General features: G+C 37.9%; 4 protein-coding genes across 7 annotated transcripts; 3 read left to right on the forward strand and 1 right to left on the reverse strand.

Annotated features, from left to right (window-relative positions):
* The first annotated feature begins 7,951 nt into the window (after positions 1–7,951).
* Positions 7,952–17,991, forward strand: LOC103718463 (uncharacterized WD repeat-containing protein C2A9.03-like). The gene is made up of 10 exons (XM_008807300.3): positions 7,952–8,167; positions 9,698–9,863; positions 10,060–10,227; positions 10,307–10,393; positions 14,201–14,335; positions 14,491–14,601; positions 16,378–16,469; positions 16,547–16,652; positions 16,965–17,051; positions 17,177–17,991. Exons 2-10 carry the CDS (start codon positions 9,723–9,725, stop codon positions 17,588–17,590), a joined length of 1,341 nt encoding a protein of 446 aa, XP_008805522.1. The 5' UTR covers positions 7,952–8,167; positions 9,698–9,722; the 3' UTR covers positions 17,591–17,991.
* A 3,044-nt stretch (positions 17,992–21,035) lies between these two features.
* On the forward strand, positions 21,036–21,838 carry LOC103718464 (photosystem I reaction center subunit V, chloroplastic-like). The gene has a single exon (XM_008807301.4). The coding sequence runs from the start codon at positions 21,200–21,202 to the stop codon at positions 21,653–21,655; it is 456 nt and encodes a 151-aa protein (XP_008805523.2). The 5' UTR covers positions 21,036–21,199; the 3' UTR covers positions 21,656–21,838.
* A 5,091-nt stretch (positions 21,839–26,929) lies between these two features.
* Positions 26,930–33,496, forward strand: LOC120112121 (ubiquitin-conjugating enzyme E2 11-like). 2 transcript variants are annotated; one of them, XM_039130770.1, is made up of 4 exons: positions 26,930–27,140; positions 31,556–31,779; positions 32,962–33,218; positions 33,353–33,483. In XM_039130770.1, exons 2-3 carry the CDS (start codon positions 31,564–31,566, stop codon positions 33,190–33,192), a joined length of 447 nt encoding a protein of 148 aa, XP_038986698.1. In that variant the 5' UTR covers positions 26,930–27,140; positions 31,556–31,563; the 3' UTR covers positions 33,193–33,218; positions 33,353–33,483. The 2 variants fall into 2 exon arrangements, with proteins under 2 accessions (XP_038986698.1, XP_038986694.1); XM_039130766.1 differs by having other exon boundaries at positions 32,962–33,496.
* Positions 33,497–55,459: 21,963 nt separating this feature from the next.
* Positions 55,460–62,648, reverse strand: LOC103718462 (WPP domain-interacting protein 1-like). Of its 3 annotated transcripts, none has more exons than XM_039130773.1 (3): positions 62,511–62,648; positions 61,096–62,324; positions 55,460–56,234 (listed from the first exon to the last, which is right to left on the reverse strand). In XM_039130773.1, the coding sequence occupies exons 2-3, from the start codon at positions 62,294–62,296 to the stop codon at positions 55,564–55,566; spliced, it is 1,872 nt and encodes a 623-aa protein (XP_038986701.1). In that variant the 5' UTR covers positions 62,297–62,324; positions 62,511–62,648; the 3' UTR covers positions 55,460–55,563. The 3 variants fall into 3 exon arrangements, with proteins under 3 accessions (XP_038986701.1, XP_008805521.2, XP_008805520.2); XM_008807299.4 differs by having other exon boundaries at positions 61,096–62,435; XM_008807298.4 differs by having other exon boundaries at positions 61,096–62,648.
* Positions 62,649–72,089: the final 9,441 nt, after the last annotated feature.

Consider the following 72,089-nt stretch of genomic DNA (forward strand, 5'->3'; position numbering starts at 1 on the left):
TCGAGCTGGGGGCAGTATCGAGCCTTTTACCTTCAAAAATTCTCGAAGCCCCGGAGGAACCCATCCACGGTCTCCTCCTCCAGCATGTCGCGGAACTCTTCCGACTCCTTGAAGAGCTCCACGGCATTTTCAGCTCGCTCGAGTGCCTTCTTCTCTCGGGCCTCGAGCTGCTCGACCTTCAGGCGGAGGACCCCGCCCTCGTACTTATGGCCGGCGGCTTAAGAGCGGGCCTCAGCAAGACGCGCCTCGGAGGCGCGCAGCGCTGATCTCGCCAAAGAGTGCGTGGCCCTCTCCTCTTCGAGTTCGTCGACAATAGCTTGCCGACCCGCCTCGGTGGCCTCCCTCCGCGCTACGGCTTCTGCCAACGCGGCCTCCAGCTCGGCAACCCTCTTCTTGGCCAGCTCCAGTTGCCTATAGAGCCGCCGGGACTCCTCCTGGCATTCTGAGGCAATGAATACCAAGGTATCGACTTCGTGGATGTGCTGCAGGGAAAGCAACGATAAGTAAAAATGAAGAAAATATCGACGACTAAGGGCAAAATGAAAAGGTGACTTACCCGAGCAGTATTACGGTAGGTCTGATCGACAACTTCCTCCAACAAGAGGGTTCTGAACTCGACCCGGTCCGCCGGGAGCATTGCGCGGCGGAATACTTCGCGCGCAACATCACCATCTCGGAAGGCCGAGCTACCCTCGCGTATCGGGGACTCCGGCTCGGCCGACGCCCTCCCTTCGGCCCCCGAAGAACTTGGCCCCCCCGAGGTCGTGGCGACGGGGCAGGATGCGCTCGGGACCCCGAGGCCCCTACTTTGCTCTGGCCTTGAGCGTCGCAGACGAATAACTGGCCGGCCCGCCTGCTGGGGAATGGGAGCGGGGCAGGTCGGAGAAGCCGAGCCCGACGCTCTCCCGGAACCTGAGCTCGCGCGCTCGGTAACTGGAGCTCTCCCCTGGGAAGACCCCAAAGCTCCGGCCCCCGAGTCCCTCACCTCAGCAGGAGCAGAAGTAGCAGCCAGCTTAGCCTTCTTTCAGGACTTGGGGAGAGCCCCGCCGGCCTCGGCTGCCCTCCTCTTCAGTCGGGCGAAGAGAGATGCATTGCTGGTCGGCATGTGGGAAATATCTGAAACAAGGAGAGGAAGAAATTTTTCTAAGTATCGGACCAACATCAAAAGAACAAAGGAAAGGAACAGATAAGGCAAAGAACTGAAAAATGAAGGAGCAGTACAACTGCCCTTACCCTCGGGGCGCGCTAAGCTCAGGCCGACGTTCACCAGAGCTTCCTCGGTCAGAAACTTGGTCAGAAGGATGTCCCTCCCAAGACCTTGCAGAGCATCAAAAGCCCTCTGCTCGCCCACCGAAAGACCACTAAGCCTATTCAGGGCCTTCAGCCCGGGACGTCCCCACCTCGGATCGAACCCCACGAGAGCTCGGAAGAAAGAAAGAAAAATCTCCCCTTCCACTCGTGAATCGAGGAAGGGGCACCTTGGAAGAGCGACATGCCGCTCCTCCAGGCGAAATACAGCCACTCTACGTCCGCCGGGTTCGTCTTTAACATGAAACACCGGCGGAAGATGCTCACTGAGGTCGGGATCCCATGCGCAAGGCAGAGGGACACGAACCCGACAATGGTCCTTCATGAGTTTGGAGTGAGCTGTGCTGGGGCGAGTTGGTACTCCACCAGCAAGTCATTCACGAACTCATGAAGGGGGAACCGCAGGCCGGCCCAGAGCGCATCGATGTACACCCCGATTCGACCTGGCGGAGGTTTAGTTACCCGGTCTTCCGACCCTGCGAGTTTGAGACGAAACCCGGATTAGAAGAAAATCGGGAACGAACCAGTTCTAGTTCTTCCTCGGTCAAGGTAGACCCAACCTCACCGGGACCAAGACCCATCTCAAAAGGAAAAAGAGGAAAAAGAAGGAAAAAGCGAGAAACGAAAACGAAGAAGGGGAAGAAAGCAGGTATTTAAAGAAAAGAAAAGGACTTCCGAGCCAATGTGGAAAAACGACCTACGGGGTCGCCGAAAATCGCCTCTGAACACTGCTGGAAATCGCCTCTGAAAGCCGCCGGGAGAGCTCAGTCGCAACCAGAAGAAAGAGAAAGGATGGCAGCAATGACAAACAAGCGAGACCTTTCTAGGGCGAAGTCGGGGGTTTATATAGACCCACCCGACGGCCCAGATCGGCAGAGCTAAAACCCGCCTCCCGTCCGGATTGCGCCACGTGTCGGCCCCGAAAGCCGAAGTGGCACATTTATTCTGGGCAGGAGCCTCGAATACGGAATCGAGGCGCCGTCCCGTCGGATCTCGGAGCCTCATCATGAGCCCACTACACAAAACGACCTCGAAGGACGAAAGGGCGTCGCCCCCTCTCCCCTCATTAAAAGCACCCCGAAGCGCGCGGAGCGCTGGCATAATTTAAGTCTCCCTAGTCCCCACTACTACAATAAAAGCAATTACTTCCCACGTCCGAGCTCTCGAGCAGCTCGGACTCGGAAGTCGAGGGGTAGTGTTGAGGAAAATACAAGTCCCCCCAAAACACGTGATTGGAAGCGCTCGACCTCGGACGACCGACCTGGCGCCCGACCTCGGACGACCGACCTGGCACCCGACCTCGGACGACCGACCTGACGCCCGACCAGGCGTCCAACCTAGGAGCTCTCGATCTCAAAACGCCCGACCTAGAAAGCACCCAATCTCGGAAGGCATCCGATCCTAGAAGTCGGACCTCGCCGGCTGCCCGCTGCGGTCACATCCTCCTACGGCCCGATTTGGGACCGCCCCTTGAGCGGCTTACTCAACAATTAATGCGCATGGTCTCTGCAAACCTCCGGCTTACTCAACAATTAATGCGCATGGCTCCTACTGTCTATGGATCTTCAGTCCTCCACGGCAAGTCAGCTCGGCTGCGTCCAGTCAGCCGTGACAACTCCCTGATTCCGACACGGAATTTCAGAATTCCGTGTTCCGTTCGCTAGGTTGTTAGCGAGCTCCTAACTAACCTAGCTCACTCTCTTCCGTGTGAGGGTTAATGAAGAATAGATAGTGGCAGTGGCATAGAGAGTCACGGAAGTAGAAACTACATCAGTTGTTGCAGCAGTCTTAGGGGTGGAGGGGATACGTATTTGTTGTTCAGGTCGATTAGGAGGTGCGGAAATAGCTAGAACTGTTCATCCCCTACGGCGAGGCATTAATTCACATGATCGTGCACCAATTCATGCGACATGCTAAGTCGTACGGCAACTTGGTCCCGTCGCATCACAGGTAACCCAGCGCCCCTCTATAAAAGGAGAACCCCTCTACCTTGAAGGGGGCTGGAGACAAAAAACTCTGGACACATTTTTCTTCGATATATCTTTTCCCCCTCTGACTTAGGCATTGGAGGGCCGGCACCGAAAACCCTGGCCACTGGCTTTTTGCAGACCCCGCGGAGGACGCCGCTCGCCGACGGAACGCCACTCACCGACCCTCGCCGGAACTCCACCTCCTCAGCCGACGGCCACCCCCGGGTCTAATTTTCAGCAATAATTGCAAATTCATAATCTCTGCATTCTCTGCAAGACTCGCAGATTTAATATGATAACCCCACCCTTGCGTGTAACTACTCCACCCCATTCAGGCTGAAGCCTATAGTGAATCATACCCTCCAACCTTTCGCTCAAACGGCAAAAGATAATACCATTCGCGCAAGTATTTGGTGGTAAATAAACAAAGTTTATTTTCTCTCTATACACTATGCACCTCCTTAACTTTGAGCTATTTTTATTCTTTTCCATTTTATTTTTTTTATTATTCCTTTTTTTTTTGGCATATTTATATAAAGAACAAAGTAAAGAACCAATCAACAATTTTGTTAGCGAAACCTTTTTAGCTGTCCTTCGTATAGAAATCCAATCCTCGTTAAGGCATGTTAGAGAGATCCGACAAGCTTAGACGTGAATGTAGAAGAAGAGGTAAAAGAAGATGACTACTTAGATACTCTATGTTGCCTCCAAATATGGAGCTTGTTTGATTTTATCTCTGCATGTAGTCCCATCACTAATAGGACTACTATTCACATAATTCTTTTTTAGGTTTTCTTTAAACTCTTTAAAAGTCCGTGAATTTATTATCTATAGATGTGGTTTTTTACAAATTAGAACCATTGCTTGATCTCATGGTAAAAGGCTGGGGTTGCAAAGCAGCACAATGGCATAGGTTCAAATCTCGAGACAATTATTTGCAGAAAAGGAAGCCAAAATGTTAGATTTGTCCTTGATCCACCCCCTCCCGAGATGTTAGATTCCCATTCCGATAATTGGATAATTTCCCTTTTAGACTCTACACGCACAAAATCCTTAGGAAGACTAGGCAATAAAGGTGTCTTTATTTTGATTTATATTGGGAGTAGAATATAGTATAGTTTTTGCAGGAAAATGGATAGCTTTCTTCGCTTCCACCAAACAAGTAATTTGATAATCAGTTTGGTTCGAAGCTTTGTGAGCTAATGACTCGCATATTATGTTTGATTACATTCCTACTTATACATCTAGCATTATGTTTCAATGATCAAGCCAACTATAATAATGTAATGTTCTCTCAATTGAATTGCATGGTTAATATCCTGATACGAATTAAGTGATCCAATGTACATAATGAAAGGATGGTAGCAAATTTGCATCCACTTGTTCGGCATTCTCAAGAATATGCAGTATAACAACTTGTTTTATAGTTCAAAATGCACTCACAATTTTCCAAGCCTGCAACATTTACCATTATAACATCAATTTTTGAAGATCAAGTCAGAGCAACAAAAGTGATGGCAAAACAAAATACTACTGAATAATGCTAGCTCATTCCCTTCTTGTGTTCAAATGCATGCCAATTCAGGTCAAAAAAAACCATCAACAGAAGTGCTTGATCAAGCTTGAGCGTTAATAGAGGAATGCATGAGCAATACGTTTAAACAAAAGAATTTAAGAGGACCAAATAAACAGAAATGGAAGGTAAATTTTATGGATCCATAAATGATAAATCTGGTGTAGACTTGTAGTGGAGTTAGTATAATTTTTTTTCGAAATGAGAATGGAAAAGTTTTGGCAGCAATGGAATGCATTAAAGTCTAGCTAGATATTGGTTTCTATGGTTTCCGGGTGGAAAGAGTTGTGGGGGTATTATATAAGAATTGCACAAAAGAAATACCTCTGATAATGAGATTGGGGTTCTTCTTGAAGTCTCTCTTTCACTTGCTAAAGATGTTGATGTAATTTTTTTCTCTTACTACCTTGCTCTGATTATTGAAAAAGAAGAATAAGAGAGAAAAAAATTGTATTTCTGTCTGTCTGTTACAATGTGTTGGAGTAGCCTTTATATAGAATAGGAGATTGATAAAATTTGGTAAGGCCGACTAAGTTTGGCATGATCAATCACAAATCAAACAAGATGAAGTTTGGTAAGGCCGACTAAATTTGGTATAATCAATCAATCAGTAGATTTAAATACTGGTAATGAGGTAGCTTATTTATCTATGGATGATTAGGAAGCTTGGATCGAGGATGTCCCATTCTGGCCTTATAACATCACCTTGTATGATTTCACTCTTTTACAATATAAACAATATTTTCTTGTTCTCGTCCCCCACCCCAGCCCAAAAGAGAGAGCAAAAACTCTAAATGCAATTGTTGCGAAGAAGAATGCATGAATTTTTATCAAAAACTTATTCAACATGTAGTTCCTCCAACATCAAGCTCTGGGGTAACATAATATATATTAAAAATCTAGTCCTCTGTTTTTCCATTTTCTCCATCTTTTTAGATTTCCCTTATTCTTATGTTCTTAATGCTAACTCTATAAAGCAATACTAAACATTTTCCAAGCTCCTCAGAATAACCCAATAAATAATCAATTAAAATAGGAACCAATTGGTCCATTGCTCTTAGCCCTCCTCACTCTAGACATTCCACAACCCCAAATTGAACCTCAAACAATATGCCCCTGTGATTGAGCTCTATGGTAGAGGCAAGGATCATGACCACCGGCTCACAGCTTCACTCGGCGACGACATGGCATCTGGCGAGGCTTGACATGTTGCACAATAGGTTTAACGGAGTGGTTATTGTCTTATTGGTTGGACCTGGTCTACCTCTCAGCTAGTGGACCGGTCCAACCATGAAGTAACATGTAAAATACACACATATTTGTCTTTGTTACTTCATGGTTGGATTGGTCCACCAACTTAACGGTGGATCTGGTCCAACTAATAACTAATATGGTTTAATATAGTCTTGCAGGTTTAGGTGTATTCAACAATGTTTATTTCCAAGCAGAGTCAATCCATGCAGCCGTAGTTTTTTTTCCTTTTCTTTTGTTTTATGAAAGATACGTTGATCTGGTTGTGAGGTCAGAAATCTGGATAAAATTTATAGAACTATTTTAGCCGAAGACTTATGATGGCTTTTACCTATGTTGGACAAATGAAACCAGAATCGAGGGGCTGGAGACAAAGTTTTGTGGAGAAATATATAAAGCGCTATCATTCTATCATCAGTTGAATGGGGCCAATACCATCAACGGGAAACAAAAGGAAATGGTTTGAATGGGCCCAAGGTGACTTGCAGTGCTTATCTTTCGGCCATCATCGCTGGTACAAGAAGTTGACAGCTCTTGGGATTAGCTCCAGAAAATTGAGGGTGAATGGGCTTTCTTGCCCAAGGATATTTCTCATGGCGTCACCAAAACAGCCTTGTCATTAACTCTATTTACAAACCATCTATTCCTCTCTATCCTTAATAATACCCCCAACAATCCTCCAATTTACTATATAATCTATCATTCAAGTAGGGGGGGTTCTTTTTATTCCAAAGCTAATGTGGGTCGATATCTCGAATGCAACCAAGCATGATTAGGTATATTATCCGTTTGCAAAAGTAGCTAACTAGATGTATGCTGGCTATGATTGCTAATACATTGATGTTGAAATTTGGAAACCAATTGATAATTGATTACTAATAGTTTAGGAGGTTTCATTGGAATCATATAATTTAAACTGGGCGCGATAGTACTCTACTTTAATAATGTTTAAATCTTAGCATTTGTATGCAAGATAATAATAGTGATCAAAGTTTTTATATTTAATTTTTTTTAACAAAAAGGCGATAAGGTTGAGACTGCAACATTCAAATTTAGTAAGTAAAATGCCATAAAAGAAAAAGAGTATTTTAAGAAATTGCAATGCTTAATGCAATAGTTTCAGCTAAAATTTGACTTTTGAATCTGATTCATGCAATCTTTTTGTAGAAAAAATTAATTTTGTCTTATAGCTGCAGAGCTAGATATATTTCTTCAGAAAAAATTATAGCCATCTTTTACACCATCTAAATCAAATATTTATTCCAAAAAATAGATATAACTGTACAATACAATTATAATGTATACTAACTTAAATCATTGACCAATCCTATGAAATAAAAAGAAATTCATTATCTGAATATCACGGGCTTAATCACGATCTATCTGAATTTTGGCCTTTCTCTTATTTGATAGGAAGCAACCGACATATCGTCACAACATTATGCAGCGTCCCCATCCAAACACAGAAAATCAATTACATTCCTTCAATTTTTTTAATGATTATTATAATATTATCATTTTTTAGCAAAAAAATATGTTATCCTTTCAAATTTTGCTTATCTTTTGTTCTCATGTAGTAGAAAATAAGATGAGAGTAAAAATTAAATCTCAGCTTTTTACAAAGCAAAATAAAAATCTTCGTGGTAAATAATTCTAAAGTTTTAATAATTATAAAAATTCAAAATCAAGCAAACAAGTTTTAGAAATTCAGAATTTTGTTTTGGAAAACTGGACATCGCGGGACACGTTGGCAAGAGGCCGAGGACGGCATTTTCGTAGTTATCCGAAATTATACGGGCATTACCGTAAACGGACCAGTATTTCTATCCCTAACCTGTCCCTGTCCTTCCTTCGTCTGCGATCCGGTAAGCTATCGGAAAGAAATAAAAAAATAAAAGAAAAATTAAGGAAAGCCCAACCCTAAATCGGCGAGAAGCGATCCTTTTAATCTCCTCAAATTCGTCTGATTCCGGTCGGGAGGCTTTCGATTCCTCGGATTCCTGGCCCTAGGGGATGCAGATTCTCTCCTCCTTCGAGATCTGAAGGCTTGCCAACCCTGGAAAAGGTGCGAAATTATAAAAATTCGTTTTTTTTTTTGGAAATTTATGCGATCGGTTAGATGTCTCTGGATTTGGATGTTTGTGATCCATCTTTGCTGCCTCTGGTGTATGTTGGATATCTTTGACTTTTTTATTGTCATTTTTTGAGGTTTATTGTTTGTAAAGAGAAAGGTATGGGTTTGCGACTTCAGGATCGTGGCGTAATCTAAAGTTCCGTCTTTCTTTAAATTTGGAATTACGGTGAAAAACCTCCCCTTGTTCGAATTTTTATGTTGTCTTGAGTAACTTATCGATTTATCGAAAAAATCCGGGTAAAGATCTCTGAACTCTGCGTACAAGGTGTTTTTTTCTTGTAATTTCATGATATTACATTGTGGTGTGGTTCCCAGGTTGGTTATTTAATTCATGAAATTAATAGATGAAGAATTATTTTTTCTCATCTGCATATATATATATATGCAACTTATTCGTGCATGTGTTTTTGTTTCAATCGTGTGGGTAAAGATACGAATTTGTCTAAGGCCGTTGCTCTCTGTGGTCTAGGTTTGTTGTTAGCCATATAAACATATCGCTCTTGGTTTAGTCTATTTCACTTTTATGTTGGATACTATTCTGTTGCTTGGGCAATTTGCTGTTTGTCAATCCATTTGTGATGAAGGAAGATATTTGGTGGTTGAACTAATGATCTGCCCAAGTTCAAGCATCAGGGAAAGTTTTTGTTAGCTGTCAGTTATGTCCTCCCTATTTTTTAAACCGAGAAAAGTTTCAGGATGAATGTTAATTAGCATTGACATTTCATAAATAAAGCAATTGTGTATGAATCCTTCAGTTTAGCGTATGAATGATGTAAAATGGTTATAATTCTCTTTTTGATATTTCTGTAGATATGTAGATATGTACATACATACATACACATATATATATATATATATGTATCTACGTATACATATACATATGTTTATGTAGATATGTAGATACACACACACACACACACACACACACACATATATATATATATATGTATGTAGATATGTCGATACATATATATATATATATGTATGTAGATATGTCGATACATATATATATATATATATGTATGTAGATATGTAGATATATATATATATATATATATATATATATATATATATATATATATATAGAGAGAGAGAGAGAGAGAGAGAGAGAGAGAGACCCACCCATTATAGCTTTTCCCTCTCTGTAGTTTGTATAATAGAGAAGCACTGGGTATTCATCCCTAAAGGGGCTCTGTTTGTCAGCTCTCATCATCATGACGTGTTGTAGGTCATGAAGCCATGCAAAGCCTTTCATTTTATACATAGTAGATATGAACCTGTAGGTAGACTTCTTCTTTTGTGCCTGCCGGAGTGTGCCTTTTGGTATGCCCTATTGGAATTTGTTTCTCATATTGCTATTTTTTTTTACTCTTAAGCTCATGCATATTGGAGAGCATCTTTGAGATGCCATAGGAACTGTATGCCTCTATCTGAACTTTCCTTGTATTGGATATCGCACAGGCATAAATTTTGAAGTAAGTCAAATATGTCTCGGTACCAAGGTGATGATGTTGATGAGATGGCAGAGGATTATGAAATGGGGGATGCAGAGGATGACATGGATGAAGATTTTCAAGGAAGAGTGATGGGTGATTCAGATTCTGATGATGAAGAATATGGCCAATCTGTATGCCTATCCTTATACTAGCGTGCTTTTCATCAAACTACTGCAATTACTTTCTTTTTCAATTTTTAAGTGGCATGCTAGTGTTTCTTATTAGTACAGAATTTATAATTCCTAGAAACTCTTTTCTCATTTCTCATTTCTCTTCTCTGTATTATGCTCTCAACATTCTAAAAGAAAGTTATCTTATTTTATCCAGCATAGTAAGGTATTTGACACTTCATCAGCACAAGCAAGGAAAGGAAGGGATATCCAAGGAATACCGTGGAGTAGCTTAAGCATCACAAGGGAGAAGTACAGACAAACCAGATTAGAACAATACAAGAATTATGAGAACATTCCAAATTCTGGCGAATCATCAGAAAAGGTACAATAGCTACACAATTTTGGGTTTGTTACATGGTTTTCTTGTTGCATTCTTTTCAACATCCTTTTCTTGTATCTAGTTTTGCAAACCAACTGAGAAAGGGGGCATGTATTATGAGTTTCGACTTAATACAAGATCAGTGAAATCAACTATCCTCCATTTTCAGGTAAGCAAATAAAGTTCCCAAGCAGGTTCCTTTCTATTCATTAATGAGCTATAGAATTTGTTTGTTCATTCTTTGCTCAGTATCTTGGTTTATGTAATGCCATGCTATTTGTATTGTTTCAAGATGTTTCTATGTCTTGGAGACATGGTTTCTGTTTTGTACCAAGGTTTGAATCAGTCAATGTCAACAAGTTATTGAGATAATGATAATTTAACTTGAAGTAGAATTTGGATGGACTTTTGATTCCTAGTCTAAGGAGTAAAACTTACTAAAGTCCGAAGGGTTTTGACAGTTTTGACAGTGTATTTTGTAGATGTGTTCGTTGAGCTAGAGTCTTAGTCTAGTAGAGGAGGTGAATAATTTTCTGGTTATTAAAATTAATGTATACAGAATGTGATCGTGAAAGATGCTTGAAAAGGGAATCAAATCTCTTAGGATTTTTGATAGACTCTTAATTTTTGTTCTCAAAAGTTATTGGTTGTAAAACATATTAGCACCTTTTGGTTTTGGCTTTCTATGAGTCTTTCAGTTACCTTTAGATTAATAAAATCTTAGTCTTCTTTTATTGTATATTTTGGAAGGTTAATATCTTTATGCTTCTCATCCTATCAAGAGATAACTGATTAGGACATGGGCATATAGTTCTTCACTAGGTTAATAACTGATGTTTCTCTCAGTAGGTTTTGCTGATTATCAGACATGAATATTTTTACATGTAAAAGTTAAAATGTATCATTTCAAGAGCATAGAGATCCTATTTTTTTAGTTGGATTGAAGGTATCTCTGACCTTTTGAGCCTCGTCAGTAACAAAGCTACTAGCCTTTGGTTAGTAGCTAGTGTTTAAATCAAAATAGCAGATTAGCTTTATAGGAGAATGGATGCTTTGATTTAGAGCATGCCCATATATTATACTGCAAAATTCTAGTAGGGGCTTGCAAAATCTGTTGATTCCCATTCATCCCGTGGTCGTTGAGCTTCACACCCTTGTTGTTAGGTCCTATTTAAGTAGCTAATAAGACTTATGGTTTAAAAATAAAATCATGTAACCTACGGTATGTTTATGTTTAAATAGATAGGGGGAATGTCTGATTAGTTATTTTAATTATTGATGTTTGGTTAATTTAATTAACATAAGTGGCTGCCTCTTTGCTGCCTCTCCCCTGCTCTTTCCCCTCCCACCTGGCCCCACCAACACACAAATCAATGGAAAAAAAGAAGGCTGGATGCAGAAGAGAGCTGCTTATGATTGGAGGGGTTGAGGCAGATGGGAAAGAGGCAACTGAAGGGGTAGGGATGGAGTGGAGGCATGGGCACAGGTAGGGGGCAGTGATGAAAGGGGAAAGGAGATGGAATGGAGGGGACAGGTGGGGTTGACGGATGAGTGGGTTTGAAACTTACCTGTGCATTTATGATCTCATCAAGCGGCTGTGAGGTGGGAGGGAGGGAAGTTGGTGGTGTAAATGGTTGAAGGCTGGTGGGCAGATGCTGAGCATATAGAGCACAGGCCAGAGAATTCTCTTTAGGCAACTCTAGGGAGGGGTATTGGAGAGCATGGATGCTTTATGAGCAGAAGTCCTAGATTTATGGGACTTGTCCTGAAGCTTTAGCCTTTACTGACAAGCAGTTTATCTGATAAGGAAGACATCCATACAACCGACCTTGGGTGATAGCGATAGCTTTAGGAAATTATATGTACCATCCTATCGTATTTTATTCGGACAGGCCCTTAGTTTGCACTCTCTTAAGAGGGGGACATGTTCTATTGCGGTCTTCTTAGCATGTTTGCCTGTCATCAATGTGAAATATGGAAGACTAGATCTCACTCTAATAAGCCAAAGCTCCTTCCGCCTTGCAAGTGAGGAAACATTAATATTTTCCTTGTCCAGATTAAGATCTCAGGTTCCTTAATAGTCAAAGTTTGGACCCTAGTAGTTGTATTGATTGCTTTGACGTTACAGCAGATGGACTGAACTATTGCAGGTATTTAACTTTTTGGATTTAGTATCATTTGCATTCCACTTATATTAATATTTGGCAATTGGGAACAATAACAAGAAAGTTTGAGTAAATTTCTGCATGCATGAACCTCAGTATCTAGAATTCTACTTAGAGTGGCATATGTGCTTCAGAAACTCATCACCCACTTCCTGAGCTTTTCATTGTTCCAATTTTGTGAAAGATGTGCTTCCTCGCTCCTGGACCTGCTCCTACTACTGGCAACTAAGACATGAACCTTATAGAGTTGCTGAGTACTTTCAGCATGTACTGTGTCATCATCAGTGTTTTGGAAACAGTTTGAGGAAAGAGAGGGATAACATATTTTAGTATTTGTCTTTCACTTTTAACTTTAATAATTGGGAACATGTAAAAGAAATTGTTCAACTACATGTTTGTGCACAATCCCACATATGCTGACACAAGCAATTGCAATATCTGCAAGATCACCACTTCTAGTTTAGAAATATTTTGAGAAAAGAAAGGGAAAAAGTTTTCAGCTCTATACTTGAAATCAAATTTTTATATTTTTACCTTTGGTTGTGGGAATCTGCAGATTTAGTGAATAACATATTACATTAAAGGTTCAGGTGACCCTTATACAGTTTTTTGTTTAAAAAAATTAGATTAGGAGGGGCTAATCCCTACCTTTCTACCCTATTCCCACCCCAGTTGTAGATGGCTGATCCTAGCTAAAGTCGAACTCCTGCCCATTTGTCCGATTATCAAGGGTGATGCCATCTGAGCACGTGCTTGGTGGTGGCCTTGTACAGATTATAAAGATGAAATTTCTAAAAATGCATGTGGTAACTGGACATTTGAACTTAATCATAGAGGGGGCATATTAGATTCATCGCATTATGGATATAAATGCCGATCAGTTCAACTCACTTGCAAATAGGTTCAATTAATCTTGAATGAGATATGAACAATCTAAGCTTGATCTTGGCTTTTTGGCTTGGAATAAATTTCAAGCCAATCTTGAGCAGATCTCTATTTGATGAGGCATCGCATGATTAGGCTAAAAAATCATGTTTAAGTTTTAAATGTTATATTTAGAGAGAATACCTAACAATGTATATTTTATATACAGTACCTGTTATGTATATTGTTAATCAGCAACTGCTGAAACTAATGTGGTGTTATTTAAACAAATTGATGGCTTCATTGTATTGTCATAATTCAGTCAGATGGGCTCAATAGTTGTAGGTTGATAGCTTTCCAGTTTACTGGGTCATGGGTTTTATTTGTCTAAATAAGGCTTTAAATTTGAAGCTCAAATGAGCTTGAATTGAGCCCGATTCAAACTTGATTTGACTTTCATTTTCTTTTCTAGGAATAATTCATTCAATCTCTTGAGGAATTGATTTAAGACTATCAATCCGTTCAAAAAATAGGTTTATGTTCAGTTTTCCTCGAACAAGGCTTGAAGCAAGGCATGTTGGGTCCTGAATATAATGCTTGAAATAAATTTTCAAGCCGTCGTTGATCAGAAATTCAGAACAAAAATTGTTCTAGCTCATCTTGACTACACCCATAATCAAGGATAAGTACATCAAATACCTCTTTCTACCTTTTGTTACTGACCTTTCTCTTATTGCTGGGCCTTAACCATGTCAAATTTTGTCTACATATTTTTATAAAATTTAAGTGCCATGTGATTGCCCTGTTATTTGTTTCTAGGTAGCTAAACTATAGTGCAAAAGAATTTTCAGTGGACTTATTACATTTATATGAGTGCATTCTATTTATTTTGAGTTTCTTTAAAAACTGTGCCATTGATCTTCATTAATTATATTTTACTTTTACAGCTGAGAAATCTGGTCTGGGCTACATCAAAGCATGATGTCTATCTAATGTCACACTATTCTGTGCTCCATTGGTCAGCGTTAACTTGTGAGAAGTATGAGGTTATGAATGTCTCAGGACATGTGGCACCAAATGAGGTGCATAATCTTTCTTCATAAATCTATTATAAAGTTCCTTTTGTTCCTCTTCTTTTTTTATTTTGATTTAAATGATGTTTTTCTTCAATAATCATTTTATTAGGTGGATAGTTATAATTTTTAACTTACATAATGGCTTTTTAATTTTGTTACAGAAACACCCTGGAAGTGTATTAGAAGGATTTTCTCAGACTCAAGTTAGCACATTGGCAGTAAAAGATAAGTTACTTGTAGCGGGTGGATTTCAAGGGGAACTTATTTGTAAAGTAATTCTCTTCATTTTGTCCACCACTCTTTTACAATAATTCATGGAAGCATGGGAGAATATAATATCCATCACTACTTCCATTATCTATCTATTTATTTTTCATTAGTTTATCAATTTGTTCACTGCTTTTAATGAAACATGTTTTGTTATTTCCAGAAGCATGTTCACGAAAAATTTGCCGATGATTAAAAAAACAGTTTCCTCTTTGGCTTACCTTATTCATTAAGTATTTTCATAAGCATATGTGTGAGAAAGTTGCCATGTATATCTTATATATGTAGCAAAATAACGAGATATATGACTGTATACTTGTGTACATAGTACTTAGTGTTATGCTGATAATGCATAATGCAAAGAGAGAGTCTGAGAAGAATGGCAAAATGTAGTATGATGGAAAGCTATCTCAGGAGAAAGTATTTACCCTTGGTTGATAGAAATGCCAATTCATATTTGAGCACGCAGGGTAGGGAGGACAATGAGGTTTGTGGACTGTCAGTCAAGGCTTTCAAGGTCTATGCTGTGTAAGATGAGAAGACTTGATATGTAGAGGTGATTGCATGCAATAGAAAGGTGCTTAAACTTGCATTTTGAAGGGTCACAAAAGAGAGAAGTGATAAGCTATTTTGAATGAAAGCTATGAGAAATGTTTTGGAAGAGTTTGTAGTGTTTTTAGAGTTACCCTTTTAAAAGACACCTTGTAAGAATTAAAAAAGTTTAACTCCAAATAGTTGAGATCAGAAAATGATAATTAGAGTTATGGTTTTGGCTTTGTCAAGAACCATGGTGGTAGACTGTCTGATCTCCCCAAAAGTCGGCAGTTACAAAGATCGAGCAAGCTGAGAAGTTATGGTTTACTAGGAGTAGTTCAGGTTGTTTAAAGCAGTTATTAGGTGATATGCACATTTTATTTATGTGATCTAATGTGGTCATAGTTCATAGCTACACTAAGAGGTTATGAATTCTACTGGATGAAAGGATCATGTTAAAGTGGGAGCAGCTTAGCAAGCCTGAGAATCAATCAGCTGATTTGCTCAGCTAATATCTTAGAAAATTTATAGGAATACAATAATTGATGAGGCAAGAAATATGACTTAAAAGTGGCCATTGCCTCCAGTAGTACATAAGCAATAGAGATTTACACAACGTTGTGCTATCCCAGTGCTTGTGTTCATGCTTCTGAAAGGATAAAAATAATCAGTTTGCTGTAAACTGTAACATTCTTTTCTTTTTGTTTATGTTCCTGGAGTTAATTCTTCATTTCAACCTTATCTTTTACTTACCTGGCATCATTATCTATTGCTAATATGCTGCTCAACATTTTAGGCTGTTCGATTTAAAAATTTTAGATAATAATGAAATATTATTGTTTTATGCACATATAATTCGGGCCAGGATTTTTGAAAGTTACTTTTTTGGCTCCTTGTTGAGAAGTCTAAATCTCTGGTATTGCGTAAGTAAAATAGCTATAAATTTATTGCCAATGGTAATATATATATATATATATATATATATATATATATATATATATATATATATATATATATATGTATATGATCGATCAGGTGTTTTTGAGTATCTGATTCGTCATCATCAATCGGGTGAAGCGATTGTGTAATTTAGGCATGAAACTTATGGTGTTAGCAGTTTGACATAGATGCACTAAATGCAATTGCAGTGGACTGTACAGTTAATGCAACATTGGAAATATATTTATTCCAGTATTTTAGAAGGTATATATTATCTGAGCTTTTCTCTTACTTTCTTGGAAATGCAGTATTTAGATCGAGAAGGAATAAGCTATTGTTCCCGGACAACTTATGATGACAATGCAATCACTAATGCTGTGGAGATTTACGACAGTCCCAGGTACTACATTTTGCCTGGCATTCTCTTTTGTTTTGATCATGTCTGGTGGCTCTGACTCAAAAATGGAATTTATTCAGTGGCGCTGTTCACTTCATGGCTTCAAATAATGACTGTGGAGTTCGTGACTTTGACATGGAGAAGTTTCAGCTTTGCAAGCATTTCCGTTTCCAATGGCCGGTCAATGTAAGCCATTAGTATTTGATTACCTGTACTGTATTGTTAGATGTTTTTTCTTTTTCTAGTGGGATGTGAATATGAGCCATCTGTAATTGATCTATTGTAGTGTGTAGTTGGTTAAGTTGTTAATCCTGGTCAAAGAGCCATATAGTGTTATCATTTCTTTGGATATTCAGTGGAATCAGATTATAAAAACTATAAACCCAATCAATAAGTTGAGTCATGCTGGTGTATGGGAAGTTGGTGTTATTTATAGTCTAATATTTTATCAGACAATATCTTGTATTATTGTATCTTTACCTGTTGTTCTGTTTTCAGCATACATCACTTAGTCCTGATGGGAAGCTTCTTGTTATTGTGGGTGACAACCCTGACGGACTACTGGTTGATGCTCATACCGGAAAGGTGACTACTATACTTGGTTATTCTGGTCAAGTGATGAACCTCAATGGGAGTAACCTGCCTTCATCACTTCCAATTTTAAATGTTGAAGCAACAAAAAGTTTGTTTCTGAAGTTTGGTTCTTGCAGACTATCCATGAATTGCGTGGTCACCTGGACTACTCGTTTGCATCGGCATGGAATCCTGATGGTCACACATTTGCCACTGGTAACCAGGATAAGACCTGTCGGATTTGGGATGCAAGGAACCTCTCAAAATCTGTGGATGTACTGAGAGGGAACCTTGGAGCCATAAGATCAATCCGCTTCACATCTGATGGTCAGTTCATGGCGATGGCAGAGCCTGCAGACTTTGTTCACATCTTTGATGTTAGAAGTGGGTACAACAAGCGACAGGAGCTGGACTTCTTTGGTGAAATCTCAGGCATGTCGTTCAGTCCTGACACCGAGGCTCTTTTTGTTGGTGTGTGGGATCGCACCTATGGCAGTCTCCTTCAGTACAGCCGCCTCCGGAACTACTCGTACCTTGACTCACTACTTTGAATTAAAACTCGTTTCTATGTTGTAGCTCTTGAGACTCTTTGTTCTGGCGCCCAGGACAGAGTGTTGTACATGGACATGGCCAGGGGGACTGAGAGTAAGGGTAAAGGGGAAGTTGGAAATCTTTCTCATGTTCAATCGTGAATAAAAAAAAACAGACTCCTTTGAAGTGTACAAAGAGAAAATGTACATATGTCTAGAGACTGCAGTTGTGAGGTGAAGAAAATTTGGAGTTAGCTCTATGTGCTAGACTTTCAGCTGTCCTTCAGAAGATTTTCTGAGTGATTCTGTTGTAATCTTCATTCAATGTTTTTTTATTTTTTCTGTTCTCTACAAACTTTAGTGAAATTTCACACCGCTTGTTTCGACTCATGCATTGCAGTACAAGATGATATTTCTGGTAATCTGTTCTTCTTAGTTTGATTACTTTTTCAGTCAAATGTTTTATGTTTGGATTGCTTTGACCTGTGATTATTGGATCGACATCGGAAAGTTATTTTTGTGCTGTCATCGTGCAAAATTTCTTTTGAGGAGCAAGATTCAGGTTTATTTCCAATTTTTTTTTCTCCATGTAAGATTTGTAAAGGGTAATTATTTTGTGAATAATTATGGGCATATTGTTTTATTAGTCCTAGAAGATCTATAATGTATTATTATCATTTTTTGTCCGTATTATTACTTCTATATATGTGTGATTCTGCTGATTTTGATCTGATGTTAGTATTTATATTTTTTGTCAATGTTTCTACTTTTAACAATATTTATTTTCTTTTGATTATTATACTAATTTAAAATATCACGTTAATCTAAGATTTTTCAGAGGGGTATCAGGTTAGCAAGAGGATGCTACTGTACTGGGTTATGCTTCTCTTGAAGTCTGTTTTATCTCTTCAAGGAAATTAATAGATTTTTGAGGAAGGTGAAGTATCCTATATCAAGTTCAGCAGTGAAGTAACCTGAGTTTTGTATTACAATGTGAAGTATATAGGGTTGAGTCATTTTAGTTAATTGTTATATCTGGGTACCAATTCATTGTACACAAGGGATGCAACTGGTTTATCATTCTACTACTCCATCCTTTGAAAGGCAAAGAATACTTTTAGAAGCATCAGCATGAGTAGATCATTTGAGCAAGGCTTTATTGGGTGAAAAATAATGAAAAGCTAAAATGGAAAAATGTTTCGTAAAAGACGCATGCTATAAAGGATGAGAAGTGCAAACTCAAACTCCCTGCATCAAGTATGTAAGGGACTGACTACTGATTGATTGGAGGATTTTTCTTAGCATGAAGATGCACAGCTCATCTAGGAACACTAAATTGGTTCAGTAAAGAAGTGAGATAATGAAAGCTTCGCACAAACTGTTTTTGGATACTATATCATATGATGATGGTATTTTGAATTTTGAAATAAATTTTTACTTGTCAATTTTTGTACCTAAACTCTCATTAGCTTTGATTGGACTTCTGCTTTGTAAATTTTGAAAGAAGACAATGCTCCACAAGAGATTTTTTTTTCTTTCTAATTTTTAAGTAGAGGTTACAAACAGTATTTTTCATAAGAGATAAAGTCCAAGAACATGATGAACAAAAGTGCTATTTTGCAGTTATAGTTCTAGATTTCTCCAAGTGACTAATAATGGTTGTTTATAAAAACTACTGTTCTGGAAAATTTAATCGGAGACTTGACTAGGGAGGAGCTTTCACTTCCATTCAAATGACAGATATCAATGCTGAAGGAAACCAAAGCTCAAAGGTCAAAGGCATGGTTATCAAGCCTTTTTTTGAAAGATAAATGCTTTCTCAAGACATACCACACTAAAAATATAGATTTCATTCACCTTTTGCATCTAGATATTGATAAAATGCTACCACAATCAAAAGCTTCCTCAACACACATGAAATGAATTGAATTCTATGAAATCCAACACTGATCCACTCATCAAATAGCTAAATCGTTATCAGAAAGGATCGGTTCACACCATCACACCCCAGTCCCAAATATAGACAAAGCGAGGCCCAAAACAATGAAGAGAAAAAGAGGGAAATAAAAGGGAAAATATGGTGCATTCACCTTTTGGATCTATATGTATTGATAAAATACTACCGCAAGCAAAAGATTCCTCAATATGATTAAATGAGCTGGATTTTGTGAAATCCAGTGCTGATCCACTCCCAAATGGCCAAGTCATGATGACAAAGTATCTATTCACACCATCAGACCCCATGCCGAAAATAGATAAAAGCAATGCCTAAAAGAATGAAGAGAAAAAGATTAAAAAAAGGAAAAAAGAAAGAAAAAATAGAGGTGGCTGACCCATCATTAGAAAGGATGTTTCACATCATCTCATCACGGGCGCAAAAGTTTATAAAAGCAAGGCCCAAAAGAATGAAGAGAAAAAAAAGGAAAAAAGAAAATAAAAGGGGAAATGAAGAGAAAAAGTGTTTTAAATAATAATTAAAAAAAGTAAAAGCAAGACCCAAAAGAATGGGCAGAAAAAAAAGCAAAAACAAAAGAAAAAAAATATTTTTTTACATTAATACCCTCCTAAATATTGAATTTTGCATGAATACCCTCTCAAAATTAATATTTACATATATACCCTCGTAAATATATATGCCCTCGTAGAACACTTGTTTTGCTATTTTACCTTTTTTTTATCCTTGTTTTTGCGTATGTACCCACACAATCTAACGACGTTAAAAAATTAACGGTTTCAAATTAAAATGACTAAAATATTCTTAATAAATGGATGAGCAAAAAAAAATATATTTATAAGGCAATCGCAATGGAGGATAAAAAAAGCAATTTCAAAATTTTATTTTATTTTTAATTAAAATAAACATAGTTTTTATTAACGGTGTTAGAAGAATCATTATATTGGGAAGATTTGTGCAAAATCAGTCTTTTACGAGGGTACAAAAATAAATATAAATTTTAAAAGGATATTTGTGCAAATTTTAATTTTTAGAAGAATATTTATGCAAAAAAATTAAAGAAAATTTAAGGAAAAAAAAATAGAAGACATGTTTTGGATGGGAATTTTGAACCCACATGAATCGAATGCAGATACACCATTGGGCGATGTCTCAATTTAACTAAAACAAACAATAGATCAATACGTGGGTGTGACATTGGGTGGGTGCGACATTGAGTGGGTGCTATATTTGGGTGCTGTGGCCACCAAACCCCTATCTTAAGGGTCATTAATTCCCTACCCTCAAAAAGACCGCGCTATAACAAAAAGTCCTGGTTGACTGATCTTAAAATCTTCCGTCCAATATCTTCACCAAGTTTAATTTCCGGTCTTTGAGCTTTTTTTTTTTTTTTTTAGAAAAGACCAAAAATGCCCACACCGGATTAAACATTAGAGACCCGTCAATAATGGACCGGTGATTAATTACCCCAATATCCTATCTATCTCCCTCCAATCACTTCCAGCCAACTCATCACCCCAAATCGTCCTCTCCTCTCGCCTCCCGTTCATCCTCCTCCCCCACAACATCTCCCCTGGCTTCCAGCACTCGCAATCCTCAAATCTTTCACAGCATCCACATTCCTTTCCCCCCACACCAGTCTTAACCTCAACCACAAGCCAAAGCCAGCATCAGCCATGGCCGCCACCCTCTTCTCCACACCCACCTTCACCGGCCTCCGCCCTCTCAAGCCTACCGACTCCTCCCTCTCCTTCCCCCGAAGAGCCAGCCTCGCCCTCTCTGCCCGGCCGCCGGCCCGGTCCAGCACCAGACCCGGTCTAGCGGTGAAGGCCGAGCTGAACCCGTCCCTGGTGATCAGCCTCAGCACCGGTCTGTCCCTCTTCCTGGGCCGGTTCGTGTTCTTCAACTTCCAGAGGGAGAACGTGGCCAAGCAAGGGCTCCCGGAGCAGAACGGGATGACCCATTACGACGCCGGCGACACCCGGGCCAAGGAGTACGTGAGTCTCCTCAAGTCCAACGACCCGGTCGGGTTCAACATAGTCGACGTCCTTGCATGGGGTTCCATCGGCCACATCGTGGCTTACTACATCCTCGCCACCTCCAGCAACGGCTACGATCCCAAGTTCTTCTGAATTTAATCCTAAGGGATGGTGGTAAACTTTGGCTTTGGAGTTGGGGGGATGTGATAGTTTTTGTGGGTGGGGGAATCCATTGTATTTGTGTGTGGGAGGTGGCTTCTTATCAATTAAATTTGCTTTTCTCTCAAAAGTTGACTGAATTTGCTTGAGTCATTAGCTTTGCTTTCTTTTCTCTCATGTGATTTTCTTTTTTAGCTCTGCCGCATGTTCTTTTCGATGTGGTATGCTTGCTCTTAGTCATGCAAGGAAGTAACAAAAGATTAGTTTTATGAAAATACTCGATTAGTTTTAGCCTCATTATCTGAAAATTCTTGGAATTATGGTATGTGGAAAATTTTTATTGGCCCAGCAATTGTTGGCCCCATCCAACTTACTCAGGTGATTGATTTTGAATATAGGGAGGGTCCTAGGTTTGCAAACCAAAGTTTCATCAACTTGAATAATTTACATTCTCCAAGACCTGCTTCCAAAGGGGTGGAAGGCACAAAACTTCCTATATATACATATGATGTAGCATATGGATTCATCGACCCGGACTTGAGGAGTCGACAGAGCCAGCAATATGAGCAGATGCCCAGCAGTAACGAGTCATGTATCTTCGAATAAAAGTATATTTAAGATAGTTAAAGCCTACTAAAGAGACAGTTATGATTCTATGCATTTATGAGGTACAATGCAGAATAGTACTTACAGCTCGATCTACTTGATTGAGAAGTTACCACACGACCTATGCAATTAAGCCCATAACATTTGGGATCTACAGAGCAGTTAAGTCACAAGTCTATCTCTTTGGATAACCAATACCGACCCTCTATATAATCAACACCTGAAGAACCTTCATATGTGTTCTCTCTCACGCAAGACACTCTTGTTTTCACTATTCTCAATTGCTTACTGTTTCCAAACAAAATTATCATCAAAGAGTCCCTTCTCAGACAAAATATGGTGACCTTCGGTATTTTCTCTGTCTTACTTTCAAATCGGACTCTTAGCAAATCTCTTCATCCGAGCATGGCCACAACCGATCACCTGTTATTCACCCGCTCATCCAATCTATCCAGCTCAGAGCTCGTCTGGTCTCTTTAGCTCAGATTTTGGTGACAACAACATACATCCATACACTTTTCCATAATATCCTACAATCTTTCTAACCCCCTTTATTGGCTTGCAAACAGTTTGAAGATTGCTATATATATATTTGGTCTGGGTTCTTGATTCACACAGGGAGATGAGCACGCATTTCGCATATTGTTGTGCATGCATGATATGAGGGCTCATGCTAACTGGACTATCATAATGGTCTAATGACGGTCCAACCAAATCCTTTTCCACTAGAAAGCTAGAGAGTGGAGATTCCTTAGAAATATTGAGGATCACATATGACATTAACCCCGCAGAAAGTACTTAATGGGAGGTAGAAAGATTTAAATAGATGATTGGATTCAAAATTCAAGCATGTAAACTTTTAAGTTATATTGAATTTCGACTAGTATATATGCTAAGGCTTTCTTCTTGTTGGACTCAAACGCTCTGTTTCTCCGGATGACGTTCCATGCATGCATGGAAAATTTTGATATTCTTGAAATACGTGATGGGAGAAACTCGATTTCTAAAGAAAGAAAAAAAATATAATTAAAAAATGACAGAAATTTGTAATTAAAAAGTTGATATTCTTGAGATAAGTGATGAGAGAAACTTGAATAGGTTTCTAACATAGACGCCCCATGCATGCATGAGTGGAAAATTTTGATAAGGTCCAAAAATGATGCCTTTGTATAGCTTATATGTAAGATTATTTGTGAAATTATAGAGTTATTTTAGATGTTCAAATTAATTTGGTTATTAGAATGGTTATGCCCCATATGCTAGTCCAAATGAAATATTATAGTGGGATGCCATGCACCTGGTCATATGTCAAAAGTCTTTTTCCATACATGCATTTACTTATCTACATGCAGATAAAGTGTGCAAGGAAAGCTGAGCAATTGGCAACGAACTTTGGTGGTCAATATCCATAAGGGGAATTAGAATATATCATGGGTAGGCTTTGGCATTGACTAGGTTACTGCCATCTAAAAAGGCTTCTTTAGTGCCACTTGCTTATTAGGAACAATGAGGTGTACTTGCGTGAAGATGTAACTTTTCCTTTTTCTTTTCTTTAGTTTTTTTTATTGTGGGGCTATATTTTTTTCTTTTCCTCCATTCTTCATGCTAGGGTGGAAGAGTTGATCCTCTAGTCACTTTTTATTAAAATTAAAAGTGGTAATTAAGAAGGAACCACTTGAATGGTGAGTAGTAGATGATGGATCCAGTGGGAATTTGTTTGAGTAGAGACAATCAAATGCAGTATAGCAAACAAAAGGGTACTTACTATATAGGGATGCACAAAAAACAAGCCGAATCCGAACCCAACCAGGGCTTATAACCTCTTTGGTTTAATTTATATTGATTTTTTAAAATTCAATTTAGTACCGGTTTGAAAAAGTCTTGAGCTTACCTCTCCCTCTTTATATATATTTTTTAATTTTTTATATTTTTAAAATATAAAATAAAATTTTTATGTATGGACTTAGCCCAGTCCGTTTGGTTCAATTTATTGAACATCAACCTTATGTAAAATAGAATTTTTATTTCTAGATTTAGCTCGCGCTACTGAACATCAATTCCATAAATTGAACTAAACTAAATTGAATTTCTCAAGCCAATTCCAGGCAATTTTTCTTGATAGTCGATTTGGTTTCAATTTCGAATTTAGAAAACCGATTTAAATCAGTTTGGTTCCAAATATATCTCTAAATCAATCTGATCCAACTCATGCACATCTCTAGTTATATCTGATCCGACTCAATTGAGAAATTTCTAGATTTCTCTCGTTGCAGCCTGCAGTCCTACCATGAAGTAGCATCAAAATAAAGATAAGCTCAGTAGAATGGTAGCTGAACAGGAGACCTCATGGATGATGCCAAAAAGTAAAGATAAGCTCAGCAAAATGGTAGCTGAACAGGAGACCTCATGGATGAGGCCAAAAAGTAGTTGGCTTTCTTCCAATTAGGTGGCTAATGAATCGTATACGCGTCTCAATATAAAATACAATCTTCTATCATCCTGCCCATAGATTCTTTTTTTTTTTCAGTGAGCTAACTTAGGTTACGTCAAATTGTCAGGCAAGCCAACCAAATTCAATTCATAATTAATCATTTAACGTTTCATCAAAAGACTTAGTTATTCAACATGTGGCCAAATATTATATGGGATATATATATGATAAGTATCCTTCAATTATCGTGAAGTAGACATAGTATAATACATTTATTTCATGAATAGTTTTGGATAAATTCCTTAATCCTTATAAACACATACATAATATGCTTTTATATTTGGATAACTTGTATCTATCCATGAATACACTATATGCATGCATTGGCTATGCGAGTTCCAGGTAGCAAAAAATGTATATGTGTATACAGGGTGCATATATCTATTAAAGTATATCAATATCTAAATAGATGCAATAATTCACATATATATGTCTATATAGATATATCAAGAATATAATCTAACTTTAGCTTTCACCTCTGAAGTCTTAATTTTATATAAAAAAAGAACAATACCATCAAGTCTTGCAGGATCCAAAACTGCTGTACAAGACAAATCTATTATATAAGATTTAGAAATAGGTTGATTGCAACTTTTTTTCTTCAAAGAAAAAAAAAAACTTGATCAACGGATTTATACCTCAAATCCCAGATAAGCTGTTCGGGAGCAGACAAGAGGTAGCTTCTTGAAACAAAACAATTTACGTGGAACCTGCTGCAATTTTTGCGTCTGACTGAATATCGGAAAGCTCCCAACTCTTTCCTTCTCTTTTCCCATACATGCATTATTATTAGATAAAACAAACCTTGTTTGGTATAGTTTTTTTAATCTTTTTTTATTCAAAAATAAAAATATAAAATCTGATGCAACAAATATATTTGGTTATTTTTTTTAGTTTTTTAAATAATTTTTATTATTTTTGAAAAAAAGTGGAAGTGAAAAATTTTCTATTTCTTTTTTTTTCGAAATAGATTTTCATCCCTCTCCTATCCCTTCCACCCAGCCTATCGTTCTCGGCTCTATCCTTCCACCTCCTCAAGTCCTTTGCCTTCCTCCTCTTCATCGCCACTCATCTCTCCGATGGCTTCCTCCATTATCTCATCGGCGTCCTTCTCAGTTCCGCCATTTCTTCCATTCATTCGTTCATTCATTTCTAGCATCCATCTTCCACCTTTGTTCATCCATTCTTTCATCTTTGTATTCATTCATTCATTGTCTTTTATCATCGTTCGTCTGTCCATAAGTTCATTCTTTTGGAAGTGGTGGCATCGATCCATTGATGGCATCTATCACTCTGATCAAACATGTCCCCATGGCATTGTCACTGGTTGTTCCTTACTCCCACTTCCTACTCTCTTGAGACTCGTTTGGATCGTGAAAAAAAGAGAAAAAGTGTGGTCAACGGAAAAACAAAGAAATACCTTTTATTTGATTAAAATTTTTTAAAAAAAGAGATGGAAAAGTAGAATTTCTATAAGAATAAAATTTTCATATTTTATAGAAAATCAAAACTAATAGGAGATATGGAAAAGCTACTTTCTCTCTGATTGGAAATTAGGGTTATGTTTTTCTAAAATTATCTTTAAACCATCAATATCTATAAGTAAAGTCTTTCTCTTTATTGAGGATATAATAGATATTTTATAAAACTTTCTTAGAAAAGTAGATACTTAACAAAATACCACTCTAGAATATACCACTTTTCCATAATCAACCAAACATGCTAAAACTATATTTTCAGTCATTATTTTTTTTAGGAAACATCTTTTCAAAAAACATATTATAGTTAGAAAATTTTTTTATACAAACCAAACAAGTTTTTAATATTTGCTCATTTTAATGCTTTTAACTTTCGTTTAGCCTGTCACTTTAGTATTAAAAAATATATATATATATATATATATATATATATATATATATATATATTGACATAAAAAACCTGAAAAATAAAATTTATTTCTAAATAAAAATAAAATAGAAACGACACCACACGCAGCCTACCAAGGCGAGCACTTATTCTGGTCAACGAAAAGAACGCGGTTTGGGTCTTAGGTCACTGGAAACTTCGAAAACCGGCCGAGACGACGCTGCTTAGACACAGCATACAAAGCCAATAAACATTTGCCACGTTGATATTTGTCCCCCTTATAAAATCTATTTAACAAACGGACAATTACTGGCCGTTATCGCCAGCTGAAGGAGCAGCTCCTCTCTGGATCCGATGACCTTGCCGGGGAGGTGACCGGATCCGCGGCCCCTGCGATATAATCTTTCCCTCTGAGTCTCATTTCCTTGTCCTTCTCCTTCTCCCTCTCCTCTCCAAGAGATCGAGGCTTCGCTCCGAGCGCCATTAGAGCTCGTTTCGATTGGATTTTTCTCATCTGTAAGCAAATCTCATCTCCTTCGATCTTCGATTTAAGCGGTCGATTTTGTGATTCGGGTCGGCTTTTGATTCCAGATGTCCAACTCTTCGTGTTATATATTATTCAGACTTTTTTTCTGCTTAAATCTATATGTATTTCGTGACTAAGTTAGATTCGGCTATTTTTGATGCAAATATATATGTATTTTGGTGATATATTATTATGAGTACTGGGTATAGCGATTTGGGATTCTTTTGCCTGTTCCTTCTTTGTAATTATTGTTGTGATGGAATTGAAAAGATTTACTCAAGCATGATCAGCTTTTGGTTATAAGTGGGTGTCCTTAATAGCGTATTGGGATTCTGTGCTTTTATCTGTGCTAAGAACTTCTAGTTCTTCAGAATTTTGAAGAAAGATGGGTGGGATGATAATGAAGTAAAGGGCAGCAGGCTTAGCATGTAGAAAATGGATGTCGATTGATGGCTTAAAATATGTCAGTGTCAGTTGAATCAAAACCAACAGAGGCTCGATGACTAGATCTTCCGTTCCAAGCAACTGGGGAAATTGCATTTTGTCGTTAATAGTAGGTGTAATACAGGTCTTATTGCAGGTGACTATATCATGAAATTGGACTATAAAGTGACCATGCTAGCAGGTTCATATTGAATGTCATGGTTGCCAAGGGAGATAGGGCATGTCAATATGCTGCAGTAGGACTTGTAGAGTCCACCACATATTCAGGTCATATCAATTAGCTGTAGTAGTCCTCATGGAGTCTGCCATGATTTCGGGACATATTAAAGATGTTGGATGAATATTGACAAAGTTGTTGGGATGAGTTGACCTTTGTATTTGTTATGAAGAGGCTACATATTACTTTCTTTAATGTTTTGATTCCTTGGAAATTAATTTCAAGTTTGAACCAACTTAGGGGCTTTATGAAGATGGGGAGTCTGGAGCAAGTCTTCTTTCTTCCTCCCCTTCTTAGAATATTTTCTATTCTTTTTCTCTTTTCTGCACCCAACCGGCGTAAATCTGCTTTAAGTTCTACATGTATATAGCCTCAACTATCGGAAGCAGCCACCAGTCTGAATAAGGGTTTCTGGTCCAACTTAGCTCAGATTTGATTATACTGGCTTGATCTGCTCTTCAAGCAGCCCCTATAGGGCCTTTCTGATGCTCAAATCAATCTCTTAATTGTCTATAAACATGTCTATCTCAATACTCAGCTCTTTATAGAGTCCTCAGCTTACTAATCGTGACTAGTCTACAACTAAGTACAGATCTTCGATCAGCAAGCTGGTCTGTTGCTCACATCACTCCATCCATTGCAGCTAAGTATGGATCTGTTATCAGCAGGTGGTTTGTTTTCCATGTCAGTACAGCTGTTGTTTGATTCCAAACCCATCATCATTTGTTTTTCAAGCTTGAAACCCTCATTAACTTCTGCCTAGAAAACCCTAATGCTTATCAAGACCTTCAGAATCTCCTAATATGACCTGGTAGATGAGCTTGGGATCCATCTGTTTGCCTACATAAAACTTAAACCATTACTTGACTATCAAAACCCTAAGCCTAACTCATGACTTGAGAGGATCTGCAGATTAGTGAAGAGGTGCTAAAATTACTAGTGCATCAGAGAGGTCTTGGCTAGGTGGTGCAGTTAGGAGCAGCAGAAGGCCATTAAAAGGGGGTGTTATGTCTGGCCTTTACTATTCAAAAATATGGCCAGGGTTTTAGGTGTTGCTTGGTCTTATGCTATTTCCTCATTAGATGGTGTTAGTAGGTTAGAAGTTATAATCACTTTGGCCCTGATTGGGAACATCTTTTGAGGGCTGGAAAGTGTTTTTTGGAAGGTAGAAAGTACTTTCAGGGAATAGGTGGTGTTTGTTAAGAGAGAGAGAGAGAGAGAGAGAGAGAGAGAGAGAGAAGTGCCTTTTGGTTCTCCAATAGCTCTACTTGGCTGATGTTGGGAAGTTATTTTTCATTTAATTAAAATTTTGTAGGGAACAAAATGCCCATAAACAAATCACTGAACAAATCACATAATTACATTACATTATATTATATTATAATCACATAATATTATTATAATATTATATTACATAATATTATAATAATATATTACATTATAATAATATATTACATTATAATAATATTATACTATGTAATAATATATTACTATATTATATTTATATTATACTATAATATAAAATACTATGTAGTCCCCTTTATTGTTAATTTCGTCATACTAAAAGTACATTTTCAATTTAGTTACCAAACAGATGTATAAGTTTCACTACACTCTAGAAATGTAGTTATTAAACAACGAACAACTTTTTGTTAAAAATTCTACTGCTTGAAGTTCTACTTCCAATAGCAATTCCAAACAGGGCCTCAAGCCTATTATCAGGCTCTATTGGCCTGCTTGTTTAGGTTCTAGTCCTAACTAAAGTAGTAAACTTCCTCTTGTTCTTCTGATTTCTTAGATTGTTCTCCTTTTTCTTATGGTATCTTTGTCTCTTTCTCTTCCTCTTTCATTAATTTTGTTACTTTCTTGCTGACAAACAACAGCATTATTATTGGTGTTTATCAGATCTGACAATGATCTGAGCATGTTTCAAGCTAGCAGCTGAGAGAAGAGCTCTAAGATTGCACATGAATCAGATCAAACTTCATTTCTAACATCCATCAGGGTTACACCGCTATGGCCTCTGTTTACTGTGGTGTAGTCTTTATCTTGGGCTTATCTTTGAATATTTTATGGTTAGAGTTTTTATTTTTTTACCACCAGAATATCTGATCTCAGCAGTTCAGCAGCATGAACATATTAGTTTAGTTATTTCCTTTGCATTAAATTTTTTGATCACCCATATTTTACTATATGCATCCCATATATATCATCAGGGCTGATTTCTTAACAGCATTAGATAGCAACATTTAGAAGTTCATTCAGGTCCGTGATTTAGGCCTGTCTTCTTATAGGGTCTGGCTTCAAGTTATTACATTGATTGTAATTCTGCAACCCATTGTGTATTGGGCTGACCTCAAATGATTGATGAGTAGGGTGGTCTGCATTTTGAAAGGCACAATACATGTACCTCCACAAGGCCACCATATTAGCTTTATGCTGAAGAAGACAACTAGGTAAAGGTTTCTAATGCTTCAACTTCAAGACCCTTGTTGGTGCCTTGCTCTTCCCTTATGAGGCAGTCTAATTAAATCGTCTATAAAACCAATTTTCAGAGGTTAAATTGGACAGAGAAGGGCAAGCCAAAGTGAATAATTGGGGGAATTTGCTGATATTCAGTTCCTGTGGAGTTTTTGTGAATCTTACTGCTTTCAGGAGTTGTTAATATATATAAAATCATTGATTTATGCTTGTTTGAATGGTTCCATTTAGTGTGCCATAATAACTGATTTGGCATATTGGTCCATATTTTAAGTTAGGGTAGATCAGGGAAGTTATGTGGTTACCCTGGGGGTCTTTCTTCTTTATACGAAATTATTATGGCTGGTTATTGGTGGGGCACTGAGGCTCTTCCTCACTTGAATTAAGGGGAGAATGCATGTTAATTCTGGACATGACAAATGATTGTAGTCTGTGAAATAATTATTGCTATCTTAGGACATTCTATATGGTTTAGTTGATGTGTTCATCATATGTGGCTGACTGTCCTTAAGTAAATCTAGTGAAGTTTCCTTGTTTCAAAATTGATAAAGTTTTGGCAATCTACAGTCTACCATCATTCATTTTCCCCCCTTTCCTCCTTTTTATGATTGTATTTATTTATTTATTTGATTCTTTTATTTAGATTTATCGTGAAGGGAAATTGTTAACTATTCAGTCATCCTTAGAGACTGGTTAACAATTACGGGTCGCCTATGCTGTATATCTTGTGAACTTCTCCCAAGTATCAGTAGAAAATTTGTATGGCAGAGCTTCTGTTTAATATCAACACTTTCTTTTAAAGAAAAAAATACACTTATCACTTTTAGTTATGAATTGATTATATATTCTATTTAGACACAGTCTGATCTAATTCATTGTTCATTGGCTTCAGTCATGGTTTCTTTTGGATGTGGTTTATTTCTGATGTGCAACATGTGTGTTTACTCACTGTGACATCATTGGAAATGCTTCATTAAGACAGAAATCTCTTACAGAAAACTTGCATGGTTGATGCACAACTTTTCATTTTGTCCTTCACTGGCAACCAGTACCCAATATCTTACAGGATGCCAGGAATAGCGACATGACAGTCGCATCTCCACTGTGTATCTTTTCTGTATGAGAGTGGTGTTATTCTAGCTAGCATTGTTCTTGGAGTCATATACTGGAACTGGGAATTCTGTGTATGTTTGCAGTTTTATCCCTGTAGTTATAACCTCGAAAGTTATTTCTTATTGTTGTTATTCCCTATATTTGAATTAGGAGGCATTATGGCTAACAAACGTATTCAGAAGGAGCTTCAGGATCTGCAAAGAGATCCTCCAACATCATGCAGTGCAGGGCCTGCTGGGGAGGATCTGTTCCACTGGCAAGCAACAATCATGGGTCCTGCAGAGAGCCCCTATGCTGGAGGAGTGTTCTTTGTTATGATTCATTTCCCACCTGACTATCCATTTAAGCCTCCAAAGGTCAACTTTCAGACTAAGGTAAGAAAACCTCATATCATTTTTGATTATCCATAACATTTTTTGTTTCTAAAGATGATGCTTGATTCCAGATATTATTTGTACATGTGCTTTCCCTCAGAATCTCAGTAGATTATAGAAGTGCAAACTATATTGCTAGCTTTCTGATTCAGGAAACTACTGGCATGGGATAGAGGTGGCGTTGGTACTAATTTTTATTATATCAAATAGTGAAATTCAAAATTATTAAAGACTTTTTTCTTAATAAGTTAATTTAGTTTTAGAACTTGTTGGCGGTGGTTGAATTTTATTATTTAAGATAGTTTTTATTGGAATCTTATGCTCTGCATACAGGTAGTTACCAAATAAAATGATAAAAGTAAATAATGTGCTGGAGGCTTACCTTGCTAATGCTCTAGAGGCATGCTTCCCTTTTCATATTTCACATTTTAGGTATTTACTTCTGCTAGCATATTATACAGAACTACATGCCTTGCATCTTGGGTCTAATTTTGGATCTCTGTTGTAACAAGAGTTTCATATACTTTTTTGAGCTCTTCCATGTCTGAGAGAACAGAGCATTCAGTTTGGGTTGTACAAAGTTCCTTTTTCCTACTAGATTAAAAATAGTTCATAAAACAGGATTTTCTGAAGACGGCCTTTAAATGTTTAATGTAGTATTATATCTTTGAGGTGATTTTCCAAGGGAGCATGGAGCTGATTAGATCTGCATGCTTTTAAATATTGTTCGTCTTTGAACTACTCTAGTATGACATGGATGATCTTGATTTTCCTTGTTACTAGGTTTTAGCCAAGAATTTTCTTGGTCCACCCTTGAATATTATAATGTATTTTAGGAATTAATTCTTTTTGCCAAAATGTATAAATGATGGCCTCATTCCACTTTAGAACATTCAAATTGCTGATTTGCTGTCGTGGCTTATATTTTCTTAATCGTATAGATGATTATGCTCTTGTACTAAAAAAACTTGCAAGTCAGTCACTACATCTTTTGTTCCTACCGATACAACATATCTACATCAGGCTAATAAATTTGTGCCTTCAAAGAATTCTTCCATTTGTATTATTTGTATAATTAGCAACATGTATGCTGATTGATCACTGAAATCTGCTTCCTGTTATCTGAAGAAATATGAACTGCTTTCACAAATATGGATGATGGGCCTTCATCTATCTGAGCAGGTTTACCACCCAAACATCAACTCCAATGGCAGCATATGCCTCGACATCCTCAAGGAACAGTGGAGCCCTGCTCTGACCATTTCAAAGGTTCTCCTTTCCATCTGCTCTCTTCTCACTGACCCGAACCCAGACGACCCTCTTGTCCCTGAGATTGCCCATATTTACAAGAATCAGAGATCCCGTTACGAGGAGACAGCCAGAGCATGGACTCAGAAGTATGCCATGGGCTGATGGCTTGCTGCTTGCAAACGCAGCAGGTAGAACTTTTTGTTTCCAAGGACTAAAACTCTAAAACCAGACTAAGTGCTAGTGCTAGTTTAAAATGTCATTGCATGCTTGGTTTTATATATTGACGTTGGATGGAGCCTAATGTTATGGTACTTTGTGGTAGGTTTTGAGTCCTCCGTGGAACTATCAACACGTGAGGCAGGTTTCTCTGCATCCAAACTCTGAATTTATAAAATTAAAAGGCCTTGTTAAGCATGGGCACTGGAATATTTGATGGTGCTGCCTGATTGCTAATTATTTTCCTGAAGATGGTGTCATGTATCTGTTTGCTGGCTAGGAAAACCTAATTATGATACCTTAGGACCTGTTTAGCTCCTGCTTCGAATAATATGACAATGGTTGGATGAATTATTAATGAAATAGGTTAATTTAATAGATAAAATTCTGCTCGATCTCGGTCTTATGCTAGTAATCTTTACGGGAAACCACAGGTTACTATTGCAGTGCTAAAATTGATCCCAAGGAATGTTACAAGCAAACTTTCTTTGTTATAGCTTTAGTAAAAACATGGTTAATGATATGGTTTTAAACACTGGTAAGAGTAGTGGGATGTTTACTGTTCTGAATGTTGGGAATGCCAACTTAAATTTCCATCTGAATTGTGTCGTAATATCCATGCGCAGGATCCATTGATCAGTATGTTGGAAATTGAATTCAAGATGCAATCTCGTGTGGTGCTCAAGTTGTTTGCAAATTATGCATTATTTACCAAATACCATGATTGCAAATGCTGGAATATGCTCCTAAGGCATCTATTAACATGACTCCATCATTATTAATCACTGACATGTTTTGCTTTTGTTGGTTATTTAACTATAACTAATTAGATGTTTTGAGTGCCAAATATATTTATATGAAATTTTCAAAAAAAAAAAATCACTTACGAACTCTCCATCTCCACCATTAATGGGATTATATGCTGCATCAGTTCTTCTGCCATTGTGTTAATGGCAGAGATTAGATTTCTTTTAGTCATGCATGAGGGGAAGCCAATGTTGTCACAAACAAATATGTGGAAGTCTAATCCCTTCACAGTCGATAAGTCATTGGAGATAATCAGGGCATTTATTCTTGTCAAGTGCCTCGTAGCATTCATTAATGGCACACTCTTGGTATTCCAATTTCTCGTGCTTGTAATCTGGACTTTGTTGTGATTTTATGAATTTGATTTAATCGAGGTATCACTTAATTTTTCTGGAAATGCTTCGAGGCATCTATTGTTACAGAAGTTTCTTGGGCCAACATAGCCATCCATCTCTACATATTACATAAATTTACTTGAGTTACAATAATTCTCCCCCCCCCCCCCCCCCTCGTTTTCTTGGTTAGCTAAGAATCAATGTGTAACTTCGACCAATAATAAGTATAAGAAGCTAGTGAGGATGTGACCATAAGATATGACTGGATTTATGGGCTTGTGGCAGGAGTATTAAGGCTTCCCATGTTTCTGCAACCTAATTACTTGCCTGACTAGGTGACCTGCTTTCTCTAAAAGAGAAGGAAAACATGCTTGAATCCTAGTTGCTTCTTCTTTTTTTTTTTTTCTTTTTCTTTTTGGCTAAACCAGATGTATCATACAACACGAGTATGGATACAGCCAAAAAAGTCAAAAAAATAATAGGTCCCGAAGTGCACGAGACAACTCTCTCTCCCCAATTTAAAGAGTATCCCTGGAGTGGTTGGCCGCTACTCAATTTGCTGCTCTATTGGTCTTTCTGTACACATGCTTCACTTGTAAGGCCATCCCACCACAGAAGTTGTTTCTTCTTCTCAAGTGGTTAATTGAGTGTTTGGTAAAAAGATCCCTACATAAACAGACTTCAACCATTGGTGGAGCAAAGCATCTTACAATATTGAAGGAAAAAGGCATACCTAGGATTTTCCTGGTGACAGGGACTCAAAATAGTGCTGCACATTGGGCACCGAGACTGGCAACATGCATGGTTGATACCAAGTGGAAGGGTTCTTTTTCCATCTTTAACTCTTTAACACTATAGAAGGCAAAAGTGCTAGAACTCAAAAACATGCTTGCAGTTGATTCCAATGGAAAAACATTAGAAGGGTATGAACCATGTGAATCACCCTCGGCAACCCAAAAGAAAACTGACTGGATCTCCCACTAGAACACACCTTTAGCATAGCTTCTATGGACTCCAGAGGCTGAGGTATGAGCTTTAGAGGCACACTAGTCTTCGTTTTTTTTTTTCTTTCTAAAACAGATGGTTTATATAGCTTATGGATACACTCAATAAAAATCAGAAAACAACAAATTTTGGAGTATTAGCCCTTCTGAACACACGCTTAGCCTGAAAGACTGTATCATTACTCATCATAGTTCGAATATTCCGAAGCACGGATGTCTCTCTCCCCATGCTTAGCCGCACTAGTCTTTTGACATGTCTATCGTTTAATGAATGGCTGCAGTCCCAATGACATGAAGTTGAAGTGTTTTAAAAGGTTGTGTTTATTTTACTTGATGTTATTTCTAGGATGTGTAGTAACGTAAAGCATATCCTAACGAAGTGGAAATGGATAGAGAACTTGTAACGGTACATGGGATATGAAAGAAACGTGTGGTCTGGCTTGTGGGGTTTTACACTTTTACTAAAACTTGTCGTGAGAAGCCGGCGGTGAGTGATGGTTGTTCAAACTTACTCCAAGGACCCATTTGTTCTCGTTGCATGGAAATGGATAATACTGGCGGCTGTTACGGTAAACCCAACTTAATTCCATACCATAGAAATCCGTGGATTTGACTTGTGAGGATTTGACCTCGTTGGAACCCTAGGATAAGGCTCCACTGTCCCTGACCCTGCTGATCCCAAGTGCAGCCTTTGGAGTGGATGTGGAGTCTTCTTCAGCTGAAACCATGGGGTTCACTGGTCGATCACTATGGATCATGTTAAAAATTCCTATCCTCAGGTGGTAAGGGGGACTTGGAGGTCACTCACCGGAAATAGTGTGATGCATGGAGGATATTTGAATTTGCCAAGCCAGCAATAGCACTAAAATAAAATTGGGCATTAGCGACGCTTTTATGCGTTGGTAAAAACCATCCCTCATCAGAGCATTTTCCTAAGCTTGTTTGGATCTTAATGTTGTGGATTAATACCTTACTGTACTTCACATGCTTCTAATATTACAACCAACCAAGAGCTTTTATCTTTTTTTGATGAACCAGATAAATCATACAATTCCAGTATGCATACATTTAAGAAAGTCAGAAAAGAGAAGACAGGGGGAGGGGAAGTCTCATAGCTATTTACATGAAGACACCGGAGTGCTGGGCTACATATGAAATGTCACAACTCATGACCTCATCTAAAAAGGTTAGCCGAAAGGTATTATTTAGGTTTTCTGATCCTGTATAAGTACTCAAGATCGAGCCAATAAATAACAAATATAGGATTAACCCCCACACGGGTCATCACATACTCCCCTATTTAAGCTCTGGCATTCTCCTTGGGCTAAGAATCCAAATCCATTCAAATCAAATCACAAACACTATGATCAACTTATGGTCAACGCAAATATACCCGTGCTGCAGTGTCCTCTAACCCACATAGGTCATAGGCCAAGTCTGTTGTGATATCATTTGTTACAACCTAACATCTCACCCAAAAAGGCTAGCCAAAAGGTATTATTTAGAATCCTTGATCCTATATAAGTACCCAAAATTTATCCAGTGAATAACCAATAAGAAACTAAATACACGCCCACACGGGTCATCGCATGAAGCAACTCAATCAGTTGCCCTATTAGCCTCCTAGTATATATGGGTAACTCGGGAGGCAACACAATCCCTCAATAACCAGCAAATATCCTAGATTAGCAAGTGTTTGTCGCCCCTAGACTGGCCCTGGATTCACTTGATCACCGTAGCTAAATCCCCTTCGAGATGAATGTGTTTTGCCCCCAAGGTGAACCTTGCATGGGTGATGCCTTCTGAAACGTCCCTTAGCTCAACTCCATGGATAGAAATGTCGTAGATTCGACTACCTCCGGCCACCATAAATCTGGAGTTAGGGTTCCTGATCACAAAACCAGCACCACCTCTTCTTCCATCATCAAACACATTACCATCTAAGTTTACGTTAAGAAAGCTCAGGGATGGGGGCTCCTAGGAGATAAAAATCATCTGGATCGCTGAGAGAGCTAAATGGAAGACCCATATATCCCTTGCAATTCCAGATTCTACAACGTTTTGAGTCTAAATGATCTCGGTTGCATGGAGAAGCGCCTTGTCAACAACGAGCCTTAGATTCAACCTTTTATCCTCAAAACTCTAACATTCCTATCCAGCCAAATATGGTAAGTAATATAGACGGTTCTAATGCCCCAGGCAAAAGTTGTGGGTCTTTGCAAGGTACCCTTTAGATGAGCAAAGAAAGCTCTGACAGGGGTCAACATCTATAGAAAACACCAATCTCCAATTAGCCCCCACACCTGGGCCGCCCTCGGACATTCAAACAGGATTTGCGCAATGGACTTCACCTAATTTGACCTAAGCTAAATGATTCAGGATTGTGGTTCACTCCAAACTCGTAGGTGAGACTTGAATTTGATTGTCGTAGGACCAGCTTAAGATAACTTTGGTCAAATAGAGGAATTTAATTTAAAACTTGATTCAATAGTCCAAAATATTATCATCATTATTAGTTAGTCTTATGTGAAGATAGAACAAAATCATCTTATTCAGTATTTTTACTTATATTAGAGTGTAGATATCATAAATTTACAAATAAAAAAATGAAACAAATTCCTTTGACTTCTTTAAGAACTCGAAGTAAACATCCTTGTTGCTCTTAGGTGTTGCACCTGAAGTGCCTTTTATTTTCCCATCTACGAGCCGTTGGTTCTGTAGAGAGTTAGGAGTTGTGTGTAGATTTACAATTAGGATATATTTGGCTGGAGAGAGTTGGCCTCTAAAATGAAAATATGGAAATCAATGGCTCCCACTCGAGCTATTTGGTTGGAGGAAGTTTCATTTCCATTCTCATTCTAGGGGGTCTATTTCCATTCCCATTCCAGGAGAGAATGGAAATGCTCCAATCCTCCAAAATCTAATTCCTACTTTCTTGCCATTATTCAAATTTCAATTCGTCAAGTTTGCTTTAAAAATTAATTTTTCAAAAATAGCTTTTCATTTAATTGATATTCCAAAAATGCCCTAATCGTCATTCCAATTTTGGTTTCAATTCTAGAACCAAGTACATTAGAAAATATGGCTACTCCTATTTCCATTTCAATCCACTCATATTCCAATTCCAATCGTGAACCAAACATACCCTTAGAGTGAATTAAAAGGCTGTTTGGATGCTATTATAAGTTATCTAGTGAATTTATCTATACTTGATCCTAGCATGTGTACATACTGAAGTCCGCTTTCTTTTGGAAGCCATATGTTAGATATGCTAGACTCTAATACTTCGTTTTAAGAGGGAATGAGTATGCCCTAATCCTCCAACCCTATCCTCTAATCCTCCAATCTTATTCTCATTGGAATGAGAATGTCCTAATCCTCCAAAATCCAATCCCGACTATATTATTAAAAAACTAATTTTTCAAAAATATTCCTTCATTTAATTAATTTTTCAAAAATGCCTCTCTATTTAATTAATTTTTGATTGCAATCCAATTCCGATTCCAATCACAAACCAAATGCAACAGGGAATATGGCCATTCTAATTTTCATTTCAATCTATTTCGATTCCGATTCTAATCGCGAACCAAATGCAGCCAAAGTCGCCCATGATTTTGAATGAGGCCATGGAGTAAAACATATGTTGTCCTCCATGGTTTTCCCATTAAATATACAGTGATACTGCAAATATGTAGAATATCCCTTCAAAGGAAAACTTATTGAGAATAAGTAAAGATATGTTGGTTGTTTACAAAACCATGGGAAAGGAAAAATTGTTTAGAAAACAAAACAAATCTAGCCATATCTAGAAAATTTATTTCCATTTTATTACAGCCTCGGCACCATCTAAACAGGTTAGAAAATTTGAATTTTACAAATTCTTTAGCTTCCCAAGATGTTTCCCAAGAAGCCGAACATGCCCTAAATGGTTCAAGGAAAAATCCTTCTCACTTGGAAAGTTTGAGATTAATAAGTCTCAAAATGATCAGGATACTCGAAATCATATGTTTAGAATTCAATATCCTATTTTAAAGGATAGGCATGCCGTTGAAGACGGCAGTACATGTCTTTCTTAATTTCCTTCTCAATTTTCTTCTTTCAGCTTACCAAACCTTCCCTTAATTTCAGCCAAACATTTAGTTTATTAAGGAAAAACTATATATGCATTCAAACATAAAACACAATAATCAAAGAGTAACTTAAAATAAGATTTGGAGAGTAGTTACTTTGCATCCCATTTTTTATGGCTCATTGGCTCAGCCATCTATCTATATTTTCTGGTCCTAGGAGATATTGGTTCTTTTAGGGAACGGTTTTGCCTTTTAGTTCAATCACCTCTTCTTTCGTATTGAATCTTTTCATGCATAGATTTTGCTTTTACCTGTCTCCTACCAGGATAATTTATATTTCCTTCATTTTCTCGATGAAATCCCATCCCTCTTCTAAAATAAGAGAGAAGAAAAAAAAAAAATCTATGGGTCTTCCATGCTCGTAAAACAAAGCTATTTTCTTTGTCCCAACTATTACAATTTTTCCACGTTGAGTCACATTTTCAGCTAAAGCTATGATCATCTCGCATTTCATATCAACCAAGTCTAAAAATCTATTGCGAGAAGAAGGTACATTTATTAGCCTATAGTTGGCTCTCCTTTTCAGCCATTTCAATTTCCGTACATGCTTTGTCTCCATCTAGGGACTGGATCGAGGATAGGCACAATCCAAATTCACTTCATATTCGCATTGGATAAAAAAAATTACAAATTTAATCTGATTTTCTTGAGATCGAATCGGATGAATTCTATAATTGATGTTATCAGTCTATCGGATTTTTTGGATCAAATCGAGTCAAAAATAATTCAAACACTAGTTATAGTAAACATATAATATCAGTTATCTAATCATATTGGAAACATGTCATGCAATAAGATAATAGTTAACAACATCTAAACGTTATTGAAAATATATTTTACATCGGATTTATTTAATAATCACACATGGTTACAATGAAAAATACTTTTTGACCTCCTCAATTTTTATCATTTTCGCATGACCCTTCTTTGTTTATAAAAGTTACAATTTAATTTCTGATCTTCATTTTTTGGTGTACTATGACACTGGCGTCCATCAACCTCTTCATTCAAAGACTAAAATATCCCTTAATAAAAATTACGGTAAAAATAATCTCTCTATTTCCATAATCTATGCTCTTCCTTTTCTTCATTTCGATTCTAGCTAGCTAGGGTCTCTTCTTCCACCTTCGCTCTCCAACATCAAGAAATTAGAGGCCACCAAAGAAGTAGGGTTTTGATCCTTATTCAATAAATGGAAAAATGGATTTTCTAGCAAAATGACATCAATCTAAGTTGGCTTGCGATCAACTCGATGGCTATATGACTGTCCTCATATCATGCTTGCCAGGCTGAGGATATGGTCAGCACCCTATGGAGCACCAGAACTATGAGATTGAGCTCATATCCTTTGTTGCAGGGTGAGGTGGCAATGTTGCAAGTGCGACAGGCCAATGCGATGCTACTGGTGATATTTTCTTGTTTGATTATTTGCTTGTTCGTTTTTTTTTTTGGTACATCGGCAACTCACATTAATTTCGCATGAGTATAACCAGCACAATTAAAAAAAAGAAAACTGCTCAAGGGTGAAGAAGCATCCAACTCCCGTGTCCAAAGGATCTCCTCGGTGTGCTGAGCGGCATAGGTGGCCACCTAGTCGGCCGCCCTATTCGTCTCCCGGTACATATGGGCGGCCTGGAAAGAATTACACTAGCTCGCCAACTGCTTGGTTATTTCCTTATTTGTTGGATGGAGGCAAGTTTGGATTGCCAGTTTGATTAGTTTTGACATGGATGGTGTTGCTGGAAACTTGACTCGGGGGTAACCGCGGACTAAGAAGGAGGAGCTCCGGCAGGGGGTGCGGCGGTGGACAGCTTTCTTCGGGGAACCTGCAAGAAGCCGATGGTCGGGAGTTCTGGCGCCGACCCTCCGATGCTTAAGTCAGAGGGGTTTTTTTGGTGGAACCAGTAGAGAGGTTACGCAAAAAAAAAGATCTCTCCCCAGAAGGAAGAAGTCCCTCCTTTTTATAAGAGGGGTGTATGGGTTACCTGTGACGTGACTGTGTGAATTAATGAGTTACCGTAATGATTGGACGTGATCGTATGACTTAATGAGTTGCCGTGGATGACCCGAGATTTTGGGCTGGCTGGAGGTCCGTTAAGATCGTGCGCATTTAATCGTTGACAGTCGCTGGGATGGAGATCGCGGGATTGGATCCCGGATGAGGAGGAGGGAGACTTGATTTTCAGTGGAGTGGAGGGGTCTGCTTCATCCTTTAACCGGGTCTCCTTTGAGCTTGAGGTCGATCGGGCTCAGCTTAACCGAGATTAAGGCTGCAAGCTCTGAGGTCGGGCGCGCTCGAGGTCGGGCGCCTTGAGGGTTGCCGCCGTCGCGCTCGCCATCACGTGCCGACGATATATCCACGTGTTTTGAGCAATCCATTTTTTTCCCAACAGATGGTGATGGTGATATTGATAATGGTGGGGATAATTTATCTAATACAATGCAATGTGATAGATAGAGTATTCCAGTAACGAATGAAGAAGTTAAGATGGTAGGACAGACTCAATATTCAATCAGCAACTTCATCTTTTTCTTTTTCTCTTTTCTTAAGTAACGACAATATTTTAATATAAAAATTATTTTTAATTTATCATGTGTGGATCACGTGATGCATTTTCTAGACGACTAGCTACTAGAGATATATGAGCGATTATTATATCGTGGTGCATCAAAAAAGAAGAGGCCAAAAGATTTTTTTTAAAAAAAATATAGTCAACATTATAAACTACCGATATTTCATATCATGATAAAAAGACTATTATATATATATAGATATGTTCAAGAAGGATTTTGAAATATATAATATAGTAGTTTTGAATCAGTTTGCGACAATTTAGGTTTGGACTGAGAATTTAAGGATCCAAATCTAATTCATATTCGAAACAGATCGTATTTTCCAATCCTAATGACAATAATCTTGAGTTGGGTTAGACCAGATTAATTTTGGATTGCTTCCCATTCAAAAATGAGTCGATCTAATCTTCTTGCTCCATGTTTAACTTTAGACTGGGCCATTGTGGATTTATCATGACACGATGGTTGATATCTTTGACGCGTATATTGACGGTTCCAACCAATTTTTTATTGCTGCATGGTAGAATCGAGCACATCCTTGAGTTGCAACCGCGAGGAATTTGGGGAATTTAGTGAGTCGTAGGCTACCAATCAATTTTAATACGGAAGTGGGTGGGATCGATGGGACGAATAGGAACGGTCAAAGCCTAAGAAAAGTATTAACCTCACAGCTATGATGACAAAGGTAGGAGAACTCTAAAATATTAAATAAAAATTAAGTTGACTAAGTAATCTATATGGTCATTAACGGTGATCCAAAGATATCTTGGCAGCTAAGTTTGGTCCGCCGGTCAGTGTTAGAAAAACAGTCCAAAGGATCAAAGAAAAAGAGAAGAAAAAAAAAGATGGGAAAGTTCCAACCTAATGCCTTGGTTATTATTCTTGGAAGTTTACAATCTAAAAGCCATTTAGATGTTCCCTTCCTCAGAAATATTCCCTTCCCATAAGAGATTTATCCTCTACTTCCATCTATCTCAATAAATCATGGTTGGTTTTTGCCTCCCTTTCATGTCAAAAAAAAAAAAAAAATCCCTTGGCCGAAATCAATTGCATTGTAAAGGAACCTCACCATTCATTTCTAATTTTATGAAGGTCATTGTGCCTTATTAGAAAATTAAGGGGAAAAAAAAGGCTTTTCGATATTTTTTTTTCCTAAAAGAAAAATAACATGCACGTAGAAATGCTGCCAAGGGGTTTAATTAGATTATTTCAAACCATCAATTTGGAGGGGATTTTGGGTGGTTATGTGCATTAGCATGCTTTGTGACTATATCTTCTTCACATCATCATCCTTGAAGGACTTTTATGGCTCATTACTCTGGAGACTTTGTATGAATGGATAGTGAGGTTGTACCAGGACCTTTATATAGTTTTTTGTTTTCTGATTTTGCTGATCGCATCCACGCTCATTGTGTGTCAGCCGCCGTTATACCAAAAAAAAACAGAGAAGATTTTTATATAACAAAAAAAATGGATCTTTAGGTGGGAGGTTCATTTGCACCAATAACATGAATTCAGGAATGGAAATTTTTGATGGGAGTGTTTAATTCTATAGTTTGGTGGAATTAAAATTTCTATAATTTAGTAGAATTATCTTATTTTCATAGAGTTTAGGCATTTATGGAGATTCCACAGTCAACACAACTTCAAGCGGGTATCCTTGGAAGTTGATTCGCTCGATGAGGGCGGTAAAAATCAAGTCAAAGTTAAAGTACGATCTGGGAAATAGGTAAGAACATAATTCTCCCACAAAGTGATAAGGAAGTGGCTGTGGGTTTCATTATCCTAGCTGCAAATCTCAATGGCGAGTTAATAATTTAACCCTTAGATAAAATCATATAACTTTACATGGTTACTTTGAAAAATATTTTCTATAACATATTAATAAACCAAGAATAATAGTTGCTATATATACTAATTTTCATTTTTGCTAATGTTGTACCCAAATGGTGGCTGTGTAAATCTTTTTGGTGCAGTTTAATACATTTGTATAAGGTCTATCTAACCTATTATTTTTGGTCAAGCGCATCACATATTGATGATCATGAAATTATCGCCTTGGGGATACTCCTGCCCACATCTAATGAACAGAAGAGTGATTTTAAATTAAAAGAAGGAAAAATCTTTTCAGCCTATCAAAATTTACAATATGAGCCAATTGCATGAATTTCAGACAACTAGCCTTGTAGAAAATTATTGCCAAAAGGAAGGCTCTTAATACATCAAGGGGCAAAAACTGTTAAGGACTCTATGGGTGTGGTTTGACGTTGACCATTGGATCAAGCCTCATGCAAATTTCGAAGTACTCCAAACTTCTTCATTCATATGTTTGCATACATCTCGAAGCAACCATTATGCGATCCAATAGTGGATTCGCACGATGGAAGGTGAATCCTTCTTTCATGTGAAAGATGTTAGTGGTGAATCCAGCCTTCAAAAAAAGTACATATTGAATAATTTACTAAAGTTATTTGGAACCAAAAAAATACTAACAAAGAGAAAGAACTCCCATTTAGGTTCTAATGGAGTAAAAACATGTTAAGAGTGCCGTAATAAGTTAATTTATTGATGGTGATAAAAAAAATGACCTTTAATATGGAATGTGAATGTCATTAGAAAGACATGTAAGGTTGTCAAACTAAAAGATTATTCGGGAAAATAAGGTTCACTAGATTATAGTAACTCTAAAGAGGACAATCGGATCTTAGGAGTGGAAACATTTAAAGGTCGACAAGATGACAACTACGATCCACCAATTACTTGATCGTAAAGTTTTGAATAATGCTGATCATCAATAATTGTTATACAACTATTAGTCAAGGGATATTCTCACAAAAAAAATCAACCGGAAAAAAGATTATATTATGTTTATATATATATATATATATATATATATATATATATATATATATATATATATATATGACAACATAATTATCTTATTCATAAAATATTTGTTAAAATTGAGATCTATGCAAGTATTTTGGGTTGATAATTAGTATATATATATTATATATTCCGCTGTATTGTGTCTATTCTACGAAGCGATGCTCACTGGATCGTCACTAGCCAAAAACACACATCTATTTGTAGAACATCACAGAGTAAGTTGAGTACTTTCATTTGGTGTTTATGTCCTATATGTGTTTACTATTTTTCCATGGTGAGTTTGATAGCTTTCTATTAGGCATTCACGATAATGGAACACTGTATTAAAATCATATATATAATCTGTACCATTCCCATTTTCACTTCCTGGTCAACTCCAAGGCCATGATCATTCTCCCGCATTTTAATTATGTAAATGCCATTCTATTGTTAATTAGGTTCCCTGAATACCACCGATATTCCTTTAGTACCATCCTGATAGACATTAAAATTTATGGTAATTAATTAATGCAAATAAGATTAATATATACAACAAGCTCCTAATAGGCAGTATTTTTTAAAGTATATTAAAAAATATATACTTTAGAACCATGCATAATAATATTGCCTTTTTGTCTTCTACATTCTTTTTTCATATTCTACAAAAGGAAAGAAAAGAAAAGAAAAGGGTGCATTGATTGCTCCCATTCCGTAGAAACGCATATCCCTTTTGTGTTTGTCCAACATAATCTAGGTATACGTGGAAAAGAATATCTCCTTGCATCGTGCAAACATTTAAAAAATCCATGCATTGTAAGCAAGCTTAATATGTAGCAAACCAAAACAAAACAAAAGCAAGAATGCATGAACCTCTATAAATACTAATAAGTAGGTGGCAAATTTATAAAAAGGTTAGTGGGTCATGGATTGGGTAGCCTCGTATGTAGCTGATCACTCCGACTGCTCCGAGACTTATGATTTTTTTGACTTTTAGATGCATCCATACTAAAAATATATAAACCATTCGTTGCAGCAAACAAAAAAATAAATAAATCTATTGTCTCAAATGCATCATCATCTTTGTGTAGTGCACTACAAATAGATTTATCATGCAAATTCAATATGGTAAGACTAAAGTGCTCCAGTTACATGTAGAATGTGCCTTCTAGAGAGATGCCATTGTTACTCAAAGAGAGAGTGATACATGATTCACATCACCAACAAAACCATGCTAGATGCACTTCGTAACTATACAGTTCTACTTAATTGTCACAATACAATCCTGACTTGGCCAAGGAACCAAGTTAAAGGCAGTATATACAACTCTACAATATTGTTGATGTGCAACTCTTGGTATGCACAAATTTCATTGGCCGTACTAAAAAAATAACTATATCGATTAATCAAATTCGACGGTTATGATGCAATAGTCCTAACCAGCATATGTTGAAATATATGCTACAAATAGAGAGACGAATCTACGGGCATGGATTGTTTCAATTCAAGGGAGATGTAATAAGAGCAGTTGTAAAAGAAAAAAAAAGTCTCATACAAAGTTGAAAAATTCAAAAAGGAAGCTTTGACGAGGAAAGAAAGAGGAAAATTGGATGGAAATTATAATAACTGATAGGGATTCTCTTTAAAATAGAACTTTGAGGATTTTAGGATCTATCTAAATCTATTACCATGATCTGATGGCTACGAATCTATATTTGGAAGGAGTCGGTTTCTATCTGCCTTAACGAAACCCCACGCGATGGTAACGCACGAAGGGAAATCGAGTGATTGGCGGGAGCCAATTTATTGTTGGCAAGAGGCAGCGAGAGAGTCGTGGGGTCGAAGCCTCGACCACGACCTACCGGGATCCCCGAAATCATCTCTTCTCTTTCCCTCCTCCCTCTCTCTTGCTCTTCCTCTTGCCACTCTTTCCTCTTCTCTCCTCTTCTCCTCCTCTGTTCTCTCTCCAGAGCTCTCTCTCTCTCATTGCTGGTGGTGGGGAAAAGCCCGAAAAAGTTCGAGCTTTTTTTTTCGATCCATCTCGCTTTCTTCGAAGCAAAGGAGCTGTCTTTTCCAATCTAGGTGGCGGTTTTTGCTCTCTTTCGATCTCTTTTCAGTCTCCTCCATCCGAACTATTCCCTTCTGGATCTAATCTAGTGGGAAGCTAGCTCCGTTGAGCTGGGGGGTTGGGGAAATCTACTGGGTGTCACTCGTTTTCCTCTCTTTGCAGACGGTTTCTGAGCTCATCCGGTAATCTCCACCATCGTTTTTTTTCCTCGGATTAATTGATGGTTTCTTTGCATGTTAATTTCGATAATTGATTATACTAAAAGGTGGCTTCTTTTTCTCTGTTTCAGCTGGAATCCGGACCTCCTTCAGCTCGGTTGCTGCTGTTTTGAATTCTTCCTTTGAAGTCCCAGGGGAATAGGATGAGCTCTCGGGATGATCTTTAAGAAGCTCGTTTTCAGTTTTGCCGATCGCTAAAGGTGGAGTTTTTATTGTATTTATTGCCCGCAGAACTTCTCTAAGAAGCCCTGTTTTCGGATTCGTGGTGGTTTATTGGGCTATTGGAAACTGATAGGGAGAGAGAGGAGGAAGCTACCTGTAATCAAGAGCGAGTTAGGTTTTCTGGGATAAAGCTTTCGATTTGTTTCGGTTCACATACCTTCACTTGCTCGAGAGATTAGATTAGCAGCTCTTCTGTTCTCCAGTAATGGGAGCTCATCCCATGGATGGGGGAAGTTATTACCAGAGTGAAGCTGCTGCATTGGGGCCAGAAGATGGATCCGTTGCCGCGAAACAAAAGCTAGCGAAGAACGGGCTTCGGATTCGATTCAAGTGTCAGAAGGCTTGCGAGCTGAATGAGGAAGTGGCTCGTGGAGCGCTCTCCTCTGATTGGAGCTTAGAAGGAGCTTCTGATCGTGATATGAGAGCTCACCGTATCTCCAATGGAGAGCTCGCAGATGATCGAGATAAACATATCGAATCGCCAGACCGCCATCGTGGAGATGATGATGGATTTCTTGCGAAAATGGAAGAAGAGAACGTCCCAGAAAAGGCTGTCGCCGAGGACTCTGCGAGCTCTGAGAGCAAGAATGAAGATGCGAACATGGCCACCGAGGAGCCTCCTACTTGTCCTGAGTGTAAGAAGACCTTCCCTTCATTGAAAGCATTATATGGTCACCTGAGATCCCATCCTCAGAGGGGCTACCGGGGAGCGAATCGGCCACCTGAAGCGAAGAACGAGCTCCAAAGAGGCATCGATTCCTCATCTGACCTCGCGTTTCCTGCTGCAAAGTGGTCGGTGACTGCGAAGAGAGGTCGCAAAGGTATCATCGAGTCGAACGATCCTGAATCCAATGCGGCTAGGATTCTGCTGCAGCTATCGAGGGGCAACGATCTCGCGCCTACACCAACTCTACCGCGAGAAATTGACCGGCTTCGACAAAGGAACAGGAAATCCATACTGGCTGATATCAGAATTGAGATGGATGAGGAAGACACAAAGGCTAAAGGACTGCAGCTGAAGGATGCCATGCATTCTGAACTTATGAATGGGAATGAAGATGATGAAATGGAGGCTGGCAATGATGGAAACGTAGAAGCATCAAGCAGCCCGTCGGCATGCGGAAGAAAAGTGAAGAAGAAGAGGATCAAGGATCTGGAATCGGCGGCGAACGAAGCAAGCCCACCAACTCGAGGTAGAAGGTACCACTGCAGCAGCTGCAACAGGTCTTTCTCTACCCACCAAGCACTGGGGGGTCACAGAGCTAGTCACAACAAGAACAAGAACAATTCAGAGGAGGTGGTGGCCATGGATGGGATGGAAGCCGATGCCGAAGAGCTGGTCGATTCAAAGGGTGCGGTGCCGAGAGCTGTGACCGCAGAGCATCAATGCACCCTTTGTCATGCCTCGTTCCCGACAGGGCAGGCTCTTGGTGGGCACATGAGGAGGCACTGGAATGGCCCTGTGAATCATCCTCCACTTTTGCCGGCTGCACCGTCGACGCCGGCACCCTCGCCTGCACCATCATCATCTGAGAGTGTTAAGGAGGCAAACAAAGGGTTGCTTGACATTGACCTCAATGAGCTACCAAAGCTTGAGGCTGAAGAACAGATGATATTGGAACCTTCAATCTAGTTTTGGTTAGTTGGTTATATTAAAAGCTCCATCAAATTTTGTGCTTTAGTTGACAGTGGAGCTGGTAAAAAACTTGGCTCTCTCTCTCTTCCCCTCCCTTGATTACCATAAAGCTTGTGCTTATTTTCCCAGCCTCTGCAAATGCCATCTGATGCAGCAGTTGGGTGACTGAGGAACAATGGTGGCCTTTTCGCTTTTTCTTTTTCTTTGGTTTTTTTGGAGGAAGAACCAATTTGATAACTAAAAGCTATATTTGGTGATTGTGGTATTCAGTGTCACTGTTGTTCTATTAGTTTCTGTTGGCATGCAATCTTCTTGTCCTTGAACATGTATCTACTAGAAACAGGACACTGGGGCAAGTTATTTCTATCTGCCAAAAAGTAATGCCATTCCATAAGCTACAGCCCTTTTTTTGAAATGCTTGTTTTGTCCCGGTGCAGGAGCTGTCCAAGAGAATAGCTCATGAAGTGGATGTCACAAGCATAAAGTATACGCACCAAAAGGAATGGGAGACGCAGGAAAAGTATATACTGGAACTTCAAGCATTCTAAGTGAGGTTTATGTGGATGCTATTTTATATTCATCTCATGCGTTACTCTGTTAGATAATATGATTTGAAGAATAGGGACCACACTACTAATTATTTTGATTATTGGACGAAGGAACATGATACCTAGTTTTTTTTAAAAAAAATACATCTTTTCATAAATATGATGGAAATTCTGCCGTTTATTTAGAACATTTTACTGGTATATATGGTCATAAGGCTCATCCAAGCCTACTATGTGTCTGTTGTTTCAATCTACTTATTTATGGGTCATCCAGTTTCACCCTTGTTGGTACTTTTATCAAGTTTAACATTATCAATAACAAGCAAAAAAGAAGAAGTTATACATAATATGCAAAATATTCTCGTGACAAAATTTTGCATTTCTTTTAAAATATAGAAGAATTAAACATAATTACAGAGAGATATTTCAAAGGAATATGCACTATTTATTACTGTAGAAAATGAAGAAAACTCAACGGCAAATCATCATATTCAATGGTATATCATGTCTTAAAAGGCTGTTCACCAACACCAAACACAAAATAGAAAACAACAAGTATTCTAAAGAACTCGAAATCTTGCTCCAAAAACAACAGACAGCTATCAAATGCTTTCGAAGCTAAGTTGATCCTCTTGAGCTGTGCCAGAGTTCATAAACTTTTGATCAAATGCACATAGTCCCAGTTGCTGAACACTGTATAATGGAGGTCAATATATATATCAGCACAAGGATTTTAGTTTGTGTTGGTTTAGGTGGGAAAGTATGGGTCCGCCCCCTTCACCTTTGGACCCAAGTATCTGGTGAAAGAAAGGGGAACTTAACTGCTTGTTGACATATTCTCGTGACCCTCTGAAAGCAACCCTTATACGAATGATTTGACTCTGAGGCCATCCCCACCTTCCTCACGCTCTCTCCTTAACTTCCAAGAGCCCCCACTCCAATCACCTCTTCCACTGATCCAAGCAAAAGAAAATTCTATCTTTCGTCAATCGATCTATCTATATATATATATATATATGAGCATGTAGCTTTCAAGAATACGAACCCAGATGGCTCCTTGATGTTTGTGGTGATTGGTGAAAGTACTCCACTGCAGTGTCCCACTTACCCCACTTAATGGGCTTTAAGGAGTGGGTGTGGGTGGCCATACATAAAAGATACAGAGAGAAGCTTTAAACTTGTTATTAAATAATAAAGCTTGAATGGTAAATCTCTGGATTTCAACATCTTTGTCGAGTAAATTGATTCGTTATTTCCTTGTGAAAGATAAAGCTCCATCTCTCTAAGAGTTTGGAATGTCTTCCAATACCACTAGAGATAACTGAGATTTTTATTTCAAGTGGTATTGAACTTGAAGGGATATTAAACCATGACCGTCAGTGTGGTCCATCGTTATGGGAACATTCCATGCCTAAAGCTGCCAAATATGAAGCTATTGCTTGGAAGAGAAGTTCTCATTAGGTTTACAGTACAGCTGAACCAAGACATCCTAAAAGCTACCATTATGATAACTTTGTTCTCTAAGATGCCTTCTGATCCATGTTTGATAGGAGCATCTTGGACAAGTTTGTTTAAGAGTTTGGACAATCGATCCATCCATTTTGGTTATTCAAGTAAGGGTCATATATATATATAAAGGGTTGTTCCATTTTATTTATGGTTTTGCTAGTAAAAATTAAATTTAAGACATTGTAATCCTGCATAGATAATGGAGATTAATCTAACATTGTGAACTTTTTAACATTGTTCCTCAATATGTGTGTGTTGTGTGTATATATATGACCTATTTTGTGTTGTGAACAACAAAATAAGAGCAAGGGAAAACTAACCACTCCATTTTACATATTGTCTATTTAACATTTCAGATTAATCTAAACAATGTGAACTATGGATGATGGTTAGAATGATGTTAGTGTAGGCTTTTGTTTTATCTTATCCATTCTGGACACATGAATTCCTTTCTCTCTCTCTCTCTCTCTCTCTGTGTGGGTGTTGTGAGTATTCAAAGCTTAAATAACAAAGCATATGAGGTTGGGATATAGCTTTCCTATAGCGGGTGCACGAAATGTATTAGATAGTTATATATTTAATGCTATGGCCAATTTACAATTTAGTTAGACTTTGCTAGTATTCTAAAATTTATGCAAGTCAAGTTTATGCATGCATGTTCGCACACTTGCACGCAAGGATACATGCACATACACGTGTGCATGCACACATATATGGGCTCATGTTCTAAGTAACAAATGAAGGAGGTAATAGGACATTCCATCTGAGATCACTAGCAAAAACTGACTAATTGCTGGATTATCAATCCATGCCCTTCCCTATTTTCAATTAAAATCTTTCCCGGAGGAGCCTGAATTCTTGCGATGAGGAAAAAGTTTACGCAATGTCGAGTGCAATCTTGGAGTAAATATCTGCATCAACTTCATTAAAGGTTTAGTTGATGACCCTTTGATCTGTAGATAATTATGGTACCCAAGTTTTCTTTATCTAAAATTCTCAAAATCTTTTAAGCTTGATATTGAAGGTGCTTGTGCAAAATGAAAATTGTAGCCAATGTATTTTGGTCTTTTTTTTCGCTATGTAATTCCATATTTCTTTGGCAGGAGCAGATGATTTTTCAGCTGTTTAGAGTGTGCATTAACAACATTATTTGCCTGGAATATACATATGTTTATATCGATCGAGATTATTTAGCTTCAGTTGTGAATATGATAGTAAAATTAATAGTTCTGCTTTTTGTTTTTTAGGTCCTGGAAAATTCAGGATATTTGATTTCATAGTTATACAAAATATGGCAGTTATTCTCAGGTCTCATCACATCAAAATAAGCTCATAAAACACTGAGGAGTGCAATTTGGCATAGGTCGAGGACCAATGAGTTCCAACCTGACAAATTAAAACACCCAACGCCTAATTGGCTCATGTAGACCTACCATTTTAGCAATGAGCTCAATTGACTGCCTTAGGTTTGGATTAGTTTGGAGTAAGTTTGCTCAGAATTAGGGGTTCAAGTTTAGGGGTAGTTTTTGATCTAGTCTCTAGCATAAACCTAAGTGGACTCAAAATGAGGCTCACATTTTCAGCCCAAGTCTGACCGAGTCAGATTTTCATAAAGCTTGACTGACCAAATCCCAGTTTGGACTATATCTAGTTCATGTTAGCCCAGCCCGGAAATTATCAAATGCAACATTGACTGCAAATGGCTCTATCGGAATGCCATTCATTTCAGCATCAAAAACTTGCTACGATCCAAAATCAACGGGTTGGTGTGAGCTCATCCGTGAGGTTATGCACTCTTTAAATTGGAATCAATTTTCTGACTTGGTTTTTGTACTTTAATGAGTTGTCCAAGATCCTTTTGATGACCTATGTTATGTTGAAAAGCTATCTATGCGATCCAATCGATTGCGTAAGGCTTGCGAGCGGATCAGTCCTAAGAAAAGGATAAAAGATACAATTCAAATTAGAATGAGACATTCTTCTAGTTGGAGAAAGATTCATCGATAAAAACTATGAAACAAATATTGTGAAAATGATGTACAGGATTACAACTTAAAGTTGATATCTGGGCACTATTTAACTTGATTAGATAATGAACTCATATCACTCAATTTCAGGAAGCATCATTTTAAGTGATTCTCCACGCTTATCCACAACCAATTTAGCCTACAGGCCGGAATCACTAGCATTCTTCCTGTTATAGTCTTAAGCACCTTGCTTTCGTTCAGTTATCAAAGTCGAAATTCTTCTAGATAGGGATATTGCAAGCACAACATATTCTTCCACCATGCAAGCCTATCCTACAACTCGGAGCTCCCTCATCTTGACTATATTGCCGGATGGCATGTTAAAAATGATCCATGGATTACATCAAAAAAGAAAAAAAAAGATCCATGGATTGTAATTAACATTACAAAAATTTGACTAGATTCGATCGATAACTGCTTGCAGTCATGTGAACTCGGGAGGCATGTATGGATTGCCATTTGCCAGTTGATATGCCCATTGATGTGCATAATGAGCAAGAAATGGCATATTGGCTACTTTTATTTATAAAATGAATGGAGAGGTTTACCCAGTCTATTGTTCTAAGTTAGCATATTAAGGCTTCGATCAATGCTAGTATATCTTAGAAATCTCACTAGAAAAACAAGTGATGTCAATTTGGAAAGAACATTTGGAAAGCTGCAAAACTGAGATTTTTGAGTGACATTTCTGAGTTACCAATTCACTTTTATAAACAGTTTACTCTGCAAACATAATTCTCATTGATCATTTCATAAGTACCTATCTTAACAGTGCTTGCGTTCAAAGAACAGTGGCTAAATTCTCAAGTAGAAAGAGAGCAGAGATGGTCTCTTGATACGGAGCCACTGATAAGGTCCATCACTGAATGGTCACAACAGTGCAACACGAACATAAAAGCAAAGGATGGGGTAGTTGTAAGGGTGAAAGCGGATCTAATAATCTCCGTTTGGAAGCATTTTTATATCCAAATCTATATGGATATGGATAAAAATTTGAGCATTTGACTAATATTTGTATCTATATCAATATCCATTAAAAAAAATAAATATAGATATCTGAATTCCATTTGTAACCCATATAAAACTTATGAACTTTTAAAATAAATAAATAGCCACACTAATATGCGTATCTATATTCGTCAAATAAAACAAATATAAATAAATATGAATATGCTAAATAGTTGCGCCGTGCAAGTTGCCACCATTGATGGCTTACGGTTAATAAACTATATCTGCAAGCATATCTACTGAGGATAAGCAAGAAGACCTAAAACAACTCCCAGATGACCCTCATAGTTGCATACGATCATAATGTGGATAGCGGTCGGCTATGTTGGTAATTGATGGTCATGCCTTGGACCGAATCTCACACATAAGCTCTAGAATGAAATAACGGCTTGAAATTGTTCAAGCACCATCAATTGGGCAAACTTGGACATATACCATATAGATCAACAAGCTTCCACTGTTCAGTTCAGTATAAGACCTTTGCTTAACAAAGCCTTGGATGTTGTCTTGACAAATGTCTTGCCATCTGCTGTGCCATGAAACCTTCCAGCCATTATGTCACATGCGCCGGCATCTGCTTTCAATACATAGTCGGAGAATGCATATCAAATAAGAAAGCTGAAGAAGGTTAAAAGTTCCTTATCACCTGCCCTGTTAGAGTTCTTCTGAGCACCATGAGGATTAAACTGGGATAGAAGCTGAGATGAACACGGTAGCTGGCAGGTTCTATTCCTACCTTTACATCAACCAGTAAGTGCATATGGAACATTATCAGAAGATCGCAGCAAAAGAAGATTGCTCTAAAAATTGTATAGCTCAGCATCCCAGATGCAGCATTTTGGAAGTTTTGATGACCATCACAGAATAGGCATATAACCTAACCATCTAAGCCAAGTCCATGCGGCAGAAGTCCTATAAAATCCTTGAGGCAGCTATAACTGGTTGGTAGCTATAAATTCTCAAACTTTTCTGCTTCATAGTAAAAGAGAAAATAAACAGCACAGTGAAAAATTTTGTTCAGAACATTGCAAAGACTGCCAGAGCGGACTATAAAGAAATGTAGAACTAAATGACCTGAGTTGCATGTTTGTCAAGGCAAGGTAAATGTCAATCACCTGTACCAGAGAAGAAACCAATTGCTGATCTATTATGCTAATGTATAAAAAGAACTCTTTGGAATTGCAGCACAAGTATTAAGCGGTACTAATCACTTGTTCTGGAAAAATGTGATGCAATTAGCAAATTTATTGACTCGTTGCTAAAGAATATTAAGAAGGAAGCACATATATTCATATTTGCCTAATAACATCTTACACACAAACTTCTTCTGAAACTGATAGAAGTACATAAGGGTTGTTCTCAAAATTTAGGTGGGCACAACCCCATTAGATGGGGGCAACAACTGCATGAGAAACCACCAAAATACGATAACCAACATTACCAGCTGAACAAAGCAACAGAGAGAAGACTTAAGGACTTCATTCTGCAGCCGCAAGACCTCTTCGGCCCCTACCAGCTCTGCACAGTAAGCCTCTAATTCCCCCATTTGCCCTGTCAACATGGTCACCTTAACCTCAGTATCTCTCAACTTATGCATAAGCTGCATTTGATCCCCAGCAAGAGACTTCTGGTCCTCAAGGAGAGCGATGTGATCTTCTGCCATGACTTTCCAGCTTTGGGTAGCTCTTGTCATGATCAAATACTCGATTTCTGTCTCTATCTTCTTCTCAAGCAGGCTCTCAAGTTCAAACTCCATCTCCTTGCACTTCTCTTTAAGTAATGGTGGATCAGGGTTCTCTATTTCCTTTCTTGGCAACTCAGTTCTGTTGAGGATTGCTTCAAGTTCAAGCACCTTTGATTCTCTAGACCTGACAGCTGCTAATGCATCTTCCAGTTTATACTGAAGTTGTTCGATCCTTTGATTCAATTGGATTGAATCAGCTTCAGGAGATGGGGAACTACTACCTTCCACTTCTTCATAATCATCATCAAAGTCATCAAGGCCTGGTTCCTCAATTTCTCCGAATTTCTCAATTTCTGAACAGGGACAACATAACAGACAAAAATGATCAGTTTGTGATGAAGCATAGTCCTTTGTGCAAACACAGGCAAGTCATAAAATATTCCAAGCAATTACAGAGTTCTGTTCATTGCTGGCATAGTCTCAACCTAAAAGCTAACCGTAGTAATAGAATATAACACTTAAAGCAGCATGAACTACAACTATCTGTTTAACTTAGAAAATCAGAATCATATAAAAAAAGCTTGACACATAGCATCATATACCGATAAGTTTGCAACTGTTGATCTAAACAACGACTTTCTTACATTGCTATTTAATATGACATAAGGATCTTGCAGAACCAGCTAACTTCAGTCAAGCCTGAAGTCCTTTTTGACCAGTCATCTAACAATTCAGTACCACATGTTCTAGCTAATGCTGTATTAGAGAAAGACTTCAATAAAAGAGAGTAAGATGCTTGCAGAAAATTTTATAATATGAGATACAAGGTCCTATGAAATAGATATCTTGATGAAATCGATATCTTAAGACACTTAGCATGCACAAGCGCATTAGAGGATCATAACAGAGAAGAGCACATATATGTGTAGTAAAACTAGGAAGTAGGAACGAGAAGAAAATAAGAGATGAATTGCCGGAGAAAGCTTGAGACTTGTACCAAGCAAAGTAATGAGCATGATACCAACAAAATATAGTCAAAAAAACAGCAAATCATGATTTTTTGTACCGGCTTGAATCGGGTGGTACGGGGCATACCATACCGTACCGACGCTCAGTATGCCAAAAAGATTTTGTACCATACTTACCGATACGGTACTAGTGTGGCACTGGTACGGGGTACGGTACCGTGACAGCGAACCTTGCAGCAAACACATAATGAGCCCTAACAGTTTGATGCAGATTGAGCCTTTATGTCTAGTCCTAAAAATTATGTAAATATAGTTTTCTATAAGTAATGGTAGATATAGGTTACAGCTGCAGGGATGGATATTTATGAATAACCACATGCTCCACACTCAGATTGACATAATCAAATTGCGTGAATGCGACTTCTCAAGTAATGGTAGATATGAGATACAATCACAAGGATGGATATTTATGAACAGCCACATGCTCCACACTTAGATTTACATACATAATCAAATACTGTGAATGTGACTTTCTATAAGTAATGCTAGATATGAGTTACAATTGCAGGGATGGATATTTATGAATAACTACATGCTTCATTTTTCGATTGCCAAAATCAAATGCTGTAACCAATTTCAAGTCTGCATGAGAACGGACAGAGAAACCGTGGAAATGGTCAAGCCTAACCACTGAACATGTTGGCTGATCTTTAAGACAGACACCAAGGAATTCTTTAAATCATTAAACTTTGTAATCATCCCAGAATTGAAATGCTATCATGATCCTAGGGAAATGTGAATTGTCAGTTCAAATGTAATGACAGTTCTTCAATCAGATCTTCATACTCTTTGATGAAAGATGAGTTGATCTCTTAATCTTTATCCTTATAGAACACTAATTTTGCTGCCATGCTTCCTAATGGCTCTTCTAATGATATTCCATTTGGTACTATCAACTTGTCATTTGTTTGATCTTCAACAATTTTATTCTCAGACGCTGGTATGAATGATCTTTTTTCATTAATTAATGTTCAGTTCCTTGAACTAGTCTGTTCAATCATACAACCATTAACTCTTCACCTTTCTTTCTCATCAATTTGCTTTCACATCCAGGTAATAATACAATGCAGCTAATCAGATCTCTTATCACATTGTTGGATCTCACTGTGGGATTTGTCATCCATCAACATGTTGGCAAAAAATATGACACGGATTTACTTTAAGAATCTTACTGCTATTATACCAATTTAATATATACTGATCCTTGATGAACAGATCCACAAGTAGTATAGATCTAAATTTCAAGATTGTTATAGATCTAATTCAAGGAACATAGAGTGGAATGAAATGCCGACGGAATCCATGGTCATACAAGCAATATCAAGCCTAAGAAAGTCCATATTAAGTGTGGAGTCCACCAGAAATTAAAAATAAATAAATTGAAATCTTTATTAACAGTTTTCACGATCCTTGGGAATGACCTTGCAGTATGTATATAAGCCATAATTATTGAAGTATTTAGGAAGCCTATTTTAAACCTATAACTTACTATAAAAGACAAGATATCCCTATATCCTCATATTGCAACTTCAGTCCATGATGCCCTGGGTAAAATAAACCTGTTTGTGCATCATAGGCACACACAAGATGTGGCTTGCCTAAGAGACCCAAATGCATACTTCTAAGCTAAAAACAAACGCTCAGAAGATAGATCTTGTTGGTTTCAGCTGTTATTTTACCCTAGAAAAAGAAATCCAGATGAGTCATAAATCTAATGCCTAATCTAACTGCAACAGAAGGTAGATGGGATGACAACGACAAGAAGGCATAAGCTGAAAAGCCTACCTGAAGTTTGAGAAAGCATTCAAAAATAGCCTTTGATTAAAATGCATGACAAATCAAGATAACTTAAGGTTAGAAGTATGCATTTGTAAATAGAAGTATGCATTTGTAAATAGCCTTTGATTGGAATCCATGACATGCAAATGCATGGTGATAAGAATGAAATGATGTAAAGTTAGCAAATGCTAGCACACTTCATGAATTCTCTGATTCCCATGTGTAAATTTGCACCTTGCACCATCACCTATTTGATAGCTTATACAACATACAGCACATATACCTTAGGTCATACATGGACTACTAATAAGAAAGTATTATGCTGTTGTGAAGTATTCGAGGAAGGACTTGATTAAGTAGGATAACAATGTTAAGTTTCAAGTGGTCCTAAGTACCAATCACTTGGACCTCCAAAGGTCCTTCAAAAAGGTAAATAATAATATATATCTAATATGCTAATAGTATAGCCAGTTGACTAGTCAATAGTACTCAGTAATATCAAATTTTATTATGTTATATTCAAAATAAGAGTTATTTTCATACTTCACCAGAAGTATCATTCGTTGCACTTTTCTGTCCTTTTAACATCCTTTAACATAAGTCATGTCATTGACATCCCAAAAATCATCATCAGTGTCAACAATTCAAGCAAACATAATTATGACACTCCATTTTGAATACCGGGGAGTGGTCATATCAGAGAGTCCAAAGGTTACAACACTCATAGATTCTTAGTGGAGTTTCCAAGTAGCGAAGGATGAGTTGGAAGGTTACTGAAAGGTTGCAATCTCAATGCCATGAGGATTTTGAATGGATTTGACCATATATTAGAGACGGCCTTTATAATCTAATTAATTTTGGAAAGGACTAATCATAAATGTAAATGAAAAGAGGATCATTGATGGTTGTGATCAAGAGAAAGTTCGTGTTCTTTCAGAGATTTTTTTCTTAGTATTGATCAAAAGACTCCTTTTTCTGATAGAAACACATACTTTTTTAGTTTTTAGCTAGAACATTACTGTGTGAGTGAATGAATTAGTGCAAGAAAGAAATACACACGCAGGCACGGGCATACACACACACACACACACAGAGAGAGAGAGAGAGGAGAGAGGAGAGAGGAGAGAGGAGAGAGGTCCAAATATTTCATGGAGATGTATGTCTTTGGGTTACTTTTTCATTTTGTGTGCAAGGTTTCAGGGCAGAACTTGGAAGATGAAACAAATAGCTTGTCCAGGAGCTTGGCAGCAACTTTTCTAAAAACATGCATGTGTCCATTAAACCATGCATGGACACATACTCATTAAAATATTCAGACATTCAGCAATAGCATACATAAAGCATGAGCATTTCCCTCATAAATGCTCACCAAGATGGTCATCATAGATGAGCTAATTATACTCATCAATTTTGAACCTACAATTCCAGCATGAAAACATTACATGACTTGGATAAAAATCAAGATAACTCTCTCCAATGTTTTGTTCAAAAGAGTGCAAAAACTACTTCTAAGTCCCAAAAATCAGAAATTGCAATATTTCATGCGGCAAAGCAAAGGCATTTGACCCAGCAAAATATCATGACAAAGTGAACGAAAATGCAATTCATGATTACTGAGCATTCCAAATCCTCAGCAGATGTGATGCAACAATCTTTCTTATGTTGCTTGTTTTTTTACGAGAAAATTTTCTGTAAGGCATAAAATGAAAGAACAAAAGATTCTCACATAGTACAAAAGGATCAATCGCATACAGACACATATATGCATGCATGCATGCATATATACATACATAAATGCATGTAATAGCATACATGAAATGCGAGAACTATATTCTTCTACAAAATTAGATATAATATCAGTTCAAGTGTTTTAACAAAACAAGGGTCTGGCAAAATTAACCAGGTGCCCAACTTTTCAGGTAAAAACTGAAACAACATTCAAACTTCTTGTCATGAAATATATTACCAAATATGATTGACAGCAAAGTTAGAAATAGTTATCAAAATTTATGATGATAGTATTGTGATTAACAAATATTTCTTAACATTTCACGGGCAAGTTCTGAAATCGCTGAAGAAAACCAATGCTTCTTGTCTGATAACCTAAATACTGTCAATTCTCAGTACTTCAGTCTATAACTTCATCCACTATAGCACAATGAGGAAAGCAGATAAATAACGAAACAAATGCTACATTTTATATACTGTTCTATCAGCAACTCAATTTCATCGTTGTCTACAACATGATCTACAACAGAAGAAAGTATGCCGTCTAAAAGAGCAACTATAGTATGAAATAACAGAGCAGAAAAGAGAGATGCAAATCATTGTACATGAAAACAGCAAATAAGGGCAGTGCCTAATCTTTGCTTAAAAAAAAAGGTAAATAAAGAGATACAAGCTGTACCGCTTTCTAGAGCTTGCTGAGCTGCCTCAAGCAAAACAAGTGACTCAACAAAAGGATCAAGATTTGGGTGGGATTGATGGCTCTCGCTTTTTTCAACATTCTCGTCTGCCAATAATTCAGCATCTAAATCTTCCTTTGATAAATCTTCAATCACCCCATTCTCTTTATGGTAAGCTGATCGGACTTCCTCACTGGGCTGAGCTTCATCACTGTTCTCTCCATCATAATTTACTGACTTCTCACTCTGCTTTCCATTACTAACCATGCTGCCCCTCTGCACAAAGGCTGCATTAGAGCTTCTCAAGTCAGACTCTGCACTAGAATGTGAATTCTCCTTCTCAATTCTAACCTGATCTCCTCTAAACTTCTTGATGTTATCTAAGCCACCCCCTCTCCCCCGTTGACCCCTTTGTTGTACAACATTCCCTGATCCTCTCCCACCGAAATTTTTCACCTTGCCTCTCTCCCTCCCAAATCCAACCGCTTCATGCCTAAGCCTTGGAGCACTTGCAGCCGTTGAAGACTTGCTGCTTCGGTCCTCACTATTCTCAGAATCCATGCCAATAGAGAAGCCACCAGCTGCCACCAACAGTCCAAGCTCCGGGTCCAAAGTGCCACCAGCAACTGCAAGGGGAGACCCTCTGGCATTCCTCGACTCCATAGAAGCCACTGAACCCTCGCCTTCATCCTCACCATCACTCTTCTGCTTGTGCTCATCCCGAGCCTTCTGAGTCTCCACGAGCGGAAGCCTGCGTTTAAGAATCTGAGCAGAATCAGCACCAGTCGTTCCATCCTTATTCAAATCTCTCCTTATTCTCCTCCATTTCTTTAATCCATACCCCTTCGTAGGCGTTGGCTTCGATGCCACCATCTCAGAAGCAGCAATTGGAGGAGATACAATTGTCCTTGACAGCGAACCAGCCGTATGCCCCACTCCAACTCCATCCCCATTCACTTTTGCTTCCGCCGGAGACAACAAAATTGCTTCAGAAGAAGACACGCTCCCTATCTCCTCCCTAACTCCATCAGCACCCCCTGTTTCAACCGGGGAATGGTTCTTAATATGTTCCTCGGGACCAATATCGCCATTGACCTCCACCTTATTTCCAACTGAAGGTGCCATCTTTCCTAGGGTTTCACTCTTCTTCCTATCTCCCACCTCCTCCAACATAGATTTCGATTTATCCTCCTTCAAATCCATTAACTCAACCTACCACAACAACTTAAACCTAGCACAATTTACAAAGATCCACCATAGAATTCTTCAAATCTCAATGCCAGCTTTTATCAAAATCCCGAATTCCTCCGCCCATAAGGAATTAAGAACGCGGGTGACTCCACTGAAAACCCAACGAAATTTCTCGGAAAAAGCTCAAACATAAAGATCAGAGCGCGAATTGCGAGAAAAAGCGTACCTTCCTATGGCCACGTCTTCGGGATTAGCGTTGGGATCGGGGATGGGGAAAGATCGGAAGGCGAGGGGACCGCAAACCCTAGAAATTAGCGAAGCAGAAGAAGAGGGGAGGAGAAAGACCATGGGATATAAGAAAAAGGAAGAACAATGGATGTAATAATATAAACATATTATTAGTTTCTTATGATTATTACGTGGAAGGCAGTGGACAGATTTATATGTGGGTCCCGCACACGTGGCGCTGTCTCCCGTCGGCACATCTCGGATCTTTGGGTGGTTCTATATACACCCCCCCTATTGCTCAGGACACCCCCAAAAATTAAAAAAAAATTAAATACTCTCTACACCCCCCCCCCATTTGCTAAGGACACCCCTAAAAAATTAAAAATTCCTAAATTACCCCCCACCCTCCCCACCCCCTCACCTAAATTGCTCTCTACACCCCCCAACCCCCCCCACCCCGGTCTTCCCCTCCAAAACACCTCGCCAACGCCCAAAACCCCCCCGTTCCCCCTTCTCCCTCTCGTCGCCGGCATTCTCCCGATCTCCGATCACCTCGCCGGCTTCTCCCGGAACCACCTCGCCGGCTTCTCCCGAAATTTTTTTTTTTTCACGGTTCGTGCTCCGTTCGGCACTGGATCGCCGAACAAAAGACTTCTGTTCGGCTGAACAGTGCCGGACAGAAGCCTTCTGTTCGGCACTGTGCAGCCGAACAGATCTGTTCGGTTGAGGGTTGCCGAACAGAAGGCTTCTGTTCGGCACTGTTCAGCCGAACAGAAGTCTTTTGTTCGGCGATCCAGTGCCGAACGGAGCACGAACCGTGAAAAAAAATATTTCGGGAGAAGCCGGCGAGGTGGTTCCGGGAGAAGCCGGCGAGGTGGTCGGAGATCGGGAGAATGCCGGCGACGAGAGGGAGAAGGGGGAACGGGGGAGGAGGGGTTTAAGGGGGGTTTGAGGGGTGTTTTTTTTTTTTCTTTTCAAAACGAAACGGAGGAGGAGGAAGGGGGGGTGTATGAGAAAATTTCAAGGGCAATATGGTAATTACACTAAAGGTTAGTTTGGGTATTTTTTTTTTGGTTTTTGGGGGGTGTCCTGAGCAATAGGGGGGGTGTATATAGAACTACCCCGGATCTTTTGTTGCCGAGTGGAATGCCACCGGATGTTGGATTAAATTACGGAAATGCCCCAGGCAGGGTCACCTTTGCCGCACTACATGACACATGGTAACTGCCAATCAGGAGTTGACACGTCATCCATTCTAGCTTGATTGCGGGCAGCGAGACGTGTCGTTCCTCTATTTGTCGCGATGTTGCTTAACGATGTTCTCCACAATAAGCACTGGGATCAGCTGATCCCTCCCAAGAGGAGAGTGGTTAGGAATTTGATTATATCAAGTGGTTGCTGTGCTGCGGGACAGAGAACCTAAGCTGAGCAATCCTTCTCCAACTATTCTAAGTCCTTACCTAGGGGCCAAACTAACAGCTGGGTGCCTAGGGACGGAGAGGATCAGCTAGAGACATTCTGTTTAAGCTGCAAATAGGTCGAATTGATTTATGCCCCAATTTGACTCGCCTAGATCCAATCCGATCTATTTTGAAGGACTTGTGAGGTAGAGTCGGGTCGGGTTCTAAAATTGGACTTGTTCCATTTTTTGGGACGAGCCTGGATTTATTGAATTCAGATCCGATCCGACTCGCTCCAACATGATTTATTTAAAATTTAGATAATTTTAGATTTTCAATCATACGACCCGTCCCGTCCTGACTCAACTTGAATCTATAAAATTATTTATGCTCACGGGCCGCAATTCGGTTGACTTGAACTGGACTCGCCCCAAACTCGAATTGGATCCAAATTTTTTAGAATGAGTCCAAATTATGCGTAGACCCAATCCGACCCGAATGGTCTATTGGGTCAAAAATTATAGTGGTGAACCGAACTCGATCCAACCCGATCTTTTATTAGATTGGGTATGGATCCAAAATTACGATCCAAACAAGAAACTAGGTTGGGTCGGGGTCCCTCGTGATCCGATCCGACCTGTTTGCACCCCTAATTCTATTGGATTGGAATAACTTTAAGTTTGTGGTGTCAAGACAGAAGGTTAAGAGATTCTCCATCTCAATCTTGTGGAATGATAGAATTCTCAATATGACGTGGATGCTCCTTGTCGTGTATGAGCCTGGGATCATGCATTCAAGAAAGTGTTCTAGAGAGAGTTGAAGCAGATTAGAGCATTTTTTTCTGGACCTTGGATTATTGGTGGGGGTTTTGATATGACCTATGAGGCTCTAAAAAGAAACAAAAGCCAATAAGCCATTAAAGACGGTTTGGTGGGGCTTTTGAAGTACCAAAAAATATTTTTGATTTTCTAAAAATATTTTTAAATAATATAATAGCATTTGATAAAAAATTAGAAAGATGCTTTGACTTTGAAAAAAGCTAAAAATATTTTTGGAGCTTCTCTCCAAAAATACTTTCTAACATTAGTTAGAAAGCTGTTTTGATTTTAATAAAATTTTTTTAATGACCAAAATGCCCACCAACAAATCTTATGATTACATCTTATATCATAGCATATCATAATATATTATTATATCATAAATATATTCTTTAGCATCAAAAGAAATCTATCTATATATATATATATTCCAAATAAGTAAATAAAAACTATAATAACAATTAATAGAACAATCTTAAAAGGAATAATTTATATATATATACTTTAGCATCAAAAGAAATCTATTTTAGCACAAAAGAAATCTATTCTTTAGAACATGTAATAAATTTAATTCATAAATTGTAAATGCTACAGATCTACTAATATTAAATTTGAAATAAAGGTAAAACAAGATAGCATGAATAAAGGTAGGTCGAAGTACGTAGACGTTGTCCCAATGAAATATTTACCTCCACGTACGGATCTTCCGGCAATCCTCGTCAGAGATACGACGATTGTAAGCTTTTTCTTTGGTATGTCTTGGAAGAAGCCAAAACGAACCCGATCAGACTTGTAAATCTAGCAAAGAAAGGAATAAAAAGAAAATAGAACTTCGCTGAATGAAGGCGCCAAAATAAAAATCAGAAAGTGGCTAAGAGGAGGAAAAACTTTTCCTCAGAATTTTTCCAGAATTTTTCTCCTTATTTTTTCATACACCAATAGGAGGAAAAAAGAGGGGTATTTATAGCCTAGAAAGGCAGCAAGGGGTATTTTGGAGACACGTCTGCGGTCAGCCCGTGGAGGGCGCTAGCGCGCGCCCGCTCGCGTGCATGGGCCGAGCGCCGGGCGCGGCCCAAGACGTGCGAGCGCGCTTGGGTCAAAAACTCTGGGCCGAGTTTCGGCCCAGGGAAAATTAAATTTTTCTAACAATCCCCCACAAAAATTAATTTTTAAATTATTTTAAAATCAAAACAAAATGTTGGATATCTTATATTATGTAATAGGTATACCTACCTTTCGGTTTGAAGCTTCAGTTAGTGACAATTGATTACATATGTAGAGCCAAAGTGGTCTTAACCTTAAACCTCGGTCCATGACTCAGATTAAATCAACAGCACACATAATATCGCCCGATCTGGATTTTAAGCGGGTTGCACTAATATGGCTATACGCAGGTATCTGTCATGTGCTTTTTAGAAAATCGTTTATTTTTCATAATCGCGGCCTCACGACAACACATATAGGTGAGTCCTAATAAGGGAGCTAGCAAGGAAGCTCCTACCTCTTGGGTCTCGGACTCATTAAGAGTTATGCAAATAAACTCATCCTACCGCTTGCTTTTATGAGTATTAGCGCCATAGGAATGAGAAAAACATAAAACAGTGCTCCTCTTAGTCACATTATGGTTTGTTTCTACCCATTGAATCTTTTAAGGTTGGGTTCCCATCATGGTGATCTATCTTTACGGATTAAGCCCCATCCTCCTCGACGACTCTAGAACTATTGTTCTAGACAAATCTTTTGTAAGCTGATCAGCCAAATTATTTTTGAATTTTACAAAATTCAAAGCTATAATATTATTTTTCAATTTATATCTTAATGATTTATAATGCACTTTTAAGTGCTTGTTCATTTTTACATTGGCATTTTCTTGGTAGCACTTATCTATTACAGATTTACAGTCATAATGTAAGAAGACAGGTGGTAAAAGTGACTCATCTACTGGAAGGTCTATAAGTAGATCTCTGAGTCACTCAGTCTTAGTGCTAGTGGTGTCTAAAGCTATTAGTTCAGACTCCATAGTACTCCTAGATATCAAGGTTTATTTGGTGGATTTCCAAGATACAGTAGCACCTCCTAGGAGAGACATATCCTATGGTAGATTTAATATTTAAGGTATCGCTGATCCAGTTGGCATCACTATAGCCTTCTAGAACAACAGAAAACCCACTAAAGTGCAAACTATAGGACTTGGTACTCTTAAGATACCTAAGGATCCTCTCTAATACTGTCAATGATCTCTATTTGGATTAATAGTATATCTACTAAGTCTATTTACAGCATATACTAGGTCTGGCCTGGTGTAGTTTGCTAGGAATTCTAGTAAGCCTATGATTTGAGCATATAGGCTTTGAAGGATAGGAATTCTTAAGTTCTTCTTAAGGTGTGTAGAGGGATCAAAGGGAGTAGAGACAGGTTGATAATCGATATAATTAAATTTATTGAGAATCTTGTCAACATAATGACTTTGGGATAACTCAATTCTATTTGTATTTCTAATTATTTTGGTATTTAAAATTAAGTCAGCTTGTCCCAAATCTTTCATATCAAACTTATGACATAAAAATTGCTTTACTTCATCAATTATCTGAAGATCTATCCCAAAGATCAGCATATCATCTGCATAGAGGCACAAGATCACAAATTTATTTCCACCTCTCTTATGGTATACACATTCGTCTGTACTATTGATTTCAAATCCAAATATCAGTATAATTCCATCAAATTTCAAGTGTCATTGCTTGGGTGCTTGTTTAAGACCATAGAGAGATCTGATTAATATACAAACTTTCTTTTCTTGGCCTAGGATTATAAATTCCTCTGGCTGGTCTATATAAATTTCTTCATTTAAGTCTCCATTTAGAAAAGTTGTTTTCACATCCATCTGATGAATCACTAATCTATGGATGGAGGCTAATGCTATCAGAACCCTAATAGTAGTAATCCTAGCTACAGGTGCATAGACATCAAAGTCTCTGAGTAAAACTCTTGGCAACTAATCTAGTCTTAAATTTATCTACAGAGCCATCAGGTCTAAGTTTTTTCTTAAAGATTTATTTTCACCCTATAGTTTTACATCCAAAATAAAGACCAGTCAGTTCCTAAGTATGATTTTGGATAATTAACTACATCTCATTGTCCAAAGCTTCTTTCCAAAAAGGTGAATCAAAGAATTTCATTGCATCCTCAAAAATAGTTAGAGAGTCCTCTATAAGAAAGGTATATAAGTTATCTCCAAAAATTTTTCTCTACTCTAGATCTCTTACTCCTAGGTTCTGCTCCTACTTTTATTTCTCTTGAAGTTATTCTACTAGAGCTACTAGCTATACCACTATCTACTCTAGTCCTAAGTAGAAAGGTGTTTTCAAAATATATTGCATCTCTGACTTCTATGACAGTGTTGTTACTAATATTATTTTCTTCTGAATTAATCACCAGAAATCTATTGGCATTACTATTGGTTACATATCCTATGAATATGACGTCCACTGTTTTAGGTCATATTTTTTTCTTTTAAAATCAGGTATGTTCACTTTTGCCAAGCACCCTCACACTTTCAAATGGCTAAGATTAGGTTTTTTATGTTTCCAAACTTCATATAGGGTAAGATCATTATTTTTAGAGGAAATCCTATTGAGGATATAACAGGCTGAAACTAGAGCTTTCTCTCACAAATTTTTTAGTACTCCTGAGCTTATGAGTATGGAGTTAACTATATCCATTAAAGTCCTATTCTTTCTTTCTGCTACTCCATTTGATTGAGGAGAATAGGGAGCAGTCACTTCATGAATGAATCCATGATCTCCACAAAATTGAGTTATATCATTAGATGTATATTCACCTCCCCGATCTGATGTAAGAGTTTTAATTTTCTTCTCTTGTTGGTTTTCAGCTTCGATATTAAAAATCTTAAATTTGTTGAGCATTTCATCCTTGGTTTTAATTAGGTAGATGTAACAGAACTTAGATAGATCATCTATGAAGGTCACAAAGTATTTGTTATCTCCTCTAGAAGTTCTACCAAAGTCGCAAATATTATTATGGATCAACTCTAATAAATCTGAATCCCTATTAACAAATTTAAAAGGCTTCCTAGAGAGTTTGGCTTCTACACAAATTTCACATTTCTCATGCTTCTTAAGATCAACTTTTGGTATTAAACTTATATTCATAAGTTGCTTAATTGAATTATAATTTACATGACCTAATCTACCATACCAAATAGAAAGAGGTTCTATATTCATAATCAAATGATTTTCATTCATTGAAGGAACTATAACATTCAACTTAAACAATCCTTCACTGAGGAATTTTTTTCCAATAAACATCACACCATGAGAAATTACAACTTTATTGGACTCGAAAATAAGATGAAAGCCTTGCTGGACAAGCAAGAAACTACTAATAAGATTTCTCCTAACAACTGGAACATGTTGGATGCCGTGTAGGGACAGGACTTTTCCAAACGTAAGTTTTAAGTTCACACGTCCCACTCCTAGCACACGTGCCTCCGAGCTGTTTGCCATGATCACAGCTCCTCCACTTAAGACCTGGTAAGAAGAAAACCAGGAGCGATTCGAACAAATATGAATACCAGCTTCGATATCAATCCACCAATCAAGTGCTTGTAAAGTCATGTTACCTTCAGAAGTGAAGCAACAAACCTGAAAACAGTCTCAGAGGAGCCAGCGCCGGAAGTCACCATGTTGACTTGAGCACTGGTTGTGTTCGGACCTTTCTTCTTGGATTGAAGAGGTGCAGTTTTCTTATAGAAGAACTGGGGAGACAAATGGTTGGTTCGACCATACACAAAATAGAAACGACCACTGCCTTCCTCTTTCTTCTTCTTCTGCTCCTGGGATTGGATAGGTTTTCCATTGTAGTAGTGGTTATGGTTTCTAGGGTTGCAGGATTTCTTTTTGAAATACTTATTTTGGTTATGACGGAAGGGTCGGATCTAATTTTTCTTAGGTGGGGCCTCTACATTATAAGCATTATTTTTGTATCCAGTGGAGATTTTACTCCTAAACCTATGTTGCTCTTCAATTCTAATAGAGTTCAAAACTTGGGTTAGCGTGAAACCTCCTTGGGTATGGCTCAGAGTCTTAGCAAAGTCAGATCAAGAATTGGTAGTTTATCTATCAGACAGGCTACCTGGAATGATTCATCTAAATTGGTTTCATTTGCCCTAAGCTGGTGGATCAGGATTTCAAAATTATGGAGTTAGTCATTCATAAGCTTTGAGTCCACCATCCTAAAGTTATTGAAGTCGAAGGCCTTGAACCTCTTTTCCCCAGCATCATCAGGACCATATTTGCTTTCTAGGGTGTCCCATAATTCTTTGGCACTCTTGGTTGTGTAATAAATGTCATATAGCCTCTTAGAAAGGGCACCTAGGATTCTATGGATGCAATGATAGTCAATCTCATCAGGTGCCCTGAAGGGTGTGCTGGTGGAGATAGAACGTTCAGTCTGGGAGGAGCGGCGAGTAGCAGGTCGTGAAGCAGTTAGGTTAGACCCGTTATCAACTTTAGTAGTGCTCTCATCTATGGCTGAGATCAAGCTTAATGTGGTGAGCCAGAACTGCATTTGGTTCTGTCACCTCCTAAAGTTATGGTCATCAAATTTTTCAGATTTGGTACTAAGTTACTTACTAGTGTTAGAGACTATAGGTTCAAGGTTATAGAATACAGAAAAGAGGCAGTAACCTGAATGAAGGCAAAAAGTTTATGTCAAAGGATTGCACCAATATTTATATTGAACTTTGGATGTCTAGTTAATATATCCAAAAAATAATAGCCAGATCAGCTCCAGATCGGTGGTGAAGTACTAGGCTCACTTGAATACCAGTCTTTCTTAGGCACATATACCTTTTTGATAAGTTTTTCTTTGACACTATTAGTTAGTGGATGTAATCATTAGATATCATACAAATTCAACTTTTATAAAAGCCTAAGTGCAAACTTAAATTAGTTATTATGGATTAACCAATTTTCGAATTTTCGTTTGAATAGGATCTGGAAATTACTCTTTGAGGAGTCCAAATGGAGGTATGATAAACCTCTTGGAGGTTAAACAAATTATTACCTTATTAGAATAATTGATTACTAAGTTTGTGCTAGCAAAATAATTATTGTAATTAAGATCTAATATGTCACAAATGTAAGAGAGAATTCAATGAATTATATATTAGAATAACTTATTACCTTATTAGAATAATTGATTACTAATTTTGTGCTAACAAAATAATTATTGTAATTGAGATCTAATATGTCACATGCAATAAAAAAAATTCAATGAATTATATATTAGAATAATTTATTATCTTAATAGAATAATTGATTAAAATTTTATGCTAGCAAAGCAATTATTGATTGAGATCTAATATGTCACAAATGCAATAGAGAATTCAATGAATTATATATTAGAATAATTTATTATCCTATTAAAATAATTGATTACTAATTTTGTGGTAGCAAAATAACAATTATAATTAAGATCTAATATATCACAATTGTAATAGAGAATTTAATGAATTATATATTACTAAAAAAACAAATATTTCTTTGAAATGTTAGCAATATATATATCATTTGGAATCAAAAAAAAAACTATTTTAGCATAAAAAAAAATCTATTCTTTAGAACATGTAATAAATTTAAATCATAAATTATAAATGCTACAGTTCTACTAATATTAAATTTGAAATAAAGGCAAAAGAAAATAGCCTGAATGAAGGCAGGTCGAAGCTCGTAGACGTTGTCCCAAAGAAGTATTTGCCCCCACGTACGGATCTTCCGGCAATCCTCCTCAGAGATACGACGACCCTAAGCTTTTTCTTCGGTACGTCTCGAAAAAAGCCAACACGAACCCGATCAAACTTGCAAATCCAGCAAAGAAAAGAATAAAAAGAAAATAGAACTTCGTTGAATGAAGGCTCAAAAATAAAAATCAGAAAGTGGCTAAGAGGAGGAAGAACATTTCTTCATAATTTTTCTAGAATTTTTCTCCTTATTTTTTCGTACACCAATAGGAGAAAAAAAGAAAGGTATTTATAGCCTTTTTGGGCCAACGTCTCGTTGGCCCAAGAAAGGCAACAAGGGGTATTTTGGGGACGCATCCGCAGTCAGCTCGGATGCGCGAGCGCGTGCATGGGCCATGGGCCGGGCGCGGCCCAAGATGTGCGAGAGCGCATGGGCCGAGCGCCTGGCGCGGCCCAAGATGCCCGAGCGCGTGTGGGTCAAAAACTCTGGGCCGAGCTTCGGCCCAGAAAAAATTAAAATTTTCTAACAGATAGAAATAAGAGAAGAAGAACAAAAAGCTCAAAAAAGGGGATAAAACGTACAAAAAAAGGTTTTT

Source organism: Phoenix dactylifera, chromosome 1 (assembly GCF_009389715.1).
Source record: "Phoenix dactylifera cultivar Barhee BC4 chromosome 1, palm_55x_up_171113_PBpolish2nd_filt_p, whole genome shotgun sequence".
NCBI lineage: Eukaryota > Viridiplantae > Streptophyta > Magnoliopsida > Arecales > Arecaceae > Phoenix > Phoenix dactylifera.

Bases quoted from the DNA above. Each gene is read 5' to 3' on its own strand.
- LOC103718462 (XM_039130773.1), bottom strand. From the start codon at position 62,296: ATGGATTTGAAGGAGGATAAATCGAAATCTATGTTGGAGGAGGTGGGA. The intron at 56,235-61,095 runs GTACAGCTTGTA...GTCCCTGTTCAG, and splicing joins TCAGCAAGCTCTAGAAAGCG to AAATTGAGAAATTCGGAGAA.
- LOC103718463 (XM_008807300.3), top strand. From the start codon at position 9,723: ATGTCTCGGTACCAAGGTGATGATGTTGATGAGATGGCAGAGGATTAT. The intron at 10,228-10,306 runs GTACAATAGCTA...TCTTGTATCTAG, and splicing joins CTGGCGAATCATCAGAAAAG to TTTTGCAAACCAACTGAGAA. The intron at 10,394-14,200 runs GTAAGCAAATAA...TTACTTTTACAG, and splicing joins CAACTATCCTCCATTTTCAG to CTGAGAAATCTGGTCTGGGC.
- LOC103718464 (XM_008807301.4), top strand. From the start codon at position 21,200: ATGGCCGCCACCCTCTTCTCCACACCCACCTTCACCGGCCTCCGCCCT.
- LOC120112121 (XM_039130766.1), top strand. From the start codon at position 31,564: ATGGCTAACAAACGTATTCAGAAGGAGCTTCAGGATCTGCAAAGAGAT. The intron at 31,780-32,961 runs GTAAGAAAACCT...CTATCTGAGCAG, and splicing joins AGGTCAACTTTCAGACTAAG to GTTTACCACCCAAACATCAA.